General features: G+C 40.0%; 1 protein-coding gene across 2 annotated transcripts; it reads left to right on the forward strand.

Moving 5' to 3' along the window:
• The first annotated feature begins 917 nt into the window (after positions 1–917).
• Positions 918–55,664, forward strand: brinp3a.2 (bone morphogenetic protein/retinoic acid inducible neural-specific 3a, tandem duplicate 2). 2 transcript variants are annotated; one of them, XM_079628865.1, is made up of 8 exons: positions 918–1,002; positions 28,825–29,118; positions 35,713–35,903; positions 37,504–37,694; positions 48,449–48,554; positions 49,237–49,473; positions 50,902–51,124; positions 52,618–55,658. In XM_079628865.1, the coding sequence occupies exons 2-8, from the start codon at positions 28,919–28,921 to the stop codon at positions 53,732–53,734; spliced, it is 2,265 nt and encodes a 754-aa protein (XP_079484991.1). In that variant the 5' UTR covers positions 918–1,002; positions 28,825–28,918; the 3' UTR covers positions 53,735–55,658. The 2 variants fall into 2 exon arrangements, with proteins under 2 accessions (XP_079484991.1, XP_079484990.1); XM_079628864.1 differs by lacking the exon at positions 918–1,002 and adding an exon at positions 17,812–18,365 and having other exon boundaries at positions 52,618–55,664.
• The last annotated feature ends 16,425 nt before the right edge of the window (positions 55,665–72,089 follow it).

The following is a 72,089-nucleotide window of genomic DNA, read 5'->3' on the forward strand; positions in this document are numbered from 1 at the left end:
ACGTGAAGGGAATCAGGCTTGGCAGATCTGACGTGAAGGGACTCAGGCTTGACGTGAAGGGACTCAGGCTTGACGTGAAGGGACTCAGGCTTGACGTGAAGGGACTCAGGCTTGACGTGAAGGGACTCAGGCTTGACGTGAAGGGACTCAGGCTTGACGTGAAGGGACTCAGGCTTGACGTGAAGGGACTCAGGCTTGACGTGAAGGGACTCAGGCTTGACGTGAAGGGACTCAGGCTTGACAGGCTTGACAGGCATGACATGAGCTGGCTTTGGCTAAGAGGATACTGGGGGCTTCCGGGGCTCCTCACCCGCAAAGCCCACAGTAAATGACAAGCCGCTCAACAAAAGGACGAGGTCAATATATTGAAGTAGAGTCCAGTGAGGGGTATTGTCAGGCATGAGGTAATTAAGAAAGTCATTAAGTCCATGGCAAAAAAAAAATATTTTAAGACATCATCATTAAAGTCTACCCCATGGCAAAGCTCACAAAACTCAATGTAATCCTCAATCGGACGGTTACCTTGGCAGAGGCGCAAGAGACAAACTGTTGGGTACATGTCGGGTCGAGTATTCTGTAATGAACGTCCACTGAAAGCAAGTTGCAAAGAACCCAAGTGCAGTTTATTTAGACAAACGTGATCAAACAAAATAAAATGAAACAAAAGCATGGACATGGACATGGACATGGACATGGACATGGACATGGACATGGACATGGACATGGACATGGACATGGACATGGACATGGACATGGACATGGACATGGAGTTTACCAAACAGTGGTTACAGGAAACAATACTTGACAAACACATGGCAAACATGAGGGCTTAAACACACAGGACTGATGACTAGACAAGGGACACCTGTGAACAGTGAAACAATGAACCAATGACAACATGACAACACAGAACACATGGCAGGATCACATGACTAGAACAGGGGATCACATGACGGCATGATGAAACAAGAACAAAACCAAAACGTGACAAGGACAAGATCAGTAGGCTATGATATCACCACCTTTCTAAAAGATATTCTATTCACAATGCATACTGCACCATGTTTACAGGATATCATTCAAAGTCTGGTTCTAGCTTCCATAATAAATATTCCAAACATTAAACCACAGGAAGAACATTGTCTCAGTTGGATGTAACTATGTGTCCTGAAATTGTAAAAGGTCTATTTTACCCTGCTATGACTGCCAGTCTAGTCCTTAATCTATCAGTGGAGTCCCAGAGGACACATGTTGATGTTTAGGTCCTGTAAGATCCTTCAAAGTGCCCTTTATAATTATTTAATGGTGCGTGCATAAACGCTTCTGCTCCTAAGTGAGTCAAAATAGCATACGGCTTAGAATGGCATGCAGTGAAGGCTTTTCTTTGCATTTCTGCACTTATTTGGACAAAAGACAATACAATAACACAACTTGTTGTTCTTCTGTCATATTTTTCAATAAAAGAACATGAATTTTGTGGAGTAAAATAAGCGCTTGTTTAAGCCTGAGATAACAGTCCTCTTTAAAAGCTAATCCAAATTTGTTTGGTTTATAAAAGAAATACTGAAGGCAAACACAAGCAGGTAACATGCACATATTCCTGTTTATATTGAATATGCTCTATGTAATGTCTGAAGGATGACTCTCAATAACATATGTGATTCACGAGCTTACGCCATGATTGATTATGCCTCAGAGAAATCAATATTGTGCAGTCCACAGTAAGAGAAAATGTGGACATTTTTCAGTTTTATTACGTAGCCACAGGTACTGACATATAACCAGACAGAAAATGTTTTTATGTACTACAAAGTCTGCCCAAAATATTGCACAGGCCTGTGATGTGTGCAATGGCATAAAGAACAAATTCATCTTGACAACGTATCAGTACATACCTCTGATGATGACTTTCATGACTTTCTTATTTCAAGAATGTTTAACATAGACTATTACCATACAGCTAACATCTATCTCACGTTGGGGAAAAAAACATTTAAAAGAAAATAAATGGAGGGAGAAAAATCAAACCAGGTTTTCTAAAACAACTTAAAAGGTGTTTGTGAGTTATTGAATGATTGATGACCTTCACTGTGCGTGTTCCTTGTTCTCCATTGTAATTTAGGAGATATGGCATGCTAAGTCAAGTCAATTAAATGATTGGTTGAAGGGGGTGGTTATCAGTCAGACTGGTAGAATTCCTAAAATATCCCAGTATCCTTATATCCCTTTTGATTATAGTCACTCATTTGTCCTCTAATTATCTTTTCTTAAAACCAGCACTGATAAAGGCACTGACCAATAAACACAAGCTGCAATCTCTCCTTTCAATTACCCTGATCATTTGATGAGGGGCAAAGAGAGTCTTGATAAAGGCTGTTTTCTTTTCTTTTCTTAAAAAAAAAAGAAAATGTCATTACTCATGTGTTTTGTTCTTACAATCAATTTTAAGAAGCGAATATTGTTGTTATACAATATAAATGAGAACCAGATACTGACACAGCTGTACAATTTAGCAATATTGCATAGCAATAATCATTGTTTAAAAGACCACCACAACGCGTGTTGTGTTGTGCTGATGTTGTTGCTTGAACGTGCATCGGAGATTAATATTTTGTAAAAAACCTGGTAAATTATGTTTGTTTGTTTGTTTGTTGCCAGAAAAAAAAAATCATCCGCGTTGGATATAAACAGAAAAACAGCAGATCAACATGCTACTTGTTTTCTTTCCAATATGTAATGAAGAATTGTTTGATATAAATGTAATTAAATAAAATTTGGAGTATGTATACAAGGATGTTAACAGTGACAGAATGATTGACAGGCCAGTTTACAGTGACAGAATGCACATAACAATAGTACATACTTTTAGGGCTGACTCAAGTAAAAGTTAAAATAGCTCATAAAATTACTTAAGTGACAGTAATAAAGTAACTGATATTAAAACTACTTAGGTATCAAAAGTACAGGTACATTTGATAAATAATGTCACAGCTGATTTTGCTGATAGCAACTGAGTAGGTCAGCGTTAAAACAGAGTTAAAGGGATTGTCCCCAAAATACCCATGTGTTATTCCAAATATGATTTTTCTTTTTTATGTCTGTGGAACACAAAAGAAGATATATTGATTAACTGTTTTGTCAATACAATGAAAGTCAATAGGGTCCAAACAACAACAACAAACAAAAAAAAACTTTCATTGTATGAACCAAAAGTGTTCTGTGTCCCACAGATGCATACAGGTTTGGAACAAAGTGAAGGTAAAAAAAGAAAAGAAAATGGGGTTGAGTCATGAACTGCTCTGAATATTTCAGAGAGAGTGTCCTACTACAAATAAACTGCACAATCGCAACACAATAACAAAGCAAACTATGTAAGGGACAGACATAAGAGAGATTTGGGAGTAGGCTTTTTGGAATCAGGCCTTTATGCAACCAAGCAGAACACCCTAACAACTGCATAACAATTCAAAACACTTAAGAACATCTTAGGAACTCTAGAGCAATGTCATAGAACAACCTAGCAACAAAACAGCAATAAGCTCAAACCCATTAGGAACACCTTAGCAACTGCATAGCAATGCAAACCACTCGTATTTCCTTTAGAAAATGTAATATTGTTCATAGTGATGTAATGATGTGTGTTTCAGTTTATGTTTGCACTCAAACTATTGTGTTGTGTTTATTAAGACTATCTGTGTTTAAAACTTTAACTTAAAACTTAAAATGTAATAAAATTAAATAAAAAAAAGAACACGTTATTTGATGGTAATGATGACTTTAGTGAATCTAGTCATTACTGATGATTCATACATAATACCGTGGTTAAATGTATGTAAACAGCATTGTATTATTTCATTTATGAAGCACTAACGTGTAATTGCAAATATAGGCCTACAATAAAGAGTTCTTAGAAAGGCGAGATATGTCAGAATCTAATCGCACATAATCACCATTTCACAATATTAATAGCTCATTATTAAAGGTACAATATGTACAGTAAGAATTTTGTAATAAAATATCCAAAAATCACTTGCAGAGTGTGATATATTTCCTGCAGTTGTGTACTTACAATATCCCAAAAGTGTCCAAAGATATTTTATTTCAGAGAAATTCCAATTTTAAATAATGGCCCGTCCCGGAAAAAAAGGGCGCCTTTCAATGATGCAATATCAACGCTATCCTCGGTTTCCACTCGTAATGCCATAGCCATGTAGTAACCATGGCGACAGACGTGGACAACTGCGTAGTGGGTAACATTAGGGGCACGCTGTTCTTATTTCGTTCGAACATTATAGACCATGGCAAGCAGACAAAAAAGGAGAACTAAAATGAGGCTCAATATCGGCGTGGCGTTTTCGAAATGCCGAGAGCTCCACGTCCGTGACAAACTTGGACTTGACAGAGCTTCACGAGTCACGACTTAACAGCGACACCGCTCTTGAACATTTTTCATTAGACAGGTGAGCAAATGTACATAAAACAAATCAATGTTTTATAGCTCAACATGATGAAATGTTAGAACATGATCTGTATGTTATTCTAATGTTGATCTAGCTTACTAGTAAGCTGCTAGTTTCATATAGCAAACAAACTAACACATATAATAACATTATAACTTTCAACACACTCAAATGCTGTTTAGTATGATATTAGACCAAGTAAAACAGCGCTGCTTTACCTCACAAGTTTAATTCGTCAAATAAACTGACCTGTGCGAGTATTAATTCATCACTTCACGAGTTCACACTTACAAATAAGTCAGATGGAATAAATGGTATGCATATTTGGCGTGCTGTCCGAGGAGAGGGCTCCGGGCTCGGTATTCGGCCCGAACCCAGAGTACTCCCCCCGTATTGCTGGTTTAGGAAGTAACCAGGCGAGTGTGAGGAGATGGGGTGGTGGAGGGATGCTGAAAAACTGTCGAGGAACGTTGGTGAGTCAAATGAGTATGTATATAGGTCTCCACTCATGCTGATTGGATAGAAATGTTGATTACTGATTATTGACAGCTGGTTGGAATGATGTGATAATTGGATCAATTATTTGAACGTGCTCCTCCCGAACTTTGTTTATAAAACATCATTTGCGGGTAGTTCAGTATAATTAAATATCCTTTTTCCTTTATATCTGCGGGACTCGCGTGTGATATCAGTCTATTATTAACAATCGCGACATGCTTCATACCACTGTAATGTTAAAAAACATGAATGTTTTCACTCAGCCATTAACATTATTAGATCCATCAGCTTGACAGCAAGTCCCATCATTCAGCTTGTCACTGCGTCATAAACCTACGCCTTTGTTATTGTAAGAGGTTAGCAACCCCTACCGGCGAAAAAAACTACATATTGTAGCTTTAAGACAAAAATATAGTTATATTGATAATAAGATAAAGGGCCCTATTTTAACGATCTGAAACGCAAGTATCAAACGCTAAACGCAAGTAACTTTGTGGGCGGATCCTGGAAACGCAAATCTAAAATGGGTTGGTCTGAAGTAGCTTCATTATTCATAGGTGTGGTTTGGGGCGTAATGTGCAATAAACCAATCAGAGCGTCCTCTCACATTCCCTTTAAGAGCAGGCACGCTTGTTCCATGGCGGATTGCTATTATAACAGCGGATTTGCCAGCGCACGTCAGGAGCGGTTCACAGCCGAGGAGACCGACGTTCAGAGACGTGACATTGTATGGGGATGGGAAAAACCAACCCAAATTAGCTTCAGTTAAACAGGCGTATAATAATTTGGGTAAATGTGTAATCTATATTTATGCCTATTTTTTTCACATCTTCACGGACACAACAATGATTTCCCTCGTGTGTTCATATTTTTCCTTGTAATAATGTATGATTTGCAAAAATAAAACTGCTGCGTCTGTTTAGATTAGAGAATCAAAGTGTATGTGCGTTGTGCACACGCTACATTATGGCCAAGCATGAACTCAGCATGAAATAGCATATGACTAACGCGCAACGCGCCACTGTCTCTAGACTAGGTTTTGGCGGAATTGTTTTCTAAAACTGCAAAATAGCACCAGGGAACTTTTGCACCGGAACACGCCACAGAGACCTGGACCATTTACCTCCATGTACATATATGAACATCGTGAATTATCTTGTTTTTGGTGTAAGTTACTACACAATGCAGGAGTTTAAAAGCCACAATTCTTTGGAAAGTTACGAGGCTTTCTGCTGTGGCTGGGTGCAGGCGTTAACGTTAAGTTTCTTCACATGCGTTTTAGTGTGTTAAGTAATTACATTGCATTTAGCAGACACTTCTTGACCAAACTAATTAACTGTTTTCGTATTTATTTATACAAAATAAATTATCCGAAAACAAGGATAAATATCGGAGGGGGATTAAATGTTGTTAACATAAAAAATTTGAGAACAAAGTATAATTTGCACGGTTTTACATGATATGATAAGCGATCGTTAGATTTAATCAGCGTGATTTACTGCTTTGCGATCTTTTCCTTAGTTGGTCAGAACAAAAGTGGATGTTACTTACTTGTTCAGATGACATTTTCCAGTGAAAATTCTTATGTTGTTGGTCATACTTCCAAAAAGTAGAATCTGTGATTCCGAATGACAGTATCCACACCGACGCGGTGACATTCTCCTCAAAACATTTGATTCATCCGCGCTCTGCCGTGCCGAGGCACAACCCAGGTAAAGTTGATAATTTCGCGAATAACTGCAATTGCAGATTTCGAACAGAGATGGCGACAAAGAGGAAAAACTGACTGCAGCTTTACGTGCAGTAATGAAGTATTTTTCTCAGCTTTTTGTTTAAAATGTTGCTTTTTTTATGAAACTAAACTAATTTAAGTGTTGTTAAAAAATAATGGATGTAGATAGAATAAAACGTTTTGTTTGTTTATTTGTATATTTGTTGTTGTAGTTGGTTCTGTTCTTTCTTTTGATGTATTGCATGTTCAGATATTAATACAACTAAATATTCTGGGGGCCGTGAAAGTTGTGTGAAAATTATAAAAAAAAGCTTACAGTGGCTGGCAACTTAAAAAAAAAAACACTGGTGGGGAAAGACTTAAGGGCCACTTTTATAGAGTCACAATATAAAAGTGTTCTTTGTACTGTACATTTAATTTGTCTGAATGGCGCAAGTCTATATTCTGATTCATATAAGCTGCAAATGTTATTGAAATAAGAGTGCTTGGTTTTTAGATTACAAAGTAATGACTATGCATATGAATCACTCATTAGTGAAGAGATCTTTAAAGGTGAATCATGCTGTGCGGTGTAATTTTTGCCTGAGACTAATGATCTCAGATGCATTGTCCCTGTTGTTGCAGAGTCTGACAGGTTGAATCTAACTAAGAAGTACAAATGCTATAATAAAATCAATAAATATAAGATTCTTTGACTCACTAGATCGTATATCACAGTTATAAGTTTAAAAAAGATGACTCCAATTCCATTCCTACTAACATCAGCCAAAGTTGTGGCTTTAATTTCACCCCTGACAACAGCTCTTCCATTAAAAGCTTCAAGCCTCCATCAGTGTCCTCACATGCCAGGATGCTGGAATTAATCACACAACTCATGAAAAAACAATTGAGTAAAACTAAATTAGCAAAGCAGTGAGAGAGGCTAACACAGCCTGTCCCATTGACACAGAGGCACTGACGTCAAAATAAACATATCTAGTGCTGAATATTCCCTCTTTGGCAGACCAAGTATTCATAAGGCTGAGCATCTGGGTCTGTGTTAATTAACTTGGCATTATCCACGTTCATTTTGTTTAGCACCGGGCTCATGGGTCTGTTTTAGAACTGTTAATTTAGGCCTGAGTAACATGGGGATGCCCGTGCCTGATTTGCGGAGAATGCAGTCAGTCCTCCCAAGTGGCTTAGGCTCTCCTGGAATTTTGCAGTAATTTAACTGTGCTGTCAATCACGGTTTGCTCAATGTCCCTCTATGTCTCTGCAGTAACAGGAAAAGAGAATAACAGAGATGGGGAAGAGGAAACAATGGTCATTGCTCACATTTCCCAATAGCAGAACAGGTGTCTCCCTCTTACTGCCAACAACTTAATATGGAATTGGATGAGATGCAGTTGTGTCCTGATGTGGTATTTTAAACACCAACATATTTGGAAAACTCCAGAAATGCCCTTATGTTGATTATGAAGTTTCTGTATTACAGTTCCCAAACAAAAGAATATGTATGTTAAAATTGACAATAGTAAATGTTTTCAAAACTGTGAAACACTGCTGAGTACATTATGTAAAGGCCAGTTGTTTAGCAACAAACGACCAATAACAAACTCAACTTGCCTTGATACATATTAATATGCTTTATACAGTCTTATAAAATGGTTAGTTCCAGTCCTTGATTCAGATTGGTCAATAGCTGTGTTTTATTCACAATAAAACACAGCTATGGCCACTTCACCCAACAGTTTTATGTGTAAGCAACAAGGTACAGAACAAGAGGCTGTGCTGTATCGTGAATAAGTCGCATCTGAAGGGCGTTGTTAGTCATGACGTGAAGCCGTGACTTATTCCCGATACAGCACTTGGACAAACTGTCACTCGCATGAAATGTTGCACAGTAATAGCAATCCACAATGATCCAAGTGTTTAATCAATTCCTGATGGACAAAATCAAGTCCCGCCCTACATTTTTTCTTGCCCAATAAGCTGTTTTACTCAGATATGCATCACAAAGGACTTTCACAACTTCCATTTCATGCTGACTTTAAGACAAGCAGAGTGATGTTTATCATTAGAAATTAAAATTATGAAAGACTACAAAAGGAATTTACAAGCCCAAATAATGCGCCCAAGCAAGACAAGCCCTTAACACATCCAGTGTGCTGTGTTCGTCCAGTCAATGATCAGCACCGTATATATGCAAATAAGGATACATGTATATGTAAATAACCCTGGGTGAAGATTGAACAGTGTGAACAAGGAAAAAGATAACACAGGATTCTGTTAACCCAGAGTTTAGAATGACCCGTCCCGGGCTTGACAATTTTAAGCGTGAAAAGCCCTAAAATCCCTAAACAGTCCAGAACATCTTGAACATGCAGGTCATAGTCATTAATAAATGTATTTAATCTTTTCAGCCTGCTGCATTTCCTGACCTATTATTGCTGTAAAGATGCACTTCACTAGTCCTGGCAGGTTTTCGTGTCAATGGCACATCTCACCGTTTTTTAGAGACATACTTTTGAATTTGAAGATGCAGCCAACCTATTCTCTATGAATTTCACTTTAATTTCAGCAGCTGACAATGCTGACCAGGTCTCCACACTGGAAGGGTATTGTTAAGAAAGTTCAAGCAGTGATAAGGTTAATAAATAGCTCCACGGCACTGAAATGCCATGTCAATTTGCGATGTCTGCCACATCTTCGACTTGGAAGGTGAGCTGCCTTCATATTACTTGAAAGTACAGGCAATGCCTGAAACTGGTTATAAATTGAATTTTAATGGCACCATATAATATGCTGAGCCATGCACTTTTTTGCCAGCTCTCTTTTCAACGTTGTCACAAAGCAGTCATTCTTATGACCCTGAATTATTCCCGTCATTGCAGACTTCAAAGATTTATCCAAACAACCTCTGAAGCGCACAGCACTCGATTTCCATGTGCAATACGTGCAATTGAGTTTTAATTTAGCATTGCCAAATAATTTTGTGTTTGTGGAAACCAGTGCATTTTCAGAATTATTAGTTGGGGTGTGTTTTGACTGTATAAATCTAGAATAACATTTGTTTGTTCAGTTGTCAGGCTACCACTCAGACTATTGATCGTGTGGTTGTTTGAGAGAAGGCAGTGAACTGTGTAATGTTTTTTTTTTTCTCTCTCTCTAACTCAAAGACTATTCGCCTCCAGATTAGGACCACTGTTGCCTGCCGGGTTTCATAATTTAACAGAAAACCTTTTCTTACAGAAGTATGGTGCATCACTCCCCTATCATATCATTATTTGCAAGCTTTAAAAGCATCTATCTTTCAGGCAGACATTTTTTTAGTTGCTCCTTCTTTACGATTATAACTTGTGCTTATATGTTACCCACTATAGGACAATTACATCTAACACTGTAATGCTAAAACATTGCATATTAAAAAAAATATGTCAGGACCGAAGACAATTAGCATACTGTTCAGTTTGTATTGACAGTATGGTTCTGTTCTGAGCATCCCATCCATGCAGCCAAGCATGGAAAAAAACAGGGAAAGCAGCGATAACCACTCTTAGGGAAAACAGAACAGAACCATCATAAATGTTTGCAGATATCATGGTAACACTTTACAATAAGGTTCATTAGTTAACATTATTTAATGTATTAAACTAACATGAACTAACCATTAGCAATCCATTTGTTACTGTATTTGTTAATCTTTGTTAATCAGTTAATACAATTACAGCTGTTCATTGTTAATTCATGGTAGTTCACAGTGCATGTTAACAATATTTTAATAAAGTATTAGTAAATGTTAAAATTAATATTAACAAAGATGAATGAATGCTGATATGTGCAGGTCATTATTAGTACATGTTAACTAATGTAGTTATTGTAAAGTGTTACCAATATCATTAATGTTCAATAATTTAATGTAAAAAGGAATTCGATAAATTAGTCTCGAAGAGGAATATCAAAAGGCCAAGTCCTGACTGGATGAGAAGAGGATCTGAGGATGGAGGAGGGTAATTATCTCCTGAGCAACCCGATAAAGCTGCTGATAATACTGAAAGAACCTTATATATATGAATGCTGTGATAGGCTTTGTTTTCATACAGTAGGCAGACATGGATCAGCTGAGAGTCAGCTCATGCGAGCTTGACTGACGTGACTTGCCAGAACTAAGCAATAAGCCCTAAATAACAAAATATCATTTAAATATCATTTAAAAATAACTATTTGTCACTTGATTAAAAAATCTAAATCATGCAGTATTAAAATAAATAAGGAGTACTTTAATAATGACTTTTATTGAGAAAAAAATCATCATAAGGAAACAGAATATTATAGCTTTTTGTCAAATACATTTAAATTAGCTGCCACACTGAGCAATGAGATTAATATATTGAATATTTTACTTTAGTTGAAATCAATTTCATTATATCACATCTTTTTTAACACACATCCATAGGGACATTTTACAGTCATAAGCAGGGGTCTGGCAGTAAGTCACTGCATGTACAAGGAGACAAGCTTTTATGATGTGAAATAACGGGGAGAAAATCCTTTACAACCAAAGTGTCTGCAGATTTTTCTCAGCAAGAGAAACTCAATGTCAAAATCAATAGGAACATCTCCTTTGAGGTAATATTAAAAACAGTATGAGTACATAAAAGTAGGCAGACTTATAATGCTAAAAAATAAATAATAAAAACCTTCTGAAGTGATAGGAACAAATAATATGGTGCTGTAATTCACCCTATGATATCATAATGACCAAAATGTGCTTTTCATTTCAATACTCTACCCAGTAGAGTAGTTGAGTCTATTATAAAATAAATAGCATGTGTTAATCTGTCGGAGGTATTGTGTGTTTCTCATCAGCTCAGAGGGTACAGAATAATTCCGCCTGTTTAAATGTAAAACAGATAACAGCTCTGGATGGTGCTATTCTGGAAAATGATAAACCGGGATGAACAAACCTGTGGTGAAACAGTGCTTAGTCCAACAGAGCTAAATTCATTTTGCTAGCTCACGAAATGGAGTTATCTGAATCGACTCTCTTCTATATTCACCACAGGATATTGAGGAAGGCCAAGGTCAAATTATATCAAAATCTGAGAGCATTAGACTCCATTGCAAGAGAAAGTTTTCCAACTCAGTCAGAGATAATCTCAATCTCCAACTGTGCTCAGCAGGGACTAAAAAGCTTAAGAAACTGATAGGATCCTCAGACCACGTAAAAATGGTGCTTTAGGCATGAAAACAGATGATTTGATTAACAGTAGAAATGCAATGGGTTCAATGAGAGTCTCAAATAATTTGCTTTTAAGATGTGACTGTCCATGGCTGTCTGTAATGTTTAGGGTCTACCATAAGCACTCTGTAAAGTTTATTACCTAAATAAATGATTCCCACTATTTTGTGAGGTTGATTCAGTCATAATAAATTATATGTTGACTTGGATAAAATCAGTTAATTTAGATGTTACCACATGAGGACCTTTAGGTCCTTCAGGACTTTGTTAGGTTTACTGAGCAATTGTTTTCAGTGTATAAAGTGACATGACTGATGCAATACTAACTTCCCATACTCTTAAAAGGATAGGTCACCCAAAATTAGTATTTTATCACAATTTCCTCGTCATCATGCCATTTTAAACCTTTATATCTTTCTTCAGCAGTACACAAACAAAGTTTGTTCCCTACCTGTCAGTAACTTTGACGTTGTGTAGAAGTACTGACACTAGGGGTATTGGGAGCCCCAAATACCTCTGATACTTCAGAAAAGGCCAATGAGAATCAGCGAGTGGAATTTGCACGCCACTCCCCCATCCTATGAGTATAAAAGGAGTGGCGTGCATCTACTCGTTCAGATTTGTTCTTCGGAGCCAAGCAAGTGTCTTCTCTACACAAGCTCATTTCATTAACCTATGGAAGAAGCGAGTTGCTGGTGTTGCAGCGCATTTAAGCGGTTTGTCTCCAGGCAGTGCATGGATAAGTGCAGCGAGAGTTCCCCTGGGCGCTTCAACAACATAAAATAGCAGCTTTCCTCTAAAAGAGCAAAATGCAGACCGAGAGTACATCTTTAAAGATGCTTTTCCGACTGTGTATTTCTGGGGGCAGTCGATATCTCTCGTCAATGGACGACCTCACGTGTTTGGGTCATTCCCACGCTGAGAAAGCTTTTGTGGATGGCTCAGGTTCTTTCTGCGAGAACATGACCATTGCAACGTTGTGATCACGACTCTCTTTTCTGGCTAAAGAGAGAGTCAACTCAGCAGCTCCCTGTGCTGGTTCTGCTGCAATGCACAAGACCTCAATAGCTAGCACTAAGGGCGATGTGAGGGCAACAACGAGAGCGTTCTGGATGAGTTGACGATAGCAGCATCAGAGGGTAGGCTAATGGCTTCTGATTCTCAAGACTTGGCTAGGCTCCCACCTTCGGGTGAGTTGGCCCAGAGTACGTATGATTCTAAGTTGGTGGTTATGCTTGCCCAAGCCGCCGAGAGCATCGGACAGGCCGCCAAGGTCCCAGGGATGGTAGAAGTTGCTCACACTGTTGAACACACTGCTCCTTCCTCCGGTGCAGGGCCAGGCAGATAATATTTGGTTCCCTTATGATATTGTTTTGCAGCTGCCCCAAAGGGCAGTGGTACCCACATTTTCAAAGAAAGAACAGATTCCGCACTACCTGGGTCACACATCTTGCAGCCTGATCATGGTGGATGCGAGCCCCTCACCTCCTCTTATTCGGCTGCAGCACACAGGGAACCCCACTCAGGTCAGTGTGGTGCATTCAGAGTATGTGAAGCTTCTTCACCTGCCGTTGGCCAGTTCCAGACAAGGTTCATGGAGCAGTTCGCCTACAGCCACAGGATTAAGACGCACAGCTTCCCAACATGGCAGCCAATGCTCCGCAGCGCCACTCCACCACAGGTGTGTTAGACACGATTGTTCCTCTGGTGCCACTTGTGTGCACCGCAGGTGAGTTAGACATGATTGTTTATCTGGTGCCACTTGTGAATCGGGTGCATTTTGACACGCAATAGAACTGAAGGATGCGTATATTCATGTCTCGATTCTGCCTTGACATAGACGGTTTCTTCATATCAGTACAAGGTCCTACCGTTCAGAGTGTCCCTGTCTCCTCACGTCTTCAACAAAGTTGCAAAGGCTGCCCTTGCCTTGCTAAGGGAAGTGGGCATCTGAATTGTTTATTGCTCCTGTTGCATGTCTCAACTCGCCCGCCATCTCCTTACTTGGGAGTTTGCAGCGACTAAGACAGGTCTTGTTGTTTGCTCCCTACTGGCTCACCCAGACTTGGTTCTCGGGGCTAATGCTCCAAATGATAGACCATCCCTGGTGAATTCCCCTGAGGAAGGACCTATTTTCTCAGGAATGGGGCACAATTTGGCACCCACACCCTGGCCTCTGGAACGTCCACCTCTGACTTGAGTGGGCTATCACCAGTAGTGATATAAATTATGCCTTGAAGTGAAGTCTGTTCACTAACTGGTGTGCTTCCCGTGGGGAAAACCTACAGAGATGCACAGTCAGATCAGTGCTTTTCTTCCTGCAGGAGAGGTTGGGGGTTAGCTGTCCCCGTCCACCCTGAAAGTGTATGTGGCCAACATAGTGGCACATCACAATGCAATGGATGGTATTTAGGAAAGCACGACTTGATCATCAAGTTCATCAGAGGTGCCAGGAGGTTGAATCCTCATAGGCCACGCCTTATTCCCTCATGGGATCTCACTGTAGTCTTGCTGGGCCGACAGGGAGCTTCTTTTGAGCCACTGGAGTCAGTTGAGCTTAGGACCCTCTCATTAAATGTCGCTCCTCTCTAACAGACATTTGCAGAGCTGTTGGCTGGGCGACACTTAATATCTTCATGAGATTCTACAATCTCCGGGTGGAGCCAGCTTCATCCCGTGTGTTGTCATCTATGAGCAGGTAAATTGCGGGCACACAGCACCTTGTACCTCCTACTGTGACTTTTTACATGTGTGGTACTTCCTGTGTGTTGAGTCCATGTGATGTATTTCCCACATACTAACCTCCCTTCAGGTAGGATGTTGTGTTTGTGGTGTTATTTCTCCCATCTGGGAGAGTGAGCACTTCCTTAGCACTCTGGTCAAAAAAATAAAACAAGAACAGAAAAGGTCAAGGAAGTCAGGCTGAAGTGACCTATTCCCATTGTAAGTACTGTCCTTTCAGTCCCCGAGAGGTACGAAGGACTACACAGCTTACGAAGGGAGCTGGCCAGGCTTGCCGACTTCTGCATCGTCAGAACCTCGTAACTCAGTTCAGTGGTTGTGGCGCTTTCTATAGGGATCCCTAGTGTCAGTAGAATGACACAGCGACAGTTAGGGAACATCTTGGTTACTGATGTAACCTCTGTTCCCTGATGGAGGGAACGAGACATTGTTTCCCTCCTGCCACAGCGATGAAATGGCCGAGGCACACTCTCTACTCCTCAGCAAAAACCTAAATGAGTGGATGCACGCCGCTTCTTTTATACCCATATAAAGGAGTGGGATGCACATTCCACTTGCCAATTTAAATTGGTCTTTTCTGAAGTCTCAGAGGTGCCACCCATAGTGTCAGTACATCGACACAACATCTCGTCCCCTTCATCAGGGAATGGAGGTTACGTCAGTAACCATGACATTTTTTAATATACCAACACACCAAACCAATTTAGGTTTTTTTATGCCAACAAACATAAGTGCATATACACAGGTTTTACTGAAACTCTGCCAAGTAGACATATTTCTACCAGAAAGACTCGGGAGAATTATGTCAGCAATCATACATTTATTGACGGCTCAGCAAGCTGATAATATACAAAGTAATTTGGCGAAGGCCCCGTCCGTAGTGCATAATCCGACGGTATCGGATCTGCAATTCCTGCCTGAAGATGAAGGCAGGGGCGCAGCTGACCCCCCCGGGAGGTATGGACAGGACCATCCTGGTGGTGGTGGGGAGGATGGGGGTAATCGTCGCTTCAGTATCTGCGAACTCAAACATGTGTAAGTACCTAGCTTTTATACAGTGAGCATAAGAATATGATTGGATAGAAGTGAAGCAAAAGTTGACGTAGTAATTGAGTCTTCCCGGCAGAACTTATGCTAAAGCTTTCATTTCAGCTACTTGTGGCATTATTTTATTAATTTACAAATTAGGATAGATTGTAGTTGGTACTATAGTTTAAACATTGAGAAGCCATTTGCACTTAATTACACTTGAAAACATAAGAAACACCACTAAGAGGCCTTGATGGTGGATTGGCAGAAATACAACATTCCATCTGTTACATGCCTTCCCAAAAGCTATGACTCTAAGTCCACTGATGTCTTTATGTACTGGACATGCATAATCAATTATTGGGTCAGTAGAAATATTTATTTTGGTTGATTAGGCTGATACACCTATACACAATACAATGAATGACTATGGCAAAAGTTTATGTATGTAATCCAATGGCTCTGTTGTAGTTCAGCACCATGGACAGTTCCAGCACAGCATTGCATTCAGAGAATGTCCACTCTGGACATTGCCCATGTATCTAATCCATCACAATCAGCTCCCTGATAACACACACAGGACTGATGCGTGTTCCAGCAGATTGCCAGAAGACAAACAATCTCACTTTGCCAACCTCTGTAATGGATTTGTGCTGCATTTGTCCATGGTTAGTGAGCCATTTTGATTGGAGTCAGCATTGGGTTTAACCAATACTTTAACGCCAATAAAAAAATAAGTTATTCCGGTCTGAAATCCTATTGGCTTTACATCAAAGCATGACTCCTGCTGCTTAAATGTCTCTTGTCTTTTTCTGATTTAAAATTTGGACATTGTTGCAACAAACTGAATCAGAAGTATGATTTTTATTAGTTGCCACTTCAGTCTGAATCACTCCTACTGCACAGATATAGCGGGGCTTTATGCCAGGGATAGACTTCAGCACCCACACATGCCGCTAACATTTCAGAATAACCTAAAATGAATCAGGTGATACATTTATATGCCACTCTGTAAAATGCAGTGTAAATGCCACAGCAAAGACCTGTTAATAGCTGACTTTTACCTTACCACTACAGTAAATAATATATATTTAAAAAAAACTATTTATTTTTTACTGTAATTTTTTTTCAGTGAAACAGTTATTAGAAGTAAAAAAAGTATGACATACCTCATAAATTATAGATTAAATATATAAATATTAATCAATACAATGCAATACATATTACAATACAATATAATTTGCAATTTTTTAAATGAAAAACTATAGATTGCCTTAAAATGTATAGGTAATGTGCATTCCCAGAAATCCCTGTGCGAATCATCTTCGTTTTTTTATCAACTAGATAAATTGGAATGCTTTATGCTGTTTGTTATTTTATTTAGTTCATGTTTACCTTATGGCATTTTGACATAACACTGTGTTCTGTTTTATGAAAAACTAAATTTGTTGGAGAGGCTAATTTTGATAAACTTTCTGGCTTTCTATTGGACAGTTGTGTTATAAAACTACATTTTACAATAAAAAAAAAAATTGTATAGCTCAAATTGGTTGTTAAATTACCATTAAGCTATATGATTTAGCCTAATGACTATATACAGTCAACAAAATGTCATATCACAATGCTTGTAACATTGTCACAGCATTTTTATGGCATTGGCAACCACGGGTGGCACTTTTTAGCTGTATAATTTACAACATTAGTTTACAGTGCATTATAATTTATACAGTTTGAATTACAATTCTTATAATAATTTTTATATTATTAATTTAGAAAAGGAGAACACCCCAACACTGCCTGCACAAATAAATTGACCCAGTGGGCATGAGCAGAACGCTTGATTTGTAGCAGTAGTAGTAGCAGCTAGTCGCTTATGTATTTTAAACTTATGGGGAAAATTATAAATAAAGAAGAAGAAGAAGAAAAGATAATGAAATAGGAAATCGTTTTCTTTAAGCACTTACTTACAGGGATCTCTAGATTTGGTAACAGACTATTTAGCATTCCACCCTCGTTTCGGGTTTTATGCATGTCCTCCGAAAAAGCCATTACAGAGGGCTACTTGTGTTTTAAGCATGTGACTTTGGTGAGAGAGGGTGCGCGCTCACGTCTGCCAGCGTCTATCCATTGAAATTTGGCTCTGTCTCTCTCACACACATACACACGGACAACGATGCAGAGAGTAGGAGGGTCAAGCAGAGCTATGTGATGGGACTGACTTTATAGAGGAATATCCACAGGCACTTCAAAAAGAGACTATAGCATCAGTGTCGCAGTCCGTTGGCGGATTTTAAACTGAGCCACGCGCTTTAATAGCTGCGGTCTGTTTCTAACTGTCTGTGCTGCTAGTGGATTTATATTCGGCATTGTTTGACTAAATGCGGTTATTACTTCTTCAAGGAACAATTCAGAGCACTTCACGGATAACCTTACGATCGCTTTATAATGGGGACGATTTTTTACCGAAGTTGGACTATAGTGTAGCACCAATTTAAAATAGCCTAGGTGCTGCCCAAGCGACCTTTTCGCCAAACAGTTTTCATTAGGCTACTTCCGTGGGTATTACGCTGGTGCCCGTTAAATATTTAGATATCGAAGAAAAGAAGAAGAAGAAGAAAAAACAGATTCAGCAAAGAATGGGACCTGTTCGGATGAAGTTTCTACACTGATCTACATTGTGGTGAGTTTTTATTTTTATTTTTTATGCTGGTCTGGTCGTGTGGACATGGTTTAAAGTGTTGCCAGTTGACTATGCAAGGCACTACACTCGCTGCCTACTGCAGCGGGGCAACTTTGAACAAATGCTACATGATCGTCACATCGTTCTCAGGAATGCTGAGCAATGAGCATACAGTAGCCCATCAAGTCTACACGACTCCTTACACGAGCAACAACTGTGATCCCTCATGACCATTCATGTATTTATGCCATGGTGCTTGATACACAGACTCTCTCTCTCTCTCTCTCTCTCTCTCTCTCTCTCTCTCTCTCTCTCTCTCTCTCTCTCTCTCTCTCTCTCTCTCATGCTGGTATTTCCGCAATACTGCCGAAGTCATTTTTGAAACTTTTTTTTCAAACAAGATAAATATATTTTCTTATTATTTTTTTTTATTCATGTTTTAGGCATAAATAATTTTGTCTCATGTATGCTTAAAGCAATAAAACTTGTTCTGAAAACAAGCCTTAATATTTGATTTTTGCTTTTTATTAACGTAGCCTAAATATGGAGGAGCTAGGGGAGGGGTTCAGATATTTTCCTGGAAATATTTTTTTATATTACTTTTTTTTGCACCTTTGATGCAGGTTACAGGTTATTAGGGTTATATGCTACTTCGTTTAAGTAATATTTTACAAACTAATGAGTCTTTAGCTGATTCTGTAATTGCCAGTGATGCATAAAATACCCATGAACCATTTTTAAAACAGTCAACAATTACAGTGAGGGATAATGTAAATATAGCTTACAAAGTTACTATACAATCAAGACAAAGTTTGCTGCCTAGTAAAACAGCTGCTAATATATTGCTAAAATTTGTGTCGTTAAAAACTGCACCTGTTATTAAAAAATATTGCTTTAAAAGTAGCCTAAATGACATTTAATCATAGCAAAATCCAGTACCATAATGCGAAGAAAAAGAAGAAGAAAACGTTTCGTACATGACAGCAGTTGGGTAGTGAGGGTTTTGATGAAGAAATATGTGCTGTATGTAGTGCACAATACACTTGAAACCACTGTGCCATTATCCCTCTGTCTCTGAGCAATGGAGAGAGTGCAGAAAAAGCCAATGATTTTGGCAGAATATAGTGTTTCATGACTCTTCATTATCCACAACAGACATGCTGTAAAAAGCATCTTTCTGATAGTCTCTGCTCTTAAGTGGATAGTTCAACCAAAAATTAAAATTCTGCCATTTACTCACCCTCGTGTATTTCCAAAGACTTTCTTTCTTCTGCAGAACACAAAACAAGATATTTTAAATATCTTTGAAAAAAAAATCTCTAAATATATTTTATGTTCCACAGAAGAAAGGACGTGATAGAATGACACGGGGCTGAGTAAATGATGACAGATTTTTTTTTTTGGTGAACTATGCCTTTAAAGTATGCATTTACTATGCATACAAATTAATAATCATTTTTATTCATTATTATTATTATTAGTTTGTCTTTGTTAAGCTAACTTAACTGTCTTATTGCAGTGCCACTAGTGGCACCAAAGGGAATTGCGTTCTTGAGTCTTTTTATAATTATTTGGATCACACAAAATCTTGTAACTGCACATTTGGAAACTAGGCTACATTTCGTATTGTGGTTCATGGAGGCACACAAACCTTATGTATCAGTTACTCCGGAATGCACAGTGGATGTCTTTGCAAACTGCACCGGCACCACCACACTGACAATCTAAATGCTGCATTCACATTTCCCTGTGTGAAGGGTCTAACTAAGTGTGTGTGTGCCTTTGTATCCCAGCTGTCTCTCATCATTGCTATCCGCTGGCACAGTTTTTGCCATTTTCCAAAAACACCATTTAGAGCTTTTGGCGGCCACATAAAAGACAAAAAAAGACCTTTTAGCGCGCACACACACATGGGCAATTACACAAATAAGCGCAAACATCAGCATCCAGTAGTGTGCTAGCTCAATGGCTCATTCATCCTATACTGATGTGCGATATAGCCATGGATGAGAGCCCAAGAGAGCTGGTGAAACCTTTCCTAGTCTTGTAAATATGCCTCAATGGGGCCTTTTTTTCTTCAAATGGCTGTCTGCAGGTAAAGTGGCTCCCTAACAAGTCCTCAAATTAATGAATGACTCATGCATGAAGGCCCTTCTGCAGCAATTCCAGCACATCAGAAATTTCACAGCAACGACTGATTGGTTGAACATGCAGCAAGCAGACAGGCCCGAACAGGAGCGAGGCTTTATGATGGTGAGCCGTAGCCCATTATTTTATGATAATGAGCAGGATCACCGAATCCATCCTGATGCTGAGATTTCAATGAGACAAACGTGTGAAAAGACAGGCGCAGGAACATTGGCTCTCTGATTAGAGCTTGAAAACAAAGAGACCCTCGGGAGTATGCAGTTGAAAAGAAGGTAAAGATGTGACATGACACCTTTCAACTAGGCAAACAAAAACATTGATGCGTGTACGAAATGACAAGCAATAAGAGAAATGCAAGAAAGCAATGCTGCTAAAAGGTTTCAGCTGTCATCGGGAGTTTCTTGACGCATAGAATATGTTTGATTTTTACAAAACTATTTGTCTTTATCTCAGTGTCACATTGGGTCCTAACCAAAAGTGACACAATAAAGCCACAAGCACTTCCATTGAAATGTGTGTTTTTTTGTCCTAACAAGTGGTAAACGTCAATTGAAAGGTCAAAATCTTGTGAAATCTCTCATTTGAATTGGCTGGCATTCTGTTGCATTGCACATCATTTTTACTTTCAACGTGGACAGAGTTGTACATGGTGTCAGTGCAAAATTGATTTATCATAACTCTGAAGATGGTAACAACTTTATATACTGTATGCAGCATCATTCAGATCATATCCTACATATTTCTATAAATGTTGTAGTTTATGGCTTTAAGTTTAAAAGCTTTTGTTTTCGTGATGGCCTTTTGTTTGAAGAGGAGACTCTATGTCTGGCTGAATTGAGAAAAGAGGACCATGGGTTGTTTTCTGAGATTAATTGCTGCTTTTTTCCCTGTATTGCGCTGAGCCTTTCTCTGATATGTGGCCAAATAAAAATGTAAAATTAAGAAGTTTACGATCAAAAAGGCAATAATTAAAGCAGCAATTATACTGAAGAATTGTGTACATAACCACTGGCTTGGTGCACTATTACTGTGAGGTTTATTTCTAACCTGTAATCAATTCTTTGTTGGGATTTACGGACATTTAATGGAATGCACCCCTCTTGTTTAATTGCTATTATGGTTCACTGATTTACTATAAACCTTTACACTTTGCATACATGTCCTGACCTGATTGGCAATAGCTATTTAAACTGGACAACTCGTAAAAACAAAGTTATAGCCTTTTACATGGGTCATCCAAACAAATCATTACATGCATGATCAAAAGAATGTCTACCTTGTTGTTCATGCTTCCTAAAAGATCAAAGGCTTTATTAATGTAGATTTGTATAACAATTAGTCTTCTCATATAAAAAAAAGACTAATTATTGCACCCTAGAGACATGAACTGAGTGTTTTCAAACCCTCATATTAAAATGTGTGCCATGTCCATAGAGGCATTATACTCTCAGGGACATTTGGTATTAAATGTGCCAGTGTTGGTGAGCAAACAATGCTACATTTTATGCTTTCTTTTTTGTTCTTGTTTCTTTATCTCTTTGTTTGCTTTTTCCACAATACTTTAGGTCCTCCGTTGTCCTTTTAAATAATGCTCTGAGTAATTTGCAAAGACATGCATATTTATAAGATTGTCATGTACGGACCTTTAGGATGCAACAAGCATTTTATTTTTATTTATTTTTTGCATATGAACACACAAGATCAGTTGTTTGCTATCGGCAGTACGCTACCTGAACATTCACAACAAATTGATACCATTTATTATGATGTTCAGCGTTTCATCTAGAATCTGACAATTATTTTAGTTTCATGGCTTGTCTGTTCCCAGAGGTCCATTTCTCATTGTGACAGCAAGATAAGAGGGAATATTTGATTTGCATTTAACACTCAACACAATGGCTGTCATTCCTTTTCCCCCTTCTGGTCCCATGAACTGATATAAGCTAGTATTTCATATTTATTTTATTGCCTGGGATATTCTCTTTGATATACATTACACACCACAAATCTCTTTGTACACATTCTTTTGTTCTCAAACGAAACACGGATAAATAATTATGACTTCCAGTCGCATTATTTCGCTAAGAAACCTTTTACCCTCTGGCACATAATGAAAGACACTGTTGATTGTCATGGGTTAGAGAATAACATAGCTAATTAAGAGTAAAAGCTCATTAGTCAGCGGAGAGAGGAGGATGTGAGGCTTATCGGTTCCTGTTGCAGACTTTGAATGTGGTTTCAGGGATGACTTGAAGTCAAGCCTGAAAGAACTAGAATTACAAATAGTGGGATCCTACTGTAAAAAAATTGTAATACAACCCTGTAATCAACTCTCACCCAAGATACACACTTTTGCAAACAGTCAGACAACGCTCCATCCACCCTGCGGATACAGATGAAGAGCAGGAAATATCTCTGAGAATGTAGCTTCATTTGCATGCTTCCAGCAGAGACAGCCAAAGCTCATTGCAATTGCACAGGTTGTAAATGAAAGAACTGAACAGATGCCCCGAGTCCAAAGTGCACACTTGAATCTATCCTCTGAACATGGTTGACTCAAATGCCATTGAGATCTCAAGTTTGAGAGATCCCAAATCTCATCATCTTAACCTTTCAACACAACTTCAATAATCCTTCTTCACTTTGAGCTCTGTTTTACTTTTAGTTATTGTTAGTTGTAATTTAAGTTTATGTGCCTGGAGATGCTTGGCTTTATGGAGTTGATCCAATTGAGGATTGATGTTTTTCTGAGGAAATAAATGAATTTAATATTAAAAGGATATTCCGGGTTCAATCTAGGTTCAAAAGTTCAGTCAACAGCCTTTGTGGCATGATAAAAAACAATTAGAAAGAAGTAATTCAATAAATAAATAATAATAATAATCATTTTCACAGGGGAAAAAAGGAAAAATCAACCCACTTATAATGGAAGTAGGTAAATGTAGTTGAGTTTTCGTGCCATTTATAAGGCAAAAATATTTTTTGCGTGCATATGATACGCAGTTTTCGCGTGCATATGATACGCACTATATGGCGTGTAATACGCACGCTCTCCACACCCCTAATCCTACCCAAGTGTTTTCAGTGCCTAGCATATGCACGCAAAACACATTTTTGGCATATAAATGCTACGAGAAATAACATTGGTGGTATAGATACGCACTTCCATGAGATCGTGTTGTTAACGCTTCTGTTAAAATTCTTTATTTGATCTTTGAAGCTGTTTGAATAATTTCAAGTCATTTTGGGGTTTATAGTGTTGTGTTGCAATTGTAAAAAAAAAAACTTTACATTTAAGCAAAAAAAAAAAAGAAAAAAGCTTTTGATGTGTAGTGTAGGCAATTTCAGAGAGGCTAGCAGCAATAGCAAGATAGCTGCGAAAGCATAAGATTTCACCCCCCCCTTCAGAGTTTCAACAAAGCCACTGTTCCTCCAAAACACACGCGCACAGCCAGAGCAGGGTCTGCAAAGCATCATGAGAGACGGCTTTAAATTACCTCAAGTCTCAAAGAACATAACATTACAATAATAATGAACATAAACTTACAGAACTCTGACTTGTAGTACGTCTTTTCGGCATTGATAGTGTTGTCATAGAAACACATAATTCTGAGTCCGAGGACGTGAACAGCTCCAGGTAGATCGTCACAGGTTGCCATCTCTTAATTACGGTAATTAGAACATGGTGTGACTGCAGCATAAGCTTGTTGTTTTGGTTCAGGAGGAACAGTAAAAGGTAAATGGCTGCTTTTTGTTTGTGGCATTGAGTGACTGTCTGTCTTCTACTCTGCATGGCCTCACGGAACACACTGATGACGTGATGTCTGCGTGATTTCGATTCGCTGCTGGGTATCGATTCAGATGTTCCAATTCGATTCGATTCTCGGTTCGATTCGATTTGATTTCGATTCCTGATTCAACTCAATGAATACATATTTAATGCAAATCCTATATTTATAAAAAAGAACGGTAAACATTTGCTTACAAGTGGTTAATTAATAAAAAGAAATTAAGACCCACAAAACTGTATATTAAAGGGATACTTCACGTCACCACGTAGGCTCACTATTGGCTGATGCTGGTCATGTGTTGATGCGTGTGACGTACAACACAGAAGCGCTGCGCAGATATACTACGTAAACTCTTTTTTTATTTTAGTTACACTTGCTGGGTACATTAAAACACAACTTCAAATGCATACAATGAATAGACAGGATTTTGATGTAATATGAAAAATTGAGGCTGGTCAAGTCAGAACAGTCTTGATCAATCAGGATCAGGTTATTTTATGTTTACCACATTAGCTGTAACATTGAGGCTGCAAGACTATAAACAGTGTAGGAAAGCTAATACTGGCTTTTGGGTGATAGATAAATAAATATGAAAAAAAAAAAAAAAATGTGGCCTTTGAGAATCGATTTTGAATCGACCACATTTAAAAAAATTATTATTTGAAAAAAAAAAAAATGTTTCCCCCCCCAACCCTAGTGAGTAGGGTGCGTGGTCCGAGGTATGGAAATACACATTGGCAGACAGGTAGGACATCATTGCATTCAGACCAAATGCAGTGATTGGACAAACAATTTTTGTTACTGAGACTTCGACAAATATGTACATTTGAATATTTAGACCATTTCTATTATTGATTGCTATCAGGATGTGAATAGTTCCAACCAGTATAACAGTATAACACCAGTATATTGATTGAAAAACATTGCCTCTCTACCTTTAAGTGTACTGAACCTGGCATATTACTTTAATATCAGTTTGATAAGAATACAATTGTTTTGAACAAGCTAACTTAGCCCTTTTGTTGAACTTGTGATGATTAATAATTTGTTGTTGACATCTAAGTGGGTTTCAAACTAAGTTAATTACATGCAAATTCATTTTACATGTATTAATTGTCGACTCCACTGCAAAACACAAAGAAACATGATAATACAGGTCAGTAAAGCGCACCTGTAGAAATGGATCAAATTTCTCAGTTAAATGCATGTTCTAAGAAATTGTGAAGGATGTTTATTCGGCTAGTTCTGAACACCTGTAGTCATTTCATTCTACATATTCCCATTTCAGCGACCTTGCAGGGATGTTCATCTTCATTGTAGACAACAAAGGGAAGGATACAACATTCTTAATACCTAAAATAAAAAAATAATTCTCTGTTTGTTGCTCAATGGATATTCTTTGTATTTTCTGTTTGGTTTTAGTCAGTTATTTATTTATAATCCGTTCTCAATCACATTATGAGAGTATAATCTAAAATGACTGAGTTGCACCGCTGCTTAATGAATATGACTCAATGTGCTTGAGCAAAATGGTATACCGTTTAAAACAGATTGGCTTTTTGTCATTCAGACAGCTATTTTGTCTAGTCTGTTTCTCTCTTATTACTAGGCATGGCTGTAGTTTTAAAATGATTCGTCCCTCTAGGTGAATACTCAGGACCTTGTCATATTCACCATTTACATGACAAATTACAATACCAGTGTTTGTATTGCTCTTGCAAGCCCTGCAGGTTATGATACAAATACTCTTGCAGCATCTAGTTTAAATGAAAAATTGCCATGTCATGTAGCAAGGCTAAGATGATCGTCTAAAACTGTATAATTTTTTCTCTATAAAGGGCTTAAAATACCTTCTTTTTTTTTAGTTCTACAGTGGTAACACAATTTTAATCCAATTGTTTTCTCTTCGTTCCCCAGAAAACTAGCTAATGTTTTGATGTTCTCTCCCACCAGACCTTTGCTTAATTTGACTCATGCAGATACTTATTTCATTTCTTAATTATCCTCATTTATGTGTTTACACTTTCTCCTCCATCATTTATTTCTCTGTTCATCCCACACATTTATACATCAATTTTCTTTCATTCCCTTCACACGTCACACTTGTCAAGTCAAGTCAAATCAGTTTTATTTGTAAAAGCGCTTATATTGTTCCAAACTGTGGTTTAATCAACATAAAGTTGTGTAGGAACCAACAGAATTGTCACTTTTATGACATTTTATACCAGCCTGAGGATATTTCAAGCCAGTTTGGTGTTCAATTATATTTAAGTGGCACCATTGGTGCTTTTCATCCGTCCACAGTTGATGATAAAACAATGCATTTATCTCTCAGGCTAGATGTTTTATTTGTGGTATAAAAGTATACCTCTGCTCCTCTTTCAGGGTGGATTGGTTTAACAGCATTTGATGAAGTGTATTGTTTTTGTAACCACAGATATTGTCTGATGATGCCCCTGTAAAAAGGGAATGACACATACCTGATATTATTCCTGCAGATAATAACCAAAATCCTGTTACTGCACTGGCTGGGGGAGATAATGTGATTATAGCAGCAGATTGCTTTGAAATGAACAGTGCTCTCATTGAATACATGTTTACATGTGTTTGGTGTTTGAAGATAGCATTCAGGTAAAGATCTGAGCTGTTGATTCAAGGTTGCAGGTTTGATCTCAAAGGAGAGTTAAAGAGATCACAATCTTGCTTTTGAATAACTACAAGAAATGCACTGAAATTAGTGTATTTTGCTTTTTCATAAAGAACTAAGCTGAAATAGCTCAACAGTACAGAAGCAACCATGAGCCAGAAGCACCATCTATCTCAAAGCTTCGCTCTGCCCTTGTGACTTACATTACATGCCTTTTAATCGTCACTTTTTTTATGTTGCCACTTTCCAAGCAGAGCTACCATCCAAAAAAAAAAAGAACTAGAACACATATAACAATGGTTTGCTCTTGGGAGAAATGTAAACAGTGATTTTACACAAAAGCAAAGCGCGTGTTACTCAAGGCAGAAAAATAGCAAGTCAAGAGAATTGCTGATGGAAACGGGGAGATTGCGGCATTTGAAAGGCCCTTTTTTGTGGTTCACTGTGGTGTTGAAGTGCAGCGCATTGTAGGATCCCTACTGAGTGGTTACTGTGTTCCACCGAGACGTCCTCATCAATATGCATGGAGAAGTACGGATGTCTGCGTTGAAGAATTAGATGTCATGCAGCAAAAGCCTTGCTTTTAAATCTGCTGTAATCACAGCAGAAACCATTGTAGCCCGGATCGGAGCAGTATTCACACCGTTATGAATGTGTGACAGCATGTAACACATTATATTCTGTGGGAGATAAGCGTGTAGATGCATCATCCAAGAAAGGCCTCCCATAGGAATAAATGCCAATGGTGGACATCTTACGATTATGACTTGAAATGTTAAGCTTGAAAATATTTAATGAGCTAATATGCTGACCAACAGCTTATCCCATCACTCTCTGTCTGCACTGCAATAAATGCAGGCATAATAGCGCTTCTGTTTTGATATGCACATCACAGTAATTAGAGGTTAGGCTATACTAAGCACTGACGCACAAGTCAGTGTGGTGCATTTATATTTCATGTTACCCTATAGGGTCTGTATTTTCATCTGTATTTGCATTTCTTTTCACACTATTCCATATAAGAATGAGTATTTTTGAACGTCGCCCACACATACGGTCACATGACACACATGACTTGACAGACTGTCATCAGAAAACAGTAACGAGACTCTTTTCCAACATCTGGTTTGGTCACGGCCGTGAAGAATGATTGACAGCACTTGGTGGAAATATGGAAATAATAACAGGGTTAGAACAAGGGGCGGGACTGCGGGAGACGCTGAGAACTAACTACTGAAAGAGATGTCGAAAATGTTCTCATGGCATCTGTTTACCATTGCACTGAATTTCAGTGCCTGCTTTTAAACTGTAACTGGTGCTGTTGCCTTTTTATACAGTTTGTAAATAGAGCAGAGTTACAAATCATTTGGATTAATACAAGCAGTACATTTTTTTTTTGGGAGAACTTCTCCATTTGATATACCAGCGCAGTTGCACATCGGATGCTAAAATTGAAAGCATGTGCACAGGAGGATCTTATTATTTCACTTACACTCTTTTATTGTTAATTTGGTGAGACTTTGTCCCTCTGAAGTACTAAAACACTCATTAACATGCAGAGAACATTTTTATGTGAATTCATTACTCTTCTCACTTACAGACAATTACTAGATTATTCCCGCAAAGAATCAGCGAACTTTTCTCCCCTGTCTGTGTTGACAAGATCTCTCCAGAGTCCTAAATAGTTTTTGTGGCCTCAAGGAAACAGAATTTCCTGCTAATTGCCTCTCTTTTTGTCTCTCCTCTCTCTCTTTGTGCGCTTTTCACTTAAATGAACAGTTTTTTTGGTGAGTTTGTGGAGGTGAAGGTGACTAAGTGTTTACTAATGTATCTTTGTCCTTTCTGTGTAAATCTGCCTGCTGTGTGTGTTTAGGTCAGTGTTTGTGGGGCCGAAGCCATGCTGATCTTCAGTGCCGGGTGGTGGAGTGTGGTCTTGCACCAGAGCTGAAGCCTTGTGCTGCTCCCCCATGGCTCTATGGGAGCTGTTGCTGCTGACTTTCAGCCTCCGCTGCTGGCTGACAAGCTCTGTCAGTTTAGCTGAAGAAGGCCCTGCAGGCCCCCTGGACTGGCTTCTCTCTGATAAGGGCCCCTTTCACCACTCACAAGAGTACACTGAATTTGTGGAGAGGAATCGTCAGGGATTTTCCACGAGATACAAGATCTACAGGTTAGTTGTATTTGAATTGAGGCCTGTGTGATAGGTTTCACGTACGTTTTGATCACGACCCACTTTCTGATATACAGTAACAGTTTATACTGTATATTAATTTAAACATTGTGAATGTATCAATCTGGCCACATTTAGAAGCCTTCTCAGAATTATCAAAATGACCACACTCTGTTTTTATAGAACGTTGTTTCCCCGAATGCATTGTGTGTGTTGAATTTCTTTGAATCGGAACAAGTAATTTCCTCTTCTTTCATTCCAAATCAATTTCCTGTGGGTGTAGACAAATAAATAAAAATTCCAACTCATACATTGGAAGGGAGGTATATTTATGTATTCATTTTTTTCTTGTTCTGAATTTTACCCAACTCTGTTACTCTGGTTTGTTGTGTTTATAAAACAATTATTTTATAACCAGTGCAGAAATCAGAACATGTAAAGAACGTAAACCGTTTAACTGACAGGAATTGGAAATTGTATTTACAGCACATAATTATCTTTATAAAGTAACTAGACGTATCATATTTGGATAAAAATACTTTACTTATTAACTAAATATTGTGTCGTGCAATATGATAGAAGTTCTAAAATATATGAAGTTCTGTGTATTGTCAATTGCTATATAACTGATCAGTCAACAGACTGATTATTATTATTTCACGAGTTCACACTTACATACAATTAGAGGGGGTAAAGTTGAATGCGTATTTGGCGTGCTGTCCGGGGGGAGGGCTCCGAGCTCGGAGTTCGGCTCGAACCAAGAGTACTCCCCCCGTATGTAAGTGGTTTGGACTAGAAGTGTGGAGAAGGGGTGGTGGAGGGATACTGATAAACTGTCAATGGATTGAGATGAGACTGCTGAATCTATATATACCTCTTATCATTGATTGCTGAGTGCTCTCCACTTGTGTTAATTATCTGAACGTGCTCCTCCCGAACTTTGTTAATAAAACAGTCTATGAAATATAAATTAACGGGCTTACAATAAAATACAAATAATTAGTCAAGAATAATATGGCAATGAAAACATTACACGTCAAAAGTTTGGGGTCAGTATTTTTGTATTTTTGTAAAGAAATTAATAGATTTTTTTTTTTGCATCCTTGCTGAAAAAAGGTGTTTTTAAATAAACACGGTTGAATTGTTTATTCCTAAAATAATCCTGAAAATATCTATCACGGTTTCCATAAAACATATTAAGCAGCACAGCTATTTTCAACATTGATAACAATAAGAAATATTACTTAAGCACCAAATCAGCATATTATATTGATTTCTGAAGGATCATGTGGCACTGATGACTGGAGTAATGATGCTGAAAAATAATGTTTGGTCATCACAGGAATAAATTACATTTTAAAATATATTAAAATAGAAAACAGATGAAAATAGAAAATAAATGTAACCTTGGTGAACATGAGCAACATGATTACTTCAAACAAAATCTAACCAACCCCAAACCTTTGAATGGTAGTGTATTAAGCCTTAGATTTGCTGAAGTGAACTTGTTAGCAGTAACATTATATAAAATATACTGTATCTTGAATTGCATTTCTGGTCCATTAGAAGGTGAGCAGACATTCCAGCTCTTAAATTACTGATGATTTCTCATACATCATTCCCATCATTGCAGGGACAGTTATCGAATTTTCATCTGTTCTCAGAAACCACAGTTGACATCTTCTAATTTGTGGGAGCTACTTCATGGCTGCTCTGATTGGCCCTTCATCAAAACATTGGAGTTTTTCTTTAGTCTGTTGGCTAAACCTGGTGCATCAGAGGCTCAGCGCACCCTCTGCAAGATTAATAGTCTTATCATGTGGCCAACTGATTAGTGCGCTCTTAATTCTTATTACTCGGCATTATCACCTGTTCCCTTGAGATGACTACTGTCGGCAGCAAGGCTGTGTTAGGGGAAGATTACAACCACTCCTTGATTAAATAAGTGTGTTATAACAAAATACTAATTGAAAAGGTGCAGCTTTCACATGCATGCCAGAGTTTAAGTAAATCATTTAAATATAGTAATGTCTCATTAAATAGACAGACTAGTACATAGGGCAATGCTTCAATCATTTATTATATTAAATTATATTATATAATTTTTTCTTATTGCAAAATGTAGACTATTTCAACTTATAGGACCATAAGTAACGCATCTAAAAGCACCATGTCTATTGTGATATACTTTGTACTTTGTTCAAGTAGCCCTAGCCTGAAAATTATTTAGCACTTCAGTCCCATTCACATCCTCCCTATGCACTGGGCTATGCATAATTACAGCTGCATTGTTTGACAATTTGCCACTTTTATTCACACAGTTGTTGTTGATCTTGTTGTCATCTTTAGTTATTTGTTGTCTTGTGATGTCTTGTTCCTTCACTCAAAAAGATAATTTTGTTGATAATTACTCTAGTCATGCTTCATGTACCAAGTGTTTTATGAGGGCTTCATGTTTCACCACTGTTCATTTGATGTTAATGTCAAATTCAGACTACACAATATTTTTGTCTGTTACGAAAGTCACTGTCACTGACTGAATTATTGTGTCGTGGACAATAATCATGTCAGACTACACGTTGCTTCACGACCAATCATCGCTTGCCATCTTTAATGACGTGTGTGATGTCATTGAAAAGGTGGAATTAGTAACTGGCTTCCGGAAACAAGAGCGTAAACAAACAATGGCTACCGAAGCAGCGTGTTAGCTTAATGCTAATTCCAATATTCACCGGATTGCTTAAGCGCCTCTGCTATTGTTCTGCAGCCTTTATCTTTTTTTCACTCTGTCATGGTAGTCCCCTCGTGGAAACATCTGAAATGCAGATTTGTTGCCATAGCTCCATGAACCTTTCCTCGATGATTCTGAGATCCTATTGGTCAATGTCACAAATGTGATGGAACCCTTAGTGGAGAACCGGGGAAAAAATAAACATGCTAGTCTTTCTGGCGGGACGTTGTGAAGTGTCACAGACGCAGGGTCAGTTGTCGTCCACTATGACACACTATACAAGATAAAACGATCAATCATTGCGGCCTGACACCCATTGTCGTTTACGAATCACCACGACACCCTACATCAAACAGATTGTGCCATAATCGGGCGGATATTGTGTAGTCTGAATCCGGCATAAGAAAAAAGCAGCCAGCGTTTGAAATATTCACCCAAAATCCCTCTGGTCTTGTTTCTATATTCTGCGGCCTTTCTCTTCTTATCATACACTTCGTATACATTTTTTCTCTTTCGACCCTCAGCCATTTTCAAAGGAATGGCTGAAACCGTAACTCATCACACATAATACACCTGAAAGTGCGCATGCGCAGAAAGGGAAAACTATATAGGGACGAGCACGTACAACGGCCTTACGTAAACATATCACCAGAATGATTGACACTTAGGTGGACCAATAGTATAGGCTACCCACCCGGAAAAAGAAAATCTTCCGCTATACCTTTAAGTAATTGAATTAACCTATCCAGGGCACGCAGTTTGATTGAAATCACTTTCACACAGATCTACATGTTTTTAAAAGTAATTAATAAGCTGATCTATAGTTATGTTGATTTGGATATCAATTGCGTGTTCTTTGAAGTGTGAGAATTGTGAACAGATAATGCACGTAAAAGATAAATGCGGCATAGCTTAGTGTCTATAAAAATATCCTATTACGTTTGTGACATCCGTAGATCAGATCGCATCTTTTAATGCAAGTGCATATTCTCTGTAATATGTTGCAGAGCCTAGAGCATTTTATTCAAACAATCTATTTTTCAGTACATTTTCTTTCCGATAACAACATATGCATGTAGCAAACCTAGAGAGATTAAAAGTGGCAATATTATATTGGGGATAGCTTTTCCTCCTTCAAGCACAGCTTTGTTGCGTTGCTCGATTCAAATAATCCGTAATGACAGGTAGAAGATGAATTACCAGAAGTGCTTCTCCTACTTACAGTGGTGTGTAACACTGTCGTTCGGGTAATGAAAGTGCACCATCTCATCCCTTCTTCAATTTTCCACGTTCTTCTTGATTGAATTTGAAAGAATTTTAATGAGTTCTTTGTTGGAAATAGCTCTTTTTTTATTTGGGAGATTTCACTTTGTAGAATATTGGGGAAATGCCATGTCATAACATTCAAAGACGGGGTCCAAGTATACCACCTGCTTTCCTGAACCACTTCCACGGGATAATTTCCAGAGATGCTGATGTGCGCGCAGTCTAAGGCTATTCTCTCTCACAATCTTAATAATGTAAGTGGGGAAATCATTTTGAAATTGCTTGTAAAAGGTCATTTCATAAAATGCTATTTCTTTTCATGATGACAGCTGCCCTTATTTAAATTTTTCTCTTTTTTTGGTCCACTTCCTTCTGTATGAAATTCAAATCATCTTTTTAATACTTATCTTAAAGGCAGAGATAAAAGCTTATGACATAAGCCTCGAGTACTTTTTTGTTCTGCAACAAAAAGCTGAGAAACAAAGCACAGAATGCAGGGTCGGTTTCAGTCGCGGTGTGAAGAAGACTGATGATGACTACGGTCGTAATGAGTATTTCATATAGCACAGCAGAAGTCCCAAAGAGTGCTTCCTAGAGAAGCCTTTAAACTGCTCTCACACAAAGCCTTACCTGATAAGACAATCCAAGCTTATCGTGCTCAGCGGTGACGGGAAAGAGAATGACAGGGAGGATTTTCCGTCTTTACTTTCCTCTTTGTGGACACCTTTGAACTCTTGAAGGCTAGCTCATCACAGTTCCCAAAGAACTGTCCAGTTTAAAAAGTGGTTTATCATGGTGCCATGGGAAATTGAGAGAGATCATTCGAAATTCAAGCAAGCAGTCATCATCCCAATTGCCGGTATAGCACATGCCAAATGCAATATTACCATGTTTTACAGCAGCTGAGGGCGTAGCTTATGAAATTACCGACAATTATATTCTGACATAAATCCAACAACAGCTTCAGCCATACATTAATAATGTGTGTTTTTGTGACATCATTTTGACATAATTCTATCACTTTTGCCCCTTATGAATTGCAAAACAGCAGATGGAATTAAGGGCGTTTGCTGGAATGAATCAATCAAACATCTGGGTCGGGAGGCCTCTGTCATTACTCCTGATTTAATGTGATAGATCCCCTTTCAGAAGGCCACCCCAGCTCCATCCATCACCTGTGCATGAGGTTACTCACTATTTCTCAGCTAACTGAGAGGACAGGCTCTTATAGAAGAAAGGCGCATAGTGACTGGAGGGTGTTTTGAAATATACTGAGTGTGAGATTGTGCCAATGCCTTTTGAGGCATCTGCCTATTTTAGCGTATGCATAAGGACCGGGGGTTGAAAGAATTTATAGAGAGAAAAAGCTTGAATACTTAATTGCCTGTAACTGCATGAATTAAATTAGTTATTTTTGTATGCATTGTGAGTTGCTGCTGGTGAGACAAAGAAGAGCATTAGTCTTGACCTGTCGCTTAAGAAACAAAATAGTTTCTGTCAGGGCTAATTAAAAACAAGTTTTTTTTTAAATTGCTTCATCAGCTACTCATCTTGCAATAAATGGCACAAATGATTTTAGTATTTTGCTCTAGGCAAGATCCATTGGTCTACTAGGCTGTGTGTACGTCAAATACCGGTTCCAGTTTGTCAGCCCACATACCATTTTTCAAACAATTTATGTCTACTTTAAAAGGTGACTTGGCGCTCTAATGTATGTCTTTGCATTAATGTCTCACTATAAGATGTATAGCTACAGTTGAATTAAACAGTAAAAGTTTGTTTTCATTGTGAGCAGTTTGGATTGCATCAGTCGGCTTAAATGTGCTAAGAACTCATTTGGCATATACAATATAAAAAATAAATATGTATGTGCACAGAACAAGCTAAATGTTCTAAATACGAGCCAAGACTGCTGTATCCTTTCATACTTTCCATTAAAATGCATTTTAATCATATATTTCCCTAGACTTTGAACAAATTAATTTGATTCACTTTTAATATGTAGACATATGGATCAGCAGTTAATTTATGTCTGATTGACTACTCATAAAAATATCATTCATATAGATTTAGAAACATTTGTTTTTCACATGTATGATGTATTGAGTCAATTATATGTCATGTGGTGCTCTGGAGGAAACCTGGAAATGGCAAAAATTACAAAAATGCACGAGTCGCCAAAGCCTGGGGTATTGTTTGTTTGTCTTTTGCCTTGAACGATTTCAGAGCTTTGTGGCTGTATTTTTTCTTTTTCTTTTTTCATTTAACTTTTTTCTACTCCTCTTTTTTTATGAAAGGTATTGGTTGTCACCACAGGGCAGGCTTCTATGAGTTTTTCTGTCAGGGCAGATTTCTGTCACGAAGTGTTTATTGAGCGTAGCACCTGTCAGCTGCAGATTCGGAGGCAGCTCCCAACGCATGGTATTCACCCCCCAAATGAAACATGCTCTGAGAACCTGAGGCTAGAGATGCAGCTTGGCAGGGGCACTGGTTGCCCCGCAGGCCTCCTTCTATCATGCCCAAAACAGTCGAGAAATGTTAATGTAAACAGATCATTAGGGACAAAACTGTTTACTGTCTCTGTTTTTCTCATGCAGGGAATTTGGCCGATGGAAAGTGAATAACTTGGCTGTAGAGCGACGGGATTTCCTGAACTCCCCCTTGCCTCTCACCCCGGAGTTTATAAGGAACATTCGACTCCTGGGACGCAGACCCACTCCCCAGCTAATTACTGACAACCTGATCAAGAAATATGGGACCCATTTTCTACTGTCAGCTACTCTAGGAGGTAGACATTTTTTTTTTTTTGTGACACATCCTCCTGGTGGTTTAGCACTAAGGTCATTATACCTATGTAACGAGGGTCAGATGTTATGGGAAGAAGGAGGCGGGAACTGGCGAACATTTAACAATTTGAATATATAAAAAAATACAAAAATTAAGCCCCTTGTGGATGACTGTTGGCCACACAAAACAGAAACAAAACACAACATAAAATATGGCCTGTTCCTCTCTCGATCATCACGATCATCGCTCCTTCTTTTATGCTTCCGCTCCTCCGTGAGAGATACGAGACCGGTGTGTCGTGCAGGTGTCGCTCATCAGTGATCACGCCACCGACCTCGCGCCATTCTCTCACGGCCCTCGGCCTCGTCCTGCTCGCCACAAGCCACTTTGACCGAGCTTGAAAACCAACTGGTGTTTTCTTTTCTTTTTTTTCAAAAGAAACACTGATAGCTCTCATGCATATTTACATCTCAATTCCCACACTTATCAAGCCAAGGAAAATCACTTGTGACATGTTTTGCCTCCTACTGCCTCATAATGTATTACTTCTTCCACTGTGTGTTTGGAAGGGGGAGGCAGGTGTAAACAGAAGGCGTCTTGTCCAGAATAGGTTATCTTTCGGAAATCTGCACGCATTATTTCGCTCAGTTCTCAAACTCGCAAAGGCCTACGCTTACAAGTTGCTTCACGTAATGCAACAGTATTGGCTGTACACAACTGATGTGGCTTTCACTGCTCCGGAAAACAAGCAATATTGTGTAAGGTTAGAGCATGAAAATGGAGATGCAAGTCCTGGCTTTGCAGCAGAGATTTGTCTGGAATACAAACTGGCAAAGAGAATCACAGAGCATATACAGTATAACCATAACATCACACTGATCTGCTTTATCTAATAGGGCTGGGAACTGATACAGATTTCCTGATTTAATTCTGCTTTACAAGCTCTCAGTTCGATTTCGATCTATTTATAGAAGTTAAAATGTCCATTCTGCTTACATTATCTGCCAGTGCTGTGAATGATAAAACGCAGTGTTTCAGGCCGGTAACTCGTCTGTTTTTGTTCATTAAAACCAGCTAATAAGTCGTGTGTTTTGGGAATCAGGCTACGCTTGTTGTGCAAAGGTTTATGATTCACTAAAAATGTGTCAAAATTTCAACAATCAGAACATTTCTAGCCATTAATTTGTGGTACAAGGTCTTTTTTTATTGCTTTACAGTCAATACAAACTGTGAACTCACATTCCAAACTCAACCCGAGATAATTTATGATTTCCTTTGCCATGGTGCCGAAGATTCAACAACAGGAGGCTTCAATGCTGAAAAGCAGGGCTGGAAACATTGATACTTGATACACAGCCACCGAAAATAATTGTAAGAATGATCTTGGGATTTTAATAATCAACGTAATTAAATAATAAAGGATTGTTCAAATGAAGATCATGGTTAATCAGAAAATCATGATTTTTGCTTAGCCCTGCAATAATTAATGTCAATCAGCTTACATCAGAATCCATAATACATTCTGCAGGTGCACAAAATAAATAATTTCTTACTGTAAAACATTGTATATCGATAAGCACAGTCTCTTTCACTTTGTCTAGGAGAGGAGGCTCTGACTATATTTGTGGACAAGAGGAAGTTGAGTAAGAAAGCAGAGGCGAGTGACTACACAAGTAACAGCACGGCTGTGACTCTGGAGGCCCTGCACCAGCTGGCTGCCTCCTATTTCATAGACAGAGAGAGTACTCTGCGAAAACTGCATCACATCCAGATTGCCTCCACTGCCATCAAGGTATGTCATTAGTCAAGTCAGAGCCCACAGCTTCGTTCTTTCAACTCCTCAAGAATAATAATGTTCAGTGTAACAAAGTGCATTTTATTTCACAATCCCTGTTGCCATGATCCTGCTTTGAAAAGTGTCATATGCTATGAGTGGGTATCTAGAGATGTCCATTCACTGCTGAATATGACAGGTTCTGCGATGTGAGAAAGGAAAACTAGCTCTGGTTGTACATGTTATTCAAGAATGAGATTTATATATGGCCTACGATGCTGAGTATGGAGTTGCTGATGGCGTTTTTTCAGTGTTGCAGTAAATATGGCAACACTGACATTTGAAAGGGCTTTAGTTTTTAGTAAATTATCCAGCCAACTTACTAATGGATTGCCCAATAATCACATTGTCAAAGAGTTTTCACTGACTCTGTCTGTAATTCTCTATAACAAGACAGATGAGTAGTTTTAAGAGATTTTGGTCATCAGTCTTGACAAAACGTCTGGTTACTTGGTTACTGCATTTTGTTTTTGCATAGCAGTATTTTGCCTAATTTTACTGTATTATATTGTATTATTATATTGTATTGTATTATTACTGTATGCAACTTTTTATATTACAAATGTGAATTTACATCTCGCTATTCTGGCTTTATTTTTCCGAATTGCGAGATATAGTCAGAATTGCGAGATGGAAACTTTTTGACATCTTTTCTCAGAATTGTGAGATATAGGCTAAACTCCAAGTTATAAAGTCCAACTCAGAGGGAAAAAAAATACTTTATATCATGCAATTCTGACTTTATATCTCCTAATTGCATGTTATAAAGTCAGAATTCTGACTTTATATCACGCAATTCTGACTTTATAACTCCCAATTCTGACTTAATCACTCGCTTTTGCGACTTAATATCATCTAATTCGATATTTAAACTCACAAATGTGAAAACAAATTAAGAATTGTGAGATAAAAAGTCTCAGTTACCTTTTTTATTTTGTGGCGGAAACAAGCTTACATAGAATTATGATACAGAAACAATGATGGATTTGTATCTTCTATAACCAGCTCTAGATGGTCACTGAAGTCTCAATAGTTATAACCAGAATGCCAGATATACTTCAGTGACCATCTAGAGAGCTAGTTATAGAAGGTGCAAAATTCCATCATTGTTTCTGTATCATGATACAGTAAAAAAAAAAAAAATTATGCATTTTAAAATTAAATTAAAAAAACATGCATTTTAGTCTGGGACTTGTCTGTGAAACCAGGGGTAAGTGTACTGAAAAAGAAAGTAACAAATGAAAAGATAAAGAAAAATTTACGAAAATTATTTTTTTTCCTAAAGTATTACAGGAAAGGGCTCATCAATAAGTGAACATAAAACAAAATAACTTTAATAATTTGCCCGTTTTTAATATCATTTTCTTTATTACGTCTTGATATCATGTTTGCCATATACCATGCCTTACTTTCTTAATATGTATATTTATATTCTCACAGGTCAGCACAAACTAATTTTAACACCCAAAGAAAGCTTTATGCTTCATATTTGTCATATTTAATGATTCATCCAATGCACTACTTGCAATTGCTGTTACACTTTTGCTGACAGCCATTAAAATTGGTCACACAAAGCTCTACAAATCCCCCAAACAGACATTTACTCTATCACAGCAGGGCACAGTTTGACACATATATTCCAGACCACACTTTGATGATCCCCCCCCCCATCCCATTATATACAACATCGCTTTCCCTCGGCACACAACTGCTGCAGTGCTTAGACGGTTTTATTACAGTTGGGAGGGCAGATCTCAGGTGTCAAGGCTATGTTTGTCTATTGCTGGTGAGAAAAGCAAAAGAGCTCTGTGAGTGACGGAAGCAGCCTGCCAGGCAGGACGGTGAAGCTCCAACCGTGCAAGAGAATGAATCGCAGAAGCAGCAGGGGCCTCTGACACACGCATCATTTCCACAGGGCGTTGACCCATGTCTACATTTCACGGGACAGACTGAGGCGAACGTTCCTCCATATGAATTCCAGATTAAACAGTGCTGGAGTACAGAATGAGGTTTCTAGCTCCCCCCACTGGGCACCGTGGTGGGGAAATTTTTGATATTTCCTTTCATTGGAAAAGCCTATTAGTGTGGCGGTATGCTGGGACTCTGAGAGGAAAACACAGGAGCGAAGCGCTTTGCAAAGTTAGGCTTTATCCCACCTTTGTGGTTCTGCTCAGGTTGTTTGTCTAATGCGTGAAATCTCGAGCCATTCTGCAATCGGCGGGGATCATTTTGCTCATGATTTGACAATTTCTTCATACCAGATCAGCTCTATGCCATGCCAGAATTGAATTTACAGCTGCAATACCTTCTGAAACACACACCGCATCAGACTTGTAACCGCAGGGAGACACAAACTCTTTTGCAGAGAATTAACTGTTGTATTCTGTTATAAGTAAACATTTTTGAAGCAAAACCATCCATCCCATGAAACGTCTCGGTTACGGATGTAACCCTCGTTCCCTGAGTAGGGAACGGAGACGTTACGTCGAAATGACGACGAATGGGGTTCGCTTAGAAGCCTATCATCTTCGAACAGTAATAAAACGAGCCAATGGCAAGCAAATGCCATGGGTCTGCTGAATTTGCATAGCGTAACTCCGCCCCACAGTGTGGGTATATAAGGAAGTGAGCCGGCAACATGCAGATATGTTTCTTCGCTGAAGGAGCCAAGCTGAACTCAGGCTGTTCCAGCGGTACAGCGGAAGTGGCAGGAAGACGTAACGTCTCCGTTCCCTACTCAGGGAACGAGGGTTACATCCGTAACCGAGACGTTCCCTTTCGTAGTCACTTCGAGTTACGTCGAAATGACGACGAATGGGGTTCCCAGTCCAATCACGCCACCTCGGCTGTCTTCCAGTGCCCTGCGTAAGTCTGAGCTCCCTGTCGTGAGACTAGCACGGACGAAGGACTCCTACTTAACACAGGAATACCAAGGTACACTGGGAAGCATATCACAGTGGAATATGCAATCAGTGCCCGCCCGAAGGGGGGGGGGACTTAAGAAAACACATATGACCCGGAGGGGGGTGCATACGGAGAACACTGGGGTGTCCAGCCCGTAGGGTGGAATATTTCAACCCCAGGGGTGGCAGACTGGCTTGCCAAGGGAAAGACACATGCTCGAAGGAGGCTTACAGTGGAAATACACACGTGGGGGTCACCCAGCGGGGGAACCATGCACATGGTGGCACCTAGCCAACGCGAAAGCTGCCGGAGGCATAACTCTGGCGTTGACGTCAACAGCGCTGGAGGAACTCAGGGCTTATCAGGCTCACCTGAGGAGAATATCGCACGTATCCAGTCCGTGGAGTGGAATGGCGAGCAAGCGAAGACACCTGAGCGGGTCCTAGCACCGGCTGGTTGAAGCGAGTACTCGGGAGGACACTGGCTCCACTCGGAGATTATAGAATCTGGCGAATGTGTTGGGTGTCGCCCAGCCTGCAGCTCTGCAGATGTCTGTTAGCGAGGCGCCATGCGCTAGAGCCCAAGAGGAGGCCACACTCCGGGTGGAGTGGGCCGTCACACCAAGGGGGCACGGTCGACCTTGCTGCTGGTAAGCCAAAGCAATGGCGTCCACTATCCAGTGAGACAACCTTTGCTTGGAGAGAGCCTTTCCCTTCAGCTTCCCACCAAAACAGACAAAGAGCTGGTCTGAGGTCCTGAACACTGCGTTCTGTCTACGTAAGCACGGAGGGCGCGTACTGGACAGAGCAATGCCAAGGCTGGGTCTGCCTCCTCCAGGGGCAGCGCTTGCAGGTTCACCACCTGGCGGTGGGAACCTTGGGCACATATCCAGACCGGGGTCTCAGGATCACGTGAGAGAAGGCCGGCCCGAATTCCAGGCACGCTTCGTCTACAGAAAATGCGTGCAGGTCCCCTACCCTCTTGATGGAGGCCAATGCAACCAGGAGCGCTGTCTTGATTGACAGGAACTTAAGCTCCACTGATTGCAGAGGCTCAAAGGGAGCACTCTGCAGGGCAGTTAGAACCACTGAGAGGTCCCAAGAGGGAACGAGAGGAGGGCGAGGAGGATGTAGTCTCCTCGCTCCTCTCAGGAACCTGATGACCAGGTCGTGCTTTCCCACGGACTTACCTTCGACTGCGTCGTGATGTGCGGCGGTAGCGGCAACATACACTTTCAGGGTGGAGGGAGACAGCTTTCGCTCCAACCCATCCTGCAGGAAGGAAAGCACGACACCGATCGGGCATGATCTGGGGTCTTCTGAGTGAGAAGAGCACCAAGAGACGAAGAGGTTCCACTTCGACGCGTAGGCATGCCTAGTGGACGACGCTCTAGCGGAAGTGATGGTAGCCACCACCGCTGGTGGTAGGGTACTCAAACCTGCCTCGTCCCGTCCAGGAGCCACACGTGGAGGTTCCAGAGATCGGGACGAGGGTGCCAAAGGGTGCCCCGTCCCTGAGAAAGGAGGTCCTTCCTCAGAGGAATTGGCCAGGGAGGAGCTGTCGCGAGGAGTACAAGTTCGGAGAACCAGGTTCGGGTGGGCCAGTGCGGCGCAACCAATATGACCTGCTCCTCGTCCTCCCTGATCTTGCACAGGGTCTGTGCAAGAAGGCTCACTGGGGAAACGCATACTTGCGGAGGCCCCGGGGCCAGCTGAGCGCCAGAGCGTCCGTGCCGAGCGTGCCCTCGGTCAGGGAGTAAAACTGGGCGCAGTGGGACGAGTCGTGGGAGGCAAACAGGTCTACCTGTGCGTCCCCGAACTGATCCCAAATCAGCTGGACCGCCTGGGGATGGAGTCTCCATTCTCTCGGAAGAGGCTGAAGCCGTGAGAGCTCGTAGGCTGCACAGTTCAGGTCTCCCGGAATAAAAATGGCTCGAAGCGACCTCAGATGCTTCTGACTCCATATGAGGAGGTGGCGGGCGAGTTGCGACATACGGCGGGAGCGTAGACCACCTTGTCGGTTGATGTACGCTACTGTCGCGGTATTGTCTGATGGGACTAGTACGTGCTGGTTCTTGAGCAGCGCCCGGAAGCGGTGCAGAGCGAGACGTACTGCCAGCAACTCGAGGCAATTGACATGCCATAGGCGGTGGGGTCCTGTCCAGGAGCCCGCGGCAGCATGTCCATTGCACATGGCGCCCCAGCCCGTGGAGGAGGCATCCGTTGAGACAACAACATGCCTGGAAACTCGTTCTAAGGGCACTCCGGCCCGAGAAAGCTGAGATTCGTCCACGGGGTGAAGGTCTGATGGCAGGTCGGAGTAACTGGTACTCGGAACGTGCCCTGACGCCATGCCCACCTCGGGACTCGATCGCAAAGCCAGTGCTGAAGCGGTCTCATATGAAGCAATCCGAGCGGCGTTGCCGCGGCTGCAGATGCCATATGCCCCAGGAGCCTCTGAAAAAGTTTCAGTGGAACCGCACTCTTGCCCTCAAATTGTCTCAGGCAAGTCGGCAGTGACTGCGCGCGCTCGCTCGTAAGCTGCGCGCACATGGCGACCGAGTCGAATTTCCTACCGAGAAAAGAGATCCTCTGCACGGGGCAAAGTTTGCTCTTCTCCCAGTTGACCCGAAGGCCCAGACGGGCTAGGTGCCGGAGCACTAGGTCCCTGTGTTCGCAACCCTGGTCCGAGAGTGAGCTAGGATTAGCCAGTCATCGAGATAATTCAGGATGCGAACCCTGTGCTGCCGTAGCGGCACAAGGGCTGCCTCGACGACCTTCGTGAAGACGCGAGGAGACAGGGCCAACCCGAATGGGAGAACTGCGTACTGGTATGCCTGCCCCTCGAAAGCAAACCGCAAGAACGGTCTGTGTCGAGAAAAAATGGAGACATAAAGTAGGCGTCCTTCAGGTCGATCGCTGCAAACCAATCCTGTGGCTGCACACATTCGAAAATGCGCTTGGCCATGAGCCTCTTGAACGGAAGCCTGTGAAGGGAACGGTTCAAGACGCGCAGATCCAGGATTGGCCGTAACCCACCGGATTTCCTGGGGACAATGAAGTAGGGGCTGTAGAAGCCGGACCTCATTGCGGCTGGAGGGACAGTCTCGATCGCACCCTTCGCCAGCAGGGTGGCGACCTCCACTCTCATGACAGGGGCATTGCCACCGACCATAGTGAAGCGGACTCCCCTGAAGCGGGGAGGAGACCGTGCGAACTGAATCGCATAGCCGAGCCTGATGGTTCGCGCGAGCCAGCGGGACAGGGGGGAAGCTCTAACCAGGCTCCCACGGACTGTGCCAGCGGGGTCATGCGAACGACAGACGTCCCCCCGGGGGTGCAGCGAAGCGGAATGACCGGCCCAGACGTGGGTGGCATAGCGGCCCGGTGTGGGGGCACGGTCATTAGCCGCGTCCTGCCAGAGGAGGCCAGGGAAGGACCAGCGTTCCACAGGGGCGTGCTCTGGCAGGGGTCTGGCGACAGAGGGGGACGAGAGTGGCGAGGCCCGTGAGCGTGCGCACTGTCATCCGAGAACTCTGTGACAGAGGAGGGCGAGAGTGGCGGGACCCGAGGGTGGCGCGCACTGTCGTCCGAGAACTCTGTGTGCTCAGAGATGGGAGAGACAGTTCTTTGGAAAAAGAGGTTTTCCCCCGGCCCTCCACCGGGGGAAGGAGTGGCCCTGCAACCACCTCCTAGAAAGAACTGCAACCCATCTCTGAGCTGCCCGTAACGGGAGCACCGCATTGCTGCGGGGCTGGTACGGGCTGGGGCGCCTTCCTGCGACTACCTCCATGGCACGGCCTGGGTGAAGGGTGCTGCTAGGGCCGGCAGGGAGTGTCGCAGGAGGGCGCCCTCGGCGGCGAGCGGAATGAGGCAGCTGAGCCGGCGGCTGAGCAGCTGGCCGCGGGATCAGAGCCTCAGTCCGCTCTGGGCAGCCGAGAACTCTGGGCAGAGTCCTCGACTGCGCCGCCGAGGAGGCCAGTCTGGGATATGGGGAGTTGAGGAAGCGGCTTCGCTCAGCCTCGCCCATATCAACCAGACTAAGCCAGTTTTTGTCTCTGGACCACATATGTGGACATCACCTGACCCAGGGAGCGTGTGGTCACCTTCGTCGCCCGTAGAGCGAGGTCGGTGGCGGCACGCAGCTCTTGCAAGAGCCCTGGTACAGCCCTACCCTCGTGCATTAGCAATGAGCACCCCTGGCCTGGTAGACCTGAAGGATGGGCATAGCATGCAGTGAGGTGGCAGCCAGCCCCGCAGCTCTATAGATCTCTGCCACCGGAGTAGACAAAAACCTACATGCTTTGGGGTGGGTGGGTGCTTAGGGCCGCCACGCCAGTGGAGGCGCTGTGGGGACACAGTTGTGTTGCCACAGAACACTCCATAGGGGGAACCCCAGTGTACCCACTGGCCGCGACCTCATCGAGGGCAGAGAAGGCGGAAGAGGCCGCTGAGTAATCTCATGACCTCTTCATGCACGTCCAGGAAGAAAGGAATTGGGGGCGGGCCGACGTGTGCCGGTGCGTCCCCAAAAACCGATCATCAGCTTTAAGCACTTGGGACATGGCGGAGGGTTCCACACAAGCCCAAATGCTCGCGACTGCCCGGGGAAGCATGGCAGAGTTCTGGTTCAGACTCGGGCAATGCTGGCACACCCGGAGGAGGCAGCACAGCCGAGTCTTCTCCAGCGTACTCACGCCCACCTTGTGATGCGGCGATAGACAAGATTTCATCTGCCGGGGCATCGAATGAAATGCTGGACCAGCCCGCGACCTCTGGCCGGGACTGGTCAGCGATCTCATCCGGATACCACACGGGTTGCAATGTGAAGAGGAGTGTGTGGACCGAGGATAGATCGTCGGGTTGGTTCCACACAGCAGCCTCTGATCACCCTGGCCACCAGCCGAAGTATTCCCTCTTGCGGAGAGAATAGATCGGGGTGTGGATGAGGGGACTCTCTCTCGAGGAGGTCATCGAGTCTCGATCGTTACATTGCGATGGTCATGTCCCCGCAATGAGAACATGACGCATCCACGAACGCTGTCTGTGCGTTTGCCCAAACACATCAGACAGCGTCCGTGCCCATCAGCTGATTTAATCTGTGTATCGCACCCAGAAACACACGGGCGAACCGTCTTTAAAAAGACGCGCCGCGTGCAGCTCTTTTAGAGAGATAAAACTCAAACAGCAGTGCTGAAGCGCCCAGGGAGAGACACACGACTGGCAGACCACTGCGCAGATCGGCAGGCAATATGAAGCTCGCTGGAATTCGCCGTCACACCAACACTTCTGAAGAGTAGCTCGTCTCGAAGAGTGAAGAGAGATGATCTCAGAATGGCTTGTGGAGTGAAGAATGCTCTTGGCTCCGAAAGCGAAAACATATCTGCATGTTGCCGGCTCACTTCCTTATATACCCACACTGTGGGGCGGAGTTACGCTATGCAAATTCAGCAGACCCATGGCATTTGCTTGCCATTGGCTCGTTTTATTACTGTTCGAAGATGATAGGCTTCTAAGCGAACCCCATTCGTCGTCATTTCGACGTAACTCGAAGTGACTACGAAAGGGAACAGGAATTCTGGCTAATGTTCTGGCGAGGTGCTCTCAATGTAATGAACAAACATTCTTCCAGTAACGGTAATAGAATGTTCGTTCACAGTCTGGTCTTTAATAATGTTCTCAAAACGTCAACATAAAAACATAATACCTTCATGGAACGTTTTACTTGGACATTCCTCTAACTCAACGTTTTCATAACCAAGAATAAACGTTTTAAAACATTTAAAAAATTGGACGTTTTAAAAGTTCAGAGAACTTTTTCAGAAATTACGTTTTCATAACTTAATGTGAATGTTTGCTAAATGTTCTCAGCGCATATTTTGTTATCTGGGATGCTACTCTCAGCTGACATGCCCCATTCTGTCCAGTTCATTGAGACTGTTTTTGTGTTTGAACAGCATCATTCAGTCAGGTGGTCTCTTCCTCTGTCAGTGAGCAGTTCATAACCAAAGTAAACTGCATAGAGGACCAAACTTTTGCCGCAGGTCAAAAACCCTAGCTGTGCGAGACCATCCATTGAAAATCTGGATATGTTGTCTTGTCTAGTGGCGTTTTCAAAAAGAACTGCTGAAGCTGTGGTATTTGTCCATCTGGGAAATTGGGGGAAAAAAATAACAGACCCTATAAGCAAAACTTGGTAGCTTATACCTCCTGTCAGAATATTGTTTAAAGTCTATTGAGATATTTGATTGATCCTTAATAGCTGCTCGCTATGCCGCGTGAGAATCAACAGCAGACTGTTGATGTTTCACATTAAGCCAGAACAGCAGAGGATCGCGCAAGTCCAGGTGGCCTATAATTTGCCATTACAAGGTATTTTGTGACATGCAAAATACTTGCTTTGAATAACAGATGTTATCTGTAAAGGAAATCTAATATCATGCTCCAGTTGTTCATCAATCAGTACTCCTTTACCATATGGCACATCATATGGTGCATTAAATAATAAAGCATATAGATGTATCATCTGATTGTATCAGGTATGGTCATTGTAAAAAAATAAATAAATTGCTGCTGAGCTAAGCTTAGTGCTTTATTGCAGTTCAAGCTTTTATTCAAGCAATGGATTTAAGCCATATATTAGTAGAGTACTTGTCTATATATATATATATATATATATATATATATATATATATATATATATATATATATTGTTTTTATCTTATGCATCTTTATTTATTGTTAATTAATTCGTTATTTTCAAGATTCTTAAAAAAAATTGATTATTATAAAAACAAATTAACAATTCAAGAGACTTTACTGTCACTATTAATCAATTTACTGTATCCCTGCTGTGTAAATATATTTTATTATATATTAACAAAATAAATCTTACCGACCCCAGACTTTTGAACAGCAGTGAAAGAGTACGTAAGGTTGTACAACCCTGTGCGACATTAAAGGTCAAGATTGTGTCAGAAAAAAACCTTACCCCAAAAATCGAACGCCCATATAGTGCAAATCTGCTTGCTGCAGAGCTCCCTGTTACCAACGCTGGACTCTTCAGTGGGTTTGTGATGGAGTGGCAGAAGACAACCTTGTCTTACCTTGTCTAACTGTCAGCCTGGAAAAGATATCGTCTGACAGGCTGAATCGAAAGAGATCACTGAATTGATGAAGGTTCACTGGCACCATAAGAGAGAAAAGTGTGAATCAATTATGCGTGCTTCTGCGTGTCATGAAGAGAGAAGGATGACTAGAAAAGAGAAGGAAAAAAATCGAGTGTGATCTCTTATTGCAAATGCGGATAATAGTGGGGCTAGCTTGCAGAAAAGGTCAATTGAGATGCCTGAGTCAATAGGGCCACACAGAGTCTGACCATTATTAAGTACCCTCAGCTAAGGTTAGATAATGTTCTGCATTGTAGAGAGAAATGGACTTCTGTTTTCTGTGTGGGTGTGAAAGGATCTCTGAACAGGGAAGCTAATCAATTAAACATTTCATAACGGAAAGGGAAAGAAAAAAAAACATTGCACAACAGCTTGCTTGGCTCTCTCAATAAGATGAGAAGAACAGTAAGTGATTATCTGTGAGAGGACCACCACTGCATGTGCATTATCACCATGTCTGAGAAAAGTGAGTCAGCAAGCACAGGAAGTTCTTATAATGCATCTGTTCACAGCCAGGCTGCTTTATATCCCTTTTAACAAGGAACACAGGGGAAAGGAGTTTATTCTGCATGTAAAATACCATGGTACAGTAACCGTATGATGAAACTGATAATTCTGTGGTCTAAATTTTGTTTCCCAGGTAACTGAAACAAGAACTGGCCCTCTCGGCTGCAGTAACTATGACAACCTTGATTCTGTCAGTTCTGTGCTGGTTCAGAGTCCCGAGAACAAAGTCCATTTGCAAGGTATAAAATAATTTGTTCAAATCTAGTGTTTTAAGTTTTGATACTGTGTGTGAGAGACATTTTTTTTTAGATTGTGAAACACAAAAGCCTCTTTCCAAAAGCTAGGGAGCTCCTGTAAAATTACTGCTCTTGACAGGACAAATCCTAATGTAAGATACCTGATTTTGCTCATAACTCCATTTTGACATTGTGTAGTGTATGCATATGTCAGGCTGGGAGGCAGCTCACTAGGTTTTGGAAAAGAGACAAAATCTGTGTAATGGCAAAAGTACTTGTTAAGAGGTTTTGGCATGTGCCACATTTCAGGCACCGCGGCACACATCCAAGTTTATCATGCACACTTCCGTTCAAAAGTTTTAGATCGGTAAGATTTGTTTTAGGTCTTTAAAGAAGTCTCTTCTGCTCACCAATTTAAAATATTCAAATAGAAAACATTTATTTTAAATTGTACAAATATTTCACAATATTACTGTTTTTGCTGTATTTTGGATCAAATAAATGCAGCCTTTGGTGAGCCGAAGAGACTTCTTTTAAAAAAACATAAATAAATCTTATAGATTTAAACCTTCTAAAAAGGTAGTGTATCTGTGCACTAGGTGACCACATGACCCTCTTTATCAAACCACCTAACTCAGGTGACCCAGTATTCTCATAACAATCTTTCTTTTCTTTCTATCTGAAGGCTTGCAGGTCATTTTGCCAGATTATCTCAGAGACACTTTCGTCCAAGCAGCTCTTAGTTACATTGCCTGCAATGGAGAGGGAACATTTGTCTGCCGAGACAATGATTGCTGGTGCAAGTGTGACCCCAAGTTCCCAGAGTGCAACTGCCCCTACATGGATATTCAGGCCATGGAGGAAAGCCTTTTGCGAATCTCTGAATCATGGGCTCTTACCTACAAAGAGTTTGAAGATTCAGGTAAGAGATTAAATTCAATCATATTTCAATTGAATACTTGAACTTTTTATTGAGTTTAATTGGTCCTCATGAAGAAATATCTTTAAAAGAAATGTCTGTTTTAAAAATGTTTTGCAAACGTTCCCATTAAGTTATGAAAGCGTTATTTCTAAATGTTCCCTGAACTTTCAAAACGCTCAGTTTTTTAAATGTTTTAAAACTTTTTTTTGTTTTGTTTATACAACCATTAACATTACATTTGATAATTTTGCAAACAATATCGGAACATTACTTTTAAACGTTCCCTGAACATTCGGACACATGTAGTAGCATTTAAAAAAAGTTTGATGAACATCCAACTAAAACTTTTCAGGAAAAAAAAAAAAAAAGATACATATTGTTTTTGTGCTTACGTTTTGAGAACATTATTATTATAGACCAGATGACTTTGAGGGAACATTCTATTAACGTTATTCAGCAAGGATGCAATAAATTGATCAAAAATGACAGTAAAGACATTTATTAAGTTACAAAAGAATAATTTTGTTCATAACTGAGAGAACCTTGCCAAAATATTAGTCAAATTTCTGAGAACATTCCCCAGTCTTTGACCTAAAGCAATACATTTGTATTAATTGTAGCATATTATAGCATATTTTGAAATGTTATTATTTAATTATAATAATTTGTTATAGTAGTTCATATAATTATGTAATTTACTCCTGTTCAATCATTGCTGATCATTAATTACTTAACTAACTTAACTGGTACTTTCAATAAAGTGTAATTTCTATGTACTATAGGCCAGACTGATGAAACATGAACAACTTTAAGTGAATCCTGACATTCGCCACACAATGCCCTTCAGAGACCACGTTAGATTAGAAAAAAGATCCTGCTCAACATATTGCCTTACAGTATGTTGAGCAGGATTAATCACCCATAAAATGCTTTATTGCCCATCCAGCATCTTTCATCAAGCGTATGAATGAGAGCACTTAGCATAATGTTTAGGTACTGTATTACTGCCTGTCGAGGTCAACCCACAGTGACCATTAATGCTTGAGCAAAATTAAAACGCATGGATTTTTTTTTATTTCACACTCTCATCTTTTTACCGACTTCCCAAAATATCCCCGAGTTCAATTACTTTCAAAGTTGATGTTATTAAAGCTATCAGGAAGGGCCAGGTATGCATGCTTTCTCAAGTATCATAGATGTGTCCTTCTGTTAGGGGCATCAAAGGCATTCAGCATTCTGCCCCATCAGCTAAAATAAAAAGCTTTGAAGGAACTGCTCGAAAAAATGTCTCTTCAGTGAAACGATTCCTTCTTATTGTCAAGCAGAGTGAAGTATAAAGGCAGCGCATCCAGACATTTACCCATTGTTCAGTCAAGTTTACATGACAACTCTCCTATATCTGAATAGAACTTTTCCTTTCTTCAACAGATGAATTCAAAACATTTCTGATGAGGCTGCCGCAGAATTTCTTCCTCAACTCCTCAATGATCCAGCATTTGTGGTCGCTGGATGGTGTGTTTCAGCGGCGCTATGAGCAGCTGGAAAGCAGCATGAAAAGTATCTTCAAGCGAGCCCAACGAGTGGTTTACAAGCTCTTCAGCCTCAGCAAGAGGTGCCAAAAGCAGCCCCACATCAACTTACCGCGTGAAAGGTGAACACAACAGACTCATTATCTCCTCATTGTTGTGATGATAAATACACTGATACTTAATTCCGAAATGGAATAATGTCCCCATTTACTGCATCAAGAGAGGAACGTCTTCACATAGTGTTTATCATCATTACTTGTGTTCTTGAGTGGCCCGCATTTCAGACTCCATGGGTTGCAGAGAGGAATGTTTGTCAGCGTGCTTCAGAGTGAAAAGAAGCACAAGTGTTCCTGTCTCTTTTCTGTTTACCCACGATCAATAAGACTTAGAGCTGGTATAGTGGTTCTCAACTGGTTTTGCTTCAGAGGCTACATTGGATACTTCACACCAACATAGTTTAAACAATATGTAATCTAGATTGCATTTGCATTTGCCTAATTTGTCTTTGGATGTACAGCTTCTGACATCAACAAAAGATATAGGAAGTGTTTTCTCCTCCCTTTTAAAACATTTACAATCATAATTATTGTGCTATCCTAACTATACACAGTTATGGTTGATAAAAAAAATGTTAAAGAGATAGTCCACCTTAAAATGAAAATGTTATTATAATTTACTCACCCTGGTGTTGTTCTAATGTTATATGTCCTTTTTGTCTTTTATGGCCCAGAAAAGGATTTTAATTTGTATTTTTTTATTACAAATTTTTTATTCATATTGCGTTTTTGTTCAGATTTCTCACAACTTATGTGTTTTTTTCTGGGCGACACGGAGTGAACTGCGGCACTAATAGAGTCTCACGAATGTGCATGTCGTGCAGCCATGCAGAGAAGACCAAACCCATAAAAGGTCAAAAGTTTTGTTAAATATACATACAAATTTCGGTTTGTTTTTCACAAAACCCTATGGTATATCCCCAAAATAATTGGAATATACAATTATTTAAAATAAAAGTGTAATGCTTGTATTGACTTTTTTTAATTCTCCCTTTGTGGTCCATAAAATAAATAAGGGCATACACACATTAGAACACCAGGGTGAGTAAATGATGACTTCATTTTCATTTTAGGGTGAACCTAATCACAAAAACGTCTAACAGTAAAACTATTTACATATTTAATACCCAAACCAATTAATCACATGAATTATTGTATCATTTAAATTATTAATTCAAATTATTTTATCATTATTGCATCATTGCCACCCATTTTTTGAACCCACCAGTTGAGAACCTGCGGTCTTCTAAAATTTTAGACTTTCAAATTCCTTTGGCATCAGAACATTTACAGGTTTGCAAACATAAAACATGAAGCAATTGTGAGATGCTAAGTAACATTTTTGCCAAATTGGCACCTTTATTCAAAGGAACAGTATAAGCCTGTACTTGTCTTTCTTTGTAGAAAAAGTTTTATTTGTGTGGAACAGAATTATGTTTGTGCTAGTTTTAATCTTGCCATCTGATGCTGTACCGGTTTCGGATGCATGGCAATTTAATCTCAACAATCAGCGTTTAGGCAGACTAACTGATTGTTATATGATCTTTTCTAAAATATAGGCCACAGTCGTATTGGCTGAACTACTTCCAGTCTTTACTATACTGCTCTGAGAACAACCAGCTAGGCTCCTTCTCAGAAGAGCTGCACACCTGCATTTGTGCATATGAACACAGTTCCTGCCAGGTACCTACACCATGCTCTGTGGGTGAAGGTCCCGCTTGCGCTGCTTGTGCTAGCGACAACCATACTCGCTGCGGCAGTTGCAATGTCGGCTACATGTTAAGTCAAGGGTCCTGTCGACCAATGGTGGCGGATTCCACAGAGAACTACCTGGGCTTTGAGACTGATCTTCAAGATCTGGAGCTACGCTATCTCCTACAGAGAGCCGATCGACGCTTAGAGGTCCATGCTATCTTCATCAGCAATGACATGCGTCTGAATAGCTGGTTCGATCCTTCATGGAGGAAGAGGATGCTGCTCACGCTAAAGAGTAACAAATACAAATCCAACCTAGTCCATATGCTCTTAGGCATCTCCATGCAAATTTGCCTTACTAAAAACAGCACTCTGGAACCTGCGCTCACTCTCTTCATCAATCCCTTCGGAGGGAGCCATTCAGAGAGCTGGTTAATTCCTGTGAACGAGAACAATTTTCCAGACTGGAAGTCTGCTAAGCTGGACCTTCCGCTAGAGTGCTTTAACTGGACCTTGACTTTGGGCAACAAGTGGAAGACCTTCTTTGAGACGATCCACATTTACCTGAGGAGCCGCATCAAAACTCCAGGCGCCGGGATTAATGAGAGCGTTTACCTGGAGCCTTTGGAAATGGCCGACCCTACAAGAAATCTGGGGTATATGAAGATCAACAGCATTCAAGTGTTCGGTTACAGTATGCATTTTGACCCGGAAGCAATCCGGGACTTGATCCTGCAGCTGGACTACCCGTACACGCAGGGCTCGCAGGACTCGGCCTTGCTCCAGCTGCTGGAGATCCGAGACCGGGTCAATCGACTATCCCCACCAGGCCAGCAACCTCTGGACCTGTTCGCCTGCTTATTACGCCACCGTCTCAAACTGACAGCTAATGAAGTGGTCCGGATTCACGCCTCACTCCAGTCCTTTAATTCCCGTCTCCCCAATTCTCTGGATTATGAGACCACTAAACTCTGTAGCTAACGGCTAAAGCATTATAGCAGAAAGCAATAGAACAACTGTAAAAATGCAGAGTAGACTGTTAAAGTCAAAGCTGCAATGACTCTCAGTGCTAGAGACACTTTTGGACAATGACAAAAGTTTTTTGTGACGTTCACTAGTAGATCATCTGGCTCAAAAGAACAGACTCATTTTTATTGTATAGTACACTGAGGTCAAAGGTGAGGTTTGAAAAATATATGGAGTGTTTGTTTGTAATTTTTATATGTTTTTTTCTTTCTTTCTTTTGCTTCAGTGACAGTGCACTTTCCTTGGAAAGAATACAGTGATGTCAGTCAATTTTGTAGATAAATTGTTATTAAAACATCATGGTTGTAATGGAGTAATGGTTGCATTATTTATCAGCATATTTTTATTGCTATGTGACAGTTTAGTTTATTGGAAAATGAAACGCATTTTATATTTGCAATTGAGTGCACTTAATGAGAAATGAAATACATTGAACATGATATACAACTTTGATAAAATAATAATGAAACAGATTTATTAATATAATTATGCTTGTTAGATCCATGTCTCATCTCTCATTGGAAGAGAGAATGTAGTTTTCTTTTAGTCTACTCTAAGCGTTACAGCGTGTGCATTTTTTAAAAATTCACTATAGAACAATGTCCAGTAAATTAGCAGTACATAGGAGTTTTTTTTATGTTGATTTTATTAGATGTTATTTTATTGATATGCTCCCCCCCCTACATTATATGTCCCATGTGAACCACATTGGCATGTTACTCGTTTATAAGTTGACCTAGAACATTTTTTTCAAAAAGTTCAATAAAAGAAAGGCGCTGTGTCCGAAATCGAATACTCCCCTACTATATAGTATGCAAAAAACAATATGACAATAGAGTATGTACATAATATTCTAAAAACAGTAGGTGAAAAGTACACAAATGTCCTACTGCTTCCACCAATATTCTGCAGTAAACATTCGATGGATTTGAGGCTAATGGAGAGGATTTATGAATTTCAGCGAAGCGACGCAACTGATGCTTGTAGGTCACGTGACAGCAACATGCCAGATGTAGTATATCTGAAATACTACATACTCCCATATTCATACTATAGGCCTATAGAATAGTTCACAACTATAGAACGGTCACAAAGCAAATTCAAATGTAGTACTCAGACAGTATCCGATTTCGGACCCAGTGAAGGTATAGGTACTGAACATGCATTTTTTTGTTGTTGTTTTTACTTGTTTTAGTTTGGGTCATTTTTAAAGGCATTGTTCAAAAATATAAAGGGGTCTGTGAATATAATATTGGTCAAATTTGAATGGAACCACATATATGCAATGTTTGGGGCTGTATGTTTTTATTCACATTCTAACTAAACCTTGTTTATTTTCACAATTTGGAATTCAGGGTTTGTATTCGTCTAAGTCAGTTTTCAGTATTTTTAATTCATATATTTTCATATCTTTCATAGTTGAAAATTGGCTTATATTTACCATACTTTGTTACATCAGAACTTTTATCAAAGCAGTTTCTCTGAACCATAATATATATATAGTATATGATTACAAATGAGCCTTACATTGGAATGTAACAGTGATGCCAAAATGGGGCAAAGATTGTGGAATCCAGTGTGCCTTTGTGAATACACAGTATACAGTTTTGCTTTACTTATTTTGTGCACCTCAGAATATAATGCATATTTTATTTGCTGTTGTCAGGAAATGAAAATGAATGTGTTTTTTTCTTCGGTTCAGCTATTTCTCACTTTATCTTGCATTACAGTACATTAATTTAGACAATGTGAATGCTAATTAGTTAGAATCAACACATGATGACAGATTACGTTAATGCCAACAAAAAAGTGTCAATCACCTCTTCATAATCTGTGTTTGCACCTTTTACCTAGAATTAGCACAATAAATAAAATGAGCCTTACCTAACTCACTTAGCTACATCATTTTTCAAAGTTTACATAGTATTGTGAAGGATAATAAAGAAAATGTTTCAAGAACAACAACAGATAAATTTCAGACAAAGAAAAGTTTTACATACAGTATGTAGAAAATCTGAGATTTACACTGTTTGCATAATGTAAAGGTCAAAGGATTGCACGCCAAAGGATATTGTATGTGTTGTTTGGAAAGATCTTAAATGCATAATGAGATCTTAGAGGCACTCTGCAAAACCCAAAAGAGTAGATGATCTACAGTTGTGATTCCAGAGAAAAGAAGCTTCTTAGAGTGAAGAACACTAATTTTATGTCTTCCTCGAGCATCTAACCGCAATGCAGCTACTGCAACATTTTTACATGTGAAACACCCCACGCTGTCGCAATTACTCTGCGAACACAAATGACCAAGGGAGCAGTTACTGCCAGAATGCATACACAAATCACCTGCGCGCTGCACCGAGAGCCTGTAAAATGAGAGCTTGTCAGTTGTGCTGAAATGAGTTGACACGTTCTTGTAATGACAAATTTGACAATAAGAAATGGCGAAACATTACATAGGCAGTCGGTCTTTCTCGCAGCCTGACAAACAATTTATCATGCTGCTGTATTTGTAGTGAAAAAGCTGTGGAAAAGAAAAGACTGAGCATTGCATTATATTTACTGTGCAGCTCCTCTGATGAAGATGGAAAACTCTCCAACACAGACGGAGATTAAAGAAAGAGCATACATCAACTTAGTAGGTTAGCTCTTTATTCACTAAGCACTCTGAGGCAGTGCGCCAAAGCTTGATCAATAGTGGCCGTGTTGCCTCCTTGATCTCTTCAATGTAAACATTGTTATGTTCTTGTGATTCACGATGAAGATGCATTGGCCACTTGACACAAACTTTATCTTGGGCCTCACTATAGGTTTCTAAAGGGCCAGATACTGCAGTGAACCGGAGGCAGGCAAAAGGTAGCTGTCTTCTGCCAATAAATCAATGTGCAGCTTTATTACCTGAAAGAACAAAAGGATCTGCAGGGAGATCAATGCCATCAAGAACCACCGACTCACAAACCAGTGGCATTTTGTTGTCCAGGGCCAGGACCACATCAACATCAATTTATTACTCACACTGTCCTTTCACTTGATGTTTTTTTTGTTTTTTTTTATGAACACAAATCAATCACAATTTTACATCCAATTAAAATGTACCATTCAATCACATCATAGTCCCTTTGCTGTCATTGTGGCAGAACTTTATATGCACACTCTAAACATGTTGTTTAATTAAAGGGGTGGTATAATGCCCTTTTCACAAGATGTAAAATACATCTATGATGTCCCCAGAGTGTGTAGGTGAAGTTTTAGCTCAAAATACCCCCACAGATATTTTTATATAGCATGTTAAAGTTGTCACTTTTTGAGGGTGAGCAAAAACACACCGTTTTTGTGCCTGTCCCTTTAAATGCAAATGAGCTGCTGCTGCTACCGTCACAGAGGGCGGAGCTTCAACAGCTTGTCTCCTTTTACCTCACACAGATGTACTGAAAATTTCAAAAACTTTTAGCCTTTCATGTTCAAACCGGAGTCAGAAAAATGAAGAGAATTAAGAAGAAGTGACAACATGTATAGACAACATTTCTGAATGGTTAGTTGATGCATTTATGTAGCTTATGTGTAGTTATCTTCTAGTCATTGATTAGCATATTCTGTCTTGATAATCTATAAATCGTGTTCTGGGGGCGGGGTTTATGTACATTTTAGGGTTGGTGATGTCACTAACCCGGGAGGAATGTCGTGTAGTCCCTATTAGCCGTTTGTAGTCCTTAAAAAGCAATTTCTTTAAAAGAAAATATCTCCCTTTGCTTTGAACTTTGAGCTTTGTAACTTTGCAGATGTTGTTTATGTTCAAACAGCAACATTACACTCTAAAGTTAGAAAAGTGAAATCATAATCAACCACCCCTTTAAGGATTTTCTCATAATAAAGCAATATCAGGGCAGTTAACATTGAGAAACATTTTATAGTCATAGTGTTCCTCCAATGAATAGTTCCAAACAAGTCACAGCAGAATCAAGTTAAACATCTTCGTGTAACAGTATAGTGTCGTTTCATTCCTGAATGAATCGGCGTTTGTGAACAAATCAGGTGAGTAAATGATTCAAATGACTCACTCATAAGAAGAATGAATCAGTTGTATGAATGATTAAAATTACTCACTGATAAAGACAGTCACTTGTCTACATGGCATAACAAAGTAACCTTTAGAAAGTCTTTAGAAACATCCCCGCCACCACTCACACACACAGGCAAGCATGTGATACAATTTAGTTACATTAAGATAGTAATGCACTTGCTAACCAGTGGTGGTATTTTGGAGGAGGGACATTGTTATTATTGAGAGCATTTGATTGGACAAAAACCTGTGTAGTGCAAGATGAGTCATCAATGTTTTGTTCTGTTTTCAAGTTGTTGTTTTAGACTTCAATGAGAATATCTGCTAAAGGTTAGTCAACGTTTAAGAGTAGCAACAAACTCCAACTTAAATTTAAGATACTAAAATATTAGTGCATGTTACCATCGTACATTTCAAATGTTCACACACAGAGGATTTAAATAGATAACATGACTAATACAAACTACTGAACAGTGAATAAACAAGAAGACAGTCTAAAGAGCTAGAAGACATAAAAGAGAGAAAGTATATCCTTAAACACATAAAGTTAAGAAAATAAATGATAGAGGTCATTGATCTTAGATACACTAAAGAAATGTATTGCCTCCATTTTAGGAATCCAGGGCACTCTGCTGGCTGAAAAAAAAAAAAGAGGACACCACTGCTAAAAGCTGTGGCTGGTTGGACTTGAGAAAAAAAAGTTACTTTGACAACATTCCCGCTTTCAACATTAAAATCTACATACGCAGTACCCCTTTAGGACCAAAAAGAGATTTTAGCTGGGTATTGCTTTGTTGCCATTGTGGCAATCAGAGATATTACAAGGGCGAATAGCAGTAATAGAAACTTAAATTTCTAAATAATATTACTGATTAAAAAAAAAAGATAACGACTACGCCACCCAGAACTAACTCTGGGAAAAAGCCCAAGGGGCACCGGTTCGATTCCTCAGGAAATGACCAAAAGGCATGGGTACCTTGTAGAAAATGTATACATCTTTATTGAACAATTAAATAGTTAAAAACATTTGTCTCGGTCAAGGAAGCACACATAACAGCAAGGAGGTTCCACACCGCACGCAACACCACCTGCTGCAAAACAATTATCAAACAAAAAGAAAAACACACAACAAACGAGCTGGGGCTTACCACTAGGGCGGCAGGCTGGACCGGGCTTCAAAAAATGCCCGCAGTAACAATGAGAATAACCACACGTGCCCCAAATCACACTCACACCCTCCAAAGGATTCACGGCAACTCCACGCCAATCTGGTGAACAGTGAGATAGCCACACGGGAAAGGTCAGCCTGCCCTCTCCAGGCCCCAGCTCCAGTATGAAAAAAAAGAAAGATTACAACATACAAAAAGAAATATCAACGAACAGTCAAATACAAAAACCAGCGAATTATAATTACCAAAAATAATCAATTAAACAAAATCCAGGAAAACACACTGAGCTATTGCAACAAGCTCTGCTGTTTGCAACCAATTAATGAAGACAGAAACAAAACTGTACAAACAAAAAGTACGGATTGCAATAAAAGAATAAGCAAAACAAAATAACAGGACTCATTAATAAATGCAACACCAATTGTACCAAATATAAAGCAAAATAAAGAAAGCCAAAACAAAAACAAACAATAACTGCAAAACAAACTAATATAAGAAAACTAAATAAGACAGAAAGCAGGCGTTACCGAACGCAAAGCGATCACCAAACCCGCATTTAAAGAAAACAAAGCAAATGTTTAACTTACTAAAGACCAAAAATAATAGAGAGAAAAAGCAAAATAATAGAAAACAAAAAAATAAAGACAAGAGACAGTAATAAATGCAATTCAGATTATTAAAGCACAACAAAAAGTTAAAGCAAAACAAAAAGTTAAAGCAAAACAAAATATTAAAGCAAAACAAAAATGTCAAAGCAAAACAGCAGTGTTGAAGGTGCAAGCCATGCCGAAATCAAGACGCTGCAAGATGCAGATTGGAGCAAAACAGGCCAGGCCCACTCACAGAATGTATTACACTCCTAAAACACACAAAATGATTAAAACCAAATTACCTTTATGAAGGCCAAAGGGAGGCAGAAGTGAGATGTACGTACCGAATCGTGCGAAACGCATCATCTATCCGGCAGCCACCACTCTATTTGATCGCATGCCGACAGCCGAAATCACCCACAAAGGCATCACATGCAGTTCGCCAGTACAGCGGAGCGCATCGGCAAAGCAACGGTTGCGGATCATCCGTGGGTGCAACAAACACTCAACCAAACGCCAGCGCGACAAAGTACTGTTAGCAAACAAACATTAAAGAAAAAAGGACTTTTAGCGTCGACCACATGGAAACCCACGGCGAAAACACTCATACATACCCCTCGTGCAGCGCAACGAGACGCCGGAAGTGCGATCAGCGGAATATGACGCAACACCCGTTTACCGCACCTCTCGCCTTATATTCTCCATCGCAATTGCTACCCGGGGGGGGGGGGGGGGCGTGGTCGAACAAGGACCACAGCAATACTTTGCATTTCACCAGGGGCGTAGAATTTAGTAGGGACGCTAGGGACGTGTCCCTACCAATATCCAGTGACACTGATATATCCCTAGCAATAATTTCGATCAAACCTTAAAATGTATGTCCCAGTCCCCACCAATTTCAAAATCAAACCTATGCCACTGCATTTCACCACACCATATACCTGCATCTTCACTGTTTTGATAAGATACATTCCTTTTCATTGAGATTAAAGTTGATGTTTGTGCTTTTTTATAAGAAATGTTGTGTATATATATATATATATATATATATATATATATATATATATATATATATCAGTGGCGGGCCGTGCATTTCACACCTAGGCCTTCAGTGATGTCCAACCTGAATTAATAACGAAAAACAGTGAAATTCCTGTTTTTATTTTGCACCGACAGTTATAGGGTTAATGCGGTGAGTTCGGGAAAGGCTGGGTAGAGAGAAACGAGCGAGTGCGTTCGGCTGGCTACAGTGGTTCTTGCGTTCTGATTATAAATTCAGAAAAGGAAACTCCCTTGTCTTGTCCTTCAATGGTTACAATAGTATTAATGTTTGAAAAAAGAAGTTGTTTCGATCATACATTTACAAGAAAAATTAGGAAGAAAATATTATGCACGGATAAAAACGGGGGCAAAAAATGCATTATACTCACCAAAACTACTGCCTATTTTTTTTAATACAAAATCCATTCTAATTTCTTTCCTCAAAAAGACTTAAATTACTTGGATGTACAGGTTGTCTGTGCGTTTCAGTCCCAACAACCTTTTATATTGCCATCGAGGCTATAAAGTGCTGAAAGTCGAGTCTGTCCCGTCGTATTTCTGGCATAAGTTTTAATTGGCTTTAGTGCTGCGAGTGTCTGCTCGACAGAAGCAGTAAACCGGGAAAACACCGCAAAACATGACGATGTGTAACGTTACAGCCGACACAAGCTCTCACACAGATTTTTGAACGATATCAATAAGATCAGCGGGACATTTCCCTTCAAAATCAGCCCTGGCATAACGTTACATTGCAGTCAGTTCTGTTTTTACCCGGACAGATCGATAGAGAACCGTGACTCTGCGTAAGCTGAATAAAGCTGAATAAGGGATTTTTTCCGGTAGGTTTAAACCTGCTGGTGGTCGAGGAAGGAAAGAAACATTAATTTGTGGGTTGAAAAACTATTAAATCTACAGGAATATATTTTAGTTTACACAGTTCGCTACAGATGCGGTTAGCTATCTCTGACTACCAGTAATAATAGTACACGCTCTGACCATCCAATCAAAGGGCGTGAAAATGCTTACGTTATTGTATGCCTGCTAGATGGCCCCGGTGCATTCAACTCGAAATCTGATTGGCTTATTAAATCTGACTGATTATCTGATTGGTTAAAGCAACAGTTTCATTGCCATTCATTTTAAGCTACAGGCGCCCGCACTATCGATTCTGAAGGCCTCGAGGCAGATATATTTGACCTGGCAACACATGATGGCTGAAATATGATTGGATAAAAGCGCTAAAATAAACATACACTACTGGAAGCAGCGCAACCAAGAGAAAAACTATGACATTACGAGAATGGACTATTGGGAATCATGTAATACTCATTCATAAAATATATATATTAAAGTTCAAGTCAGTGATTCTGATAATGTTTAGGCCAGCAGAGAAGGCCTTGCTGGCCCTGACGGCCCACCACTGATATATATATATATATATATATATATATATATATATATATATATATATATATATGACCTAAAGGGGTACTATTCCCAACCTGCACAATTTTATCTTTAAACTACATCCTCTCCAGTTGCTCTACAGAAAACTAAAATGTTCCACTCTTGAAGGATTATGTAGTCCTACATTATCCCTCTTGATCACAACAAGTGGAAGCATTCCCTTAGGGGAGAGCCTACACCTGCTTCAAACTGAACTGTTTGATGAGCTTTGCTGTAATGAAGAGCCATAGGAATTTGAAAATTAGCATACAGTTCCCAGAATGCAACTGCACCATAAATGAATGAATTGAATGAATTAGAAATAAATAAAGAGTAAGGCAGATTACTTATACTTAACATATGCACTCAACAACTATTTTCTTTATGGATTTATGCATTCTAACTCATCATTCCAACAAGCATGATAATTGAATCTTGTAAATAAATTGCATTTTCATTTACGTTCTCCTAGCGCTATGGTTATGATAGCCTAATAACCCACCAAAATCAGATGATTTAGGGTTATTTTTTGTGAGCGCAAAAGCATGAGGTCTGACCCATTGAGTTGCTGGTGAGCCAAACATCTGATTCTGGTAGCTGAGGAGGTGATCGTAAGACAAGTTCACCCTGACAGAAACAAATAGGACCCAATCAGTCCCAACTCACAAGAACCAATCTATGCTGGATTTCAAATTGCCAACGAATTGCTTTTGGGGATCCCTTAGCTGGGTTCTAAATGCATCTCTTATTAGATAATCCCCTTATACACCAAATACTCATCTGAGATTTGTAGTGGTCAGAGCAGGAGCCATTTATGACATAACAGGACTAAGGCACATTCTAGAAATGTCTTTTATCAGGGGACCTTCTGTGTCGTTGTGCATGTGCAAAAGTATATGAAAATTAGATTCAATGAAGCACTTTGGTTGAATTGTGAAAGAATATTGACTTTAAAAGACAAACCATTTGCCTCACCAAGCATCCTGTATTTGTACATATGTTAATGGTAGGTTGGAACAACAAATGATGCATACACACAATATGTTGATGGCTTTATAAATTCAGTGGAATATCTGCAGAGTCTGTGAGAATACTCAAGTAAATAGACAAATAAATACTATTACAGAACAAAACGTTCTTCTTGAATTTCTGTGACTTATACTCACCACAGAAATAAATTCAAAAGGTCTAAATTGATCATTTATTGTGTTCCAAAATGTAACATCATTTGATGATGACACCACAGGCGCTTTGGCACAAAAAGCAGATTATTGTTTATTTCACTGATATTCAGCCTACAGGCATTTCAAAAAGACTTTTATTAATTTTTTTGTTATACTCAACAGGATCCAAGAAGCAAATTGTCTTAGATTCAGCTTTTCGTGAGGTGCTTCACACGCATTTAAAATCATGTTAATGATGTGTGAAAAGATAATCCTAGATTTAATTAAATTGTAAAAGAAAATTATGAACTATCCCTATCCCTTCCCCTAAACCAAACCCTACCCATAACGTTTCTTTAAATTCAGATTGAAATGATAGGTAAATAGAATAACACTGATGTAGAAGCATTGATGTGGGTTTGTAAGCCTAAACTTGACATAAACTGTAAACCTGCCCCTTAAATCTGATTAGTTGATTGCAATGTTGTACATGTTGTACTTGGTGAAATCATATTCACCCTTAGAGGGGAGTACTACACAGGGAAGAGTTCTTGTGGAGGGCTCCACCTAACTATGAGGAAACTACCGGCTTTCAGCATGTGGTGGTGGAGCTAACTTTGTCCAGGGGAAGACACTGGGTTCACCACTAGGGAAACTTACCTGAAATGTGCACATTACCTCAGAGAGGGGAAATGTTCTAAGTACTAAACCCAAACAGTTTTTCAGAGTTTTACCTAAGACTCAATATAAAAGTTTCCATGCGTAGTTTACAAAATCTTGCAAAAGTGTTGGGTGTAGCCCAGCCCGCAGCTTATGTTTGCCAATGAAGCACTGTTTGGTGTTGAAGCACTGTTTCGACAACGTGGCTGCGATACCCCTGGTGGAGTGAGCCCTCAGTCCCAATGGGCATGGTAAATCATGGGCCTGATAAGCCTAGAGAATGGTATCTACAATCCAATGGGGCATTCTTTGTTTAGAGACAGCCTTCCCCTTCTGCTGACCTCCAAAGCAGACAAAGGGCTGCATCCTCCTCACAACCTCACATCGCCTAATCCTCACATCGCCCTGAGAACCAGAGGTTTCTCTCTTCCTTGCCAGGAAAGAGAAATGCAATTGCAGCTTGGCATGGTTATGTTCTCGCAGTGAGAACATGAGCCATCCACGACAGCTTTCTAAGGGTGTGCCCAGACACGTAAGGGCAGCGATTGTGGTCATCCGAGGATGAGAGATATCGACGGCACCCAGGAAACACACAAACGGAAATGCATCTTTAAAAAAGATGCAATCCAGCATGTATACTCTTTTAGAAGGATTTGCTCTTTATTATAAAAGGAAATTGATGCACCCAGGGGAGCTCTCTGCACTTATCTGTGCTGGCCACTACTCTGCTGAAATCCAGCAGCAGAAGCTCTATTGCAGACGTGAAAGGATTTGCTTCTCTTGTGAAGAGATGATGGCTTAGGCTCCAAAGAACAAAGCTGAAGTATGTGTGTGTGTGTGTGTGTGTGTGTGTGTGTGTGTGTGTGTGTGTGTGTGTGTGTGTGTGTGTGTGTGTGTGTGTGTGTGTGTGTGTGTGTGTGTGTGTGTGTGTGTGTGTGTGTGTGTGTGTGTGTGTGTGTGTGCGTGTGCGTGTGCAAGCCAGACTGCCTTATATACCTGTATGATATTACCTCAGAGGTGTTTGGGGCTCTCAGGCAGGCGACCCCTAGTGTCTGTATTTCAACATAATGTTGAAAGTGACTGACAGAAAGGGAATTCTGGTTAACAAATTTAAGAGAATTGCACACCAAAAAATCTAAATGTTATCAAAACTTTTAAACATGTAGAAATATCATTCACTTTATCATAAAATGTTCTGAAAGTAAACCTTTCTTTTTGATTTGCATTACTGGGTTTTCTATGAAAATAATAATAATAATAATGAGATTGATCCAACCCAATCTCACAGCAATGCGTACAAATTTTACGAGGTGGCTAATTCGTACGAATTTATACGACCTCACTTGCACGAATTCGTACGATTTTTGCTAAATCGTACATATTTTACGAGTTGCCCAATTCGTATGAATTCGTACGAATTACCTACTCCTGATCCCGCCCCTAAACCTATCACATGGGTTTAGACAAATCGTACAAGCGAGGTCGAATTCATACGAATGTCGTGAGATAGCGTTGGATTGATCATGATTAAATGTTTTAATCGATTGACAGCCCTAATAAGAATAGTGTTTGAGTTGCTGTGTATAAAAGTCTCATTACATTTATAAGTCAAGCTGTAAAGCCTCCGGTCTGTTGAATGGTATTAAAATGTTCCCATGTGGTGAGTCATCAGCGAGCGACTCATACTCTCAACCTGCACGTAAGTGTATATTTAGGGAGTGTCAACATTAAATCTACAGTACAGGCTTGCTGGATGGGGAGAGGGTTCATTCTCCTGACATTTTTCTGACATTGATGTTTCTCATGTTTTATACCTAAACAGACCAACAATCTGAGACCACTAGCAAAATGCTATTTATTTTTTATATATTTAGTTTGGTGCATTATTAGAATAACAATCTGAGTAATAAGTTCAATTGAAAAATGAACATGCATTTTAGAATGGTTTGTCCATCCTTTGCTTTAGTGACAGCAGCACTCAGTATGAATTCAAGTTTGTATAAACCTGGTGGTCATGTTATCTAGCATGATTTTAAAATCAATCTGCAGAGCATCTTATGCTTATGGAAGCAATAACATCTCACTGTCTGTACAAAAGCAGTAAATAAGCTCAGTGCCACAAATGTGCTTATTTGATTAGTGACCTAGAAATTGTTCCGAATAAAAAAACTTATTTTCATGTAGAGAATAAAAGGCTTTTTTCGACTGTTCAAAACATACATTCATTTTTGTGAATGGAAGTGAAACAATTAGCATGTCTTCATGTATACATTCACAATTATATTACTTATATCTTGAGAATGTTCTATAAAATGTCACATTTTAATGGCTTTGTTTTTGTTCTTGCTGTCACAGCCGACATTTCCTGTTGATGTTCTACAGCCTTGTGCTGAATATGGAAATTGAGTTGTTTTTGTTTTGTTTTTTTGAAAAAGACAGACTATGATTCAGTTTTTCCTTGAATGCAATGCACAAACATTCATCAGCCGGGTTCTGATTTAACATTCTGTTTCTATGTCTCTATGCGTGTGACATATTTAGTCTCTCTTGAGAGCACTGCAATAGCTGCTATGTTGAGTCCAAATGGAGGAGATGGCATGATAGCCCCTGGTATGTGCAGCACTATGACATCTCAATGTGTAGTAGAATAATATACTAAGGTAAGGAATAAATTTAAAGCTGTGCAGCCCAGTAATACATGCTAAGTCTGGCACTAAATTACGGCAACAAGAAAATATATTATATGTATTGCCCATATTTTTCTCTCTTTAATAGTCGGCAGCAGGAACAAATTGTTAAAAGAGCCTGTCACAAGTGTTGAAATGTTGTGTATTACGTTTGTAGAAGTGACACAGTCAGACAAATCTCATTTCAATGGGAAAATGAGCTGATATAAATCTGCTCCAGGACACAAGACAAGCATCCATTACTGCAAGCGCCATAGATATAACCGTAATAACAGGACTGGTTAGCACATCCCTTTTAGTTATGTGGTAAATAGCAACATCAAGCACCAGGCAGTGAAACTTTCAAAATTGTCTGTGTATTTTGATAAAATATATATATATTATAATTTTTTTTTTTTTTTTTGCAATACCATGATATCATATTATAGTCCAGGTTTTTTACCTTTCTGATGGCAAGGACATTGAAAAATTAAGATGATGATGGTTCTTGGTTTTGTGACAGAGCCCTGACACTACTGTACCTGTCTGTGTGTGAGTGCACGGTTTCGAGCGTGCGCGAGCCGTGCGCTCTACTGTCCATGTGTTTTGTCTTGTCTGTGTGAGCGTGCTGTTTCGAGGTCACTCGGGCCGTACACTCTTCTGTCTGCGTGTTTGTGCTTTGTGTAGCACGTGGTTCATGTTTACATCGGCCGCGTGTTTTCATGTCTTGTGCTGTTGCTAGAAACTTGTGTTTTTCCCTGGCTGTGTGCTTTTCTTGTTGTCATGTTTTGTGTAAACATGCAGCTTATGAGTTCTCGTTAGCTACGTGTTCATGTCTTGTTTTGTGTGGGCACATGGCTTGTGATTGTTTTCACTGGCCATGTGCTTGTGTTTTTGGTCATGTTTGGTGTGAGCACATGGCTTGTCATGTGTTTCTATGTGCTCTCCTGTCGATTGTCTAACCCTGCCCATCTTGTTACCTGATTATTTAGTTAATTTCCCCACATGCCTTGCTTCATTATACCCTCCTTTATTTTCTTCCCTATTTATTCTCCTTGTGTTTGCAGTCCTGTCTAAGGTACCCTCATGATTCCTGTTCCTGCCAAGTCCAGTTCTTGTGAAGTCTTGCTGCCTGTCTTGTTTTCCCCAAGGGGTAGTTTTTGTTTTTATTTTATGCTGAATAAAAGCCCATCACTCTGCATTTGAGCCCTCACTACTTTCATCAACCCAAACCCTGACACCTATTCTTAATGTTTTCATGTATAAAGAGCCATTTATGAGAAATACTGAGATGAAGTGTGATATAACAAATTGAATGTATTAATATACCACTTTAGGTTCAGATAGTTTTCTTTAGGTATTATAGACCTTCGGCCAAACAGATTGTCCAACCCCAAATTCATGTTATTGGTTGTGGGAAAATTGCTGCTTAGGATCACTCAAACAAACATGCAATGTAAGCGTGGCAGCGTCAAAAAATTGGAGCCTCCGTAGATGACCTCATTAGAGCATATTACACTCTGATAAGACCACGTCTTGAGTATAGAAATGTGCTCTAGTCGGTTGCACAGAAAACAAAAACCAACAAAAAAAACCCAGAAAATGCTTTTAAGCTAACACAGTCTCACCCCAAAACGCCACATACTGACGGGTCTTGACCATACGGCAACATACGAAGAAAAGGGTACCCTTTAACGTCCATGTGTGACGATTCGGGTATGGTTGGGTTTAGGTATGCGTTAGGGTACCGCTAGAAGGCGCTGCTGGTGCGCTTATGTCTGCGTCTCATATTGACGTTATAGGGGTACCCTTTTCGTCGTATGTTGACGTATGGTCAAGACCCGTCAGTATATGACATTTTGGGGTGAGACCGGGCTGATTAAGCGGGTACAAAAGAGAGCCTTGAAAATAATAAAGAGGAACTCAGAACAGCATCCTGATTTGCAGGTTTGCAGAGATCAAACTATTGTGACACTGATAACAACAGTGATGTTCCAGACAGATCATCAACTTTACAGACTCCCACTAACCAAAAGGGAAGGAAAAGAACAACCTGACTTTAATTAAGACAAGAACAAATGGTTTCAATAACCCCACTATTCCAATTGGCATCAATGTTTTTAATGTTCTTAAAGATACACCATGTATAACTTATTTTTGTTTAAAATGAAACTTTTTAAATTAGTGAATACATCATCAATCTTTCTTCCAAAACATATTTTGGAATTTGCATCGCAAACTCCGCATGGGTATAAAACTGCGAGTGTAATCGCAAGTGCAATCTCGCATTGTGTTTTTGTGCTTCTCTTTGCCTCCTCCAAGAGCAATCAGTCGGTGTTGGTGTGACGGCGCGTTTCAGCGGGTTCACTGTCCAGCGGCTCATCTGTGCAGTGATTTGCATGCGGCTAGTGTTCTCCCCTGGGCGCTTCATCACTGCTAAGAGAGCTTTCTCTTCTAAAAAAGCTGCACGGGCACGTCTTTTTCAAGATGTCTCGCCCGTGTGTTTCTGGAAGTGGGCGCATGATCCATCCGCCTGATGGTCACTAGCACTGTCTAGCGTGTTCGGGCTTTAATCACACTCAGGCAGCGCTAGTGGATGAGTCATGTTCTCATTGCGGGATCGCGCAAGATCGAGACTCAATGACCTTTGTGGGGGTAGAGTCCTCTCATGTACTCGCTTCCAGTAGCAAGTAAGTAGTACCTGCTCGGTGTCATCGCTATTTTACTCAGATGAGTTAACCATAGACCCTGAGTTCCTCCTGCACTGTTTATACCATCACCAGAGTGCATACCCAGTTGGTCAGGGTGCCTCCATGTGCATGGTTCCCCGGTTGTGTATTTCCGGCAACCCCCACATGTGTATTTCCACGGTAAGTCTCCTCCGGGCAAGTGTCTTTCTCTCTGCAAGACGGTCCCCTCTTGCCATCTCGAGGTTGAAACATTTCACCCTGCGGGCTGGATACCTCTGAGTTCTCCATATGCTTCCCGTACTCGGGTCATAGACTATGTGTATTTTAAGTCCTCCCTGAGGGTAGGCACTGTTACATGTTCTATCTGGGATATTCTACCCAGTGTACCTTGGTACTCTTGCGTTAGCCTTGCCCTTCACTCATGCTAGCCTCACGACAGGGGCGGGATTAGATTGGGACCCCCATTTTGCCAGTCACTGACGTAACTTGTAATGACTGACTGAAAGGGAACGTCTCGGTTACATATGTAACCCTTGTTTCCTGAAGGAGGGAGCGGAGACGTTACGTCCGCATGCCACTTCCACTCTACCGCTGAAACGGCCGGGGCGCACAGTCTCGGCTCATCAGCAGGTAACATAATACGCGATGCAAATTCTGCAGACCCATATTTTCATACCATTGGCTCGTTTTCTAATAACTCGAAGGTCATAGGGCTCTCTAGCGAAACCCCCATTTCATCAGTCACTGACATAACGTCTCCATTCCCTCCTTCTGGGAACGAGGGTTACATACGCAACCGAGACGTTCTTATGCAAAATGCATGAAGATTTTTTTTTTACCACTAGAAGGCCAAAAGTTACATTGTGTACCTTTAATAATTTAATTTCCTTTGCATATTTGTTGTGGTGGTGGTATTTCGTCTCATTTTTATATGGTTATATCTGACATTTTTGTCAAAATTGAGTTATTCTGATTCTGTGACTACTTCTTTACATTGTGTTATTTTTTTTTAATTGTGGATTTTTATTTATTTATTGTGTTGTATTGGGAATGCAAAAATATCTGAATATCTCAAAACCGCTCAGAATGCAGATAGAACCTTATAATTCCAATGTATTCCAAGGTGTGTGTGTGTATGTGTGTGTGCGTGCGTGCGTGCGTGCGTGCGTGCGTGCGTGCGTGTGTGTGTGTGTGTGTGTGTGTGCTGTGTATAAACAACATTATTCATAAAAAAAATATATATATATATACACAACATTATTTATAAAAAATCACTATGTGAGAGGTGATTTCTTTAAGTTGCTTTTATCTGATGTATTTTCTGTGTTAATTCAGTCACAAAGCAAAGAAAAACATCTTCACTGGTTACACTCAGCCTACAAATGGCTTGCTTATAGTTGTCTCTGCAAATTAAGCTGGAACTGAAGAAAGTACACTGGCACAAATACAAACATCAACTTTAATCTCAATGAAAAGGAATGTATCTTATCAAAACAGTGAATATGCAGGTATATGGCAACAAAGCAATACCCAGCTAAATTATCCAGTATGATGACTGATTGGCAAGTGGAATGAATCAGACTTGCTGCCCAAAAGAAGAAAAAAAACTTCTTTGATATACCCACCTGGGTGATCAATGTGCTATAAGAAACTGCTTGACTTTCATCACTGGAGGATAGATACATCCTGTGTGCATGCTCTGGGTCCAGAGTCAGGTTTCACAAAGTCATCTAAAGGGAACTTTAAATATATTCTGACTCCAAAGGACTGAAAGGGGGTTATTCACTGAGAAAGGGTTGGCTGGCTTTCTTTGGCTCCAAACATAGTGATGCATGCACAATTGTCTTTAATGTCAAGTCCTTGTGTCACTCAAGACAAATGATGCTCTCAGCTTTGCAGAAGAATATAGCAGACCCCTAATCATCATTATACTTTAACCTCTACTCGGATTCAAAATGATCTAGAATTATTTAGCGGTTATCCTTTGTGTACGTTCATAGCCATAAGCAACCTGCAAGCATTAATTATAGGTCCATTAAAGGAAAAAAATAATCAGAAATGCAGTCATTATTCCTTTCTTCTCATATTTAGCATGTGAGGGGCGTAAAAACCCTTCTGTTTTATGTTAGGAGAACACAAATGCCATCTGTTTATAGGAGCTTTAGATTCTATTTTCATGTGCCAAACAGTTTGCATTTGAAACGTGGGATTGGATAATCAGGATGCAGTATGCATTTTCTTTGAATGAAGATCACCTGAAGGAGTGTAATCTTCATGTCAAGTCTGCATATGTATCACATCACTTTCATCTGCTTTTGCTTAAATAGATTTATTGCTAGAGTCAATTTAAAAGCTAAATGTGAACGATGCAATAAGAATTCATTTCATTTTGTACCATTGTCCCTGCTGCAATTGAGGATTGGGATTTTGTGTGACATTCAAAAAGTGCACAAATGCCTTTTCAGACAGCCAATTAATTTTTGATTTCAGCAGGGCAAACTTTTGGCTTAGGCCCAAGCATTACTTTGTCCATAATTAAGTCAGCCCTAAGCATGAACAAGGTTGTTTTGAATGTGAAATATAGGCAGGCTTGTTTTTCCAGGCTTCCTTTGATTGGTGTGGCAAAGCAGTTTTTACAAAAAAAATGTTTTGCATTGTCAAATGTTTTTGTTTTTTTGAAGTCGAGCTTAATGCTGAATGCTTAACACTTCACACTGAAGAGCTGTTAGAGTCGTGGTTTAAAGTTATAGATTTTTTCAAGGACAAGTCCATTTTAGTCACTATTAATCACACATCACCTTTGATTAAAGTTTCTGAATAGGCCAGAT

This window comes from Phoxinus phoxinus (assembly GCF_949152265.1).
Source record: "Phoxinus phoxinus genome assembly, chromosome: 11".
Classification (NCBI taxonomy): Eukaryota; Metazoa; Chordata; class Actinopteri; order Cypriniformes; family Leuciscidae; genus Phoxinus; species Phoxinus phoxinus.

Bases quoted from the DNA above. Each gene is read 5' to 3' on its own strand.
- brinp3a.2 (XM_079628865.1), top strand. From the start codon at position 28,919: ATGGCTCTATGGGAGCTGTTGCTGCTGACTTTCAGCCTCCGCTGCTGG. The intron at 37,695-48,448 runs GTATGTCATTAG...TTTGTTTCCCAG, and splicing joins TTGCCTCCACTGCCATCAAG to GTAACTGAAACAAGAACTGG. The intron at 48,555-49,236 runs GTATAAAATAAT...TTCTATCTGAAG, and splicing joins GAACAAAGTCCATTTGCAAG to GCTTGCAGGTCATTTTGCCA.